The sequence below is a fragment of the Pongo abelii genome, chromosome 5 (assembly GCF_028885655.2).
Source record: "Pongo abelii isolate AG06213 chromosome 5, NHGRI_mPonAbe1-v2.0_pri, whole genome shotgun sequence".
NCBI classification, from domain to species: domain Eukaryota; kingdom Metazoa; phylum Chordata; class Mammalia; order Primates; family Hominidae; genus Pongo; species Pongo abelii.
Genome location: NC_071990.2, coordinates 71,842,364 through 71,914,452, shown reverse-complemented (window position 1 = coordinate 71,914,452; position 72,089 = coordinate 71,842,364). Strand labels below are relative to the sequence as shown.

At 38.0% G+C, this 72,089-nt stretch overlaps 1 protein-coding gene and 1 long non-coding RNA gene across 3 annotated transcripts; one reads left to right on the top strand and one right to left on the bottom strand.

Annotated features, from left to right (window-relative positions):
• Positions 1-26,492: 26,492 nt before the first annotated feature.
• Positions 26,493-36,125, top strand: LOC134761533 (uncharacterized). The gene is made up of 2 exons (XR_010140243.1): positions 26,493-30,537; positions 30,714-36,125. It is a non-coding gene; the product is annotated as an uncharacterized LOC134761533 (long non-coding RNA).
• A 2,691-nt stretch (positions 36,126-38,816) lies between these two features.
• OGFRL1 (opioid growth factor receptor like 1) lies at positions 38,817-52,864 on the bottom strand. 2 transcript variants are annotated; one of them, XM_002817054.5, is made up of 7 exons: positions 52,566-52,864; positions 48,347-48,433; positions 48,115-48,196; positions 45,333-45,411; positions 45,168-45,234; positions 44,912-45,057; positions 38,817-39,701 (listed from the first exon to the last, which is right to left on the bottom strand). In XM_002817054.5, exons 1-7 carry the CDS (start codon positions 52,797-52,799, stop codon positions 39,038-39,040), a joined length of 1,359 nt encoding a protein of 452 aa, XP_002817100.4. In that variant the 5' UTR covers positions 52,800-52,864; the 3' UTR covers positions 38,817-39,037. The 2 variants fall into 2 exon arrangements, with proteins under 2 accessions (XP_002817100.4, XP_009240276.3); XM_009242001.3 differs by having other exon boundaries at positions 48,115-48,193.
• Positions 52,865-72,089: the final 19,225 nt, after the last annotated feature.

Sequence of the window (72,089 nt, the reverse complement as noted above, 5' to 3'; positions counted from 1 at the left end):
GGGACCAATAATTTGTCTGGACACCCACAGACATCTGTGCTCTACTACTACCAACTTCAGCTAAGCACTCTGAATTCCTCCCTGTGCAGGTTTATCTTGTTCGATGCTCAATTTCAATGTGAAAAAGAAAGCTGCAGAGAGAACTAGCAGAATAACAGAACAGCCCTATAGTCCACTGTTAGGTTAAAATAAGTGAGGCCTTCAAAGGGACAGCAGATCCTTGGAAGGGAGAGTAGCTCCATGAGCAGAGAATGACTTAGGGACAAATAGAGAACTCACCTCCTTTCATCTTGGAATGTTTTTTGAGTTTGTTTGGTCCTTACCTTGGTAGAAAATTCTTACTCAGTGTTCTCAATGTCTCAGTTCCTAGTAGTGAGTGATAATTTTAGGAAGCAGCTCAAGTTCATTCTTCAAAAACTAAGGGAAGAGATTTTGTTGAGTGGGGGAAGGTTAACAGTTGCATAGTGCATAGGTTGCCATCTTTTCAGTCACCAAGGGGAGAATTAAATCCAGTTAAGGTTTAGAAAATATTGAATCATTTGAAACCCTTTCTATGGAGAACAAGGTGCTAGGAATAAATGTCAGAGGAGAGTTAAAATAAGACTGTGTTAAGACTTTTGAAGCAGAAACCAGAGATTTCTCAATGACAATGACAACCAGATATTAACTTCTGACGAAACAGTCGCCACCTCCAGCTAAGTTCCTTCCTGGCCACTAGCTGAGTTCCTTGTATTTCAGTTTCTACTGGCACCTTCTTTTTCTAAAAGGAGCAGTCACCTAAATCCTGAATTAAAACATTTGTTCTGAAACACACACACACACACACACACACACAGACACACACACACACAGCGATACTTGTAAAGCATTACTCTTCATTGCAGAGATATCATGGGGTAGTCAGCAAGTGTAATGTGGCCATCATAAATTCAGATCAAGTGAGGGCCCTTGTCTTGGGTTTTTGGCTGTTTACTAAAAAATCTTTTTACCAGGGCTCTGAAAGAGACCCAGAAAGAAAAATAGAAAGCTTAACTTGGGGCTGCAAATGTCCTCACACAGTAGCAGTTAATGCTTCTGCACGTGCCTATGACTATAACCCCACTGACTCTTAAAAAGAAAAAAAAAGTATACAAATCTTTTTTTCCAGTTTGACCAATGTCTGTTTCACATTTTAAAGATATACTTTCATAGTCATAATTCTGGAAAAGCCAGTTATGGACATGAGGATCAGAGTAAAATATATTAGGTGTCGTATGTTACTTTGTTAACACAGAGTAATAATTTTTACTTGCACTGCATCTTTTTGAAAGATCACAAATTGCTTCACTGCTGTCACTACAGAGCCACTATTCAATCATTTTGAGGAATTATAAAGGACATAAAAAAAACTTCTGAAGATGAAAGAAGGAAAATGCTTTTCCAATCTAATAGAAAAGGAAAAAGATGTGTCACAGGAAATTACAGACTGCTGGACCTTTATGAGTACCAGGGCAAATGATCAAACAAGCCCTTATAATACTACATAAGATATGTAGCAGTGACACAGCTTTCTGAAGAGCATCTTACTAACTAGGATTATGTGTGTGTGCTTTTTTTGAAGTAGTTTTAATGCCAGTAGATTTCTGAGTCCATTGCATTGAATAAGTAACAAGGTGTCATGGACTGGGAATAAGAGACATGGATCTAGCCTTGTCTCTTCCCCACATGACTCTGAGTAAATCACTCATCCTTTTATTTCTTGGACTCTCCTTCCATAAAATCATATAATATTTCTTACTTGTCAACATCCCTTGAACTGGAGCCCTTGAGAAGTTTAGGCCTGGGGCCCCAAATCCTCAGGCTATTTGTCTCTCTAGTAAATGCCATCTAGGGTGGCTGCTTGGCTTGCAGGATACCCACTGCTGAAATTCATCTCTTTCATGCAGGAGTTTTGGGATGGAAAATGGCCATATCTGGACCTCAGGATCCCACTCTCCTTTCCTCTTGTACACTGCTGATTAGTGCAGACATAGACACTTTATTCAAACTCGGTTGATCAAATTCTCTCTCCCAGGACGCTGAATGGAAAGACAGAAAGACATACAATGATAGGAAATTGTCAATCTAAAGGGTCACAAGACATTTTAAAATAGTGAAATATAATAGCATAGAGTAAAATAGATCAGAGGGCGGTACTCTCAGCATCTTTTCCCACCACTCATTGCAGTGGCTTCCTCACAGTGCGTAGGACTAGCTGGGGCCAGCAGTGCTAGTCAGAGACTCCCATAGGTCCCATTTCCTATTCCTCCTTTTTGGAATGCCCCACTCTACAACCATTCACCCTCATGTAGGGTCAACCAGATGCCCCCAAATAGTTGAAACTCTGGCCAGTGGGGTCATCCTGGGGCCCTGTGGCTGGACCCTGGTTCCAGGAGGTGGCCTGGTGAGGGAATTACTCTTGCCAGCTGGCACAGGATTTCTTTTGTGGAATTGTATGAGATTGGGATGCCAGAATAGTGTTGAGACACTGATTTGGGAGTGCTACACACCCTATGGGGTCCTGTCAGTGGGCATCACTAGTGGTAAAAATAAGGCTTTTGTGAGACTTTCATTCATATATATAATTATGTAATTTCTATGTAAATATTATATAGATGTTTAATAAATATTTTGTATATAAAATTCTTACATAATAGAGAATTTTTATTAATATGTGTTGATATTATAAATTTATATTTATATATATTAAGTTGACATACAATACATTTCTTATTGTGAGTCATAATAAAAAATGCTGCCCTTGGTGAACCACCACCTTCACCTAAAAATAGATTAATATATGTAAAACCAGTGTGGGTAAATGGCAGTAGCAACACATAATACAATTATAGTTTAATTATCTCAATCAAATCAATAACTTACGAAAGGCAGAAATGAAGAAGAAACTTTTTTTTTTTTTTGGTAGAGACAGTTTCACCGTGTTGCCTAGGCTGGTCTCAAACTCCTGGCCTCAAGTAATCCACCCTCCTCAGTCTCCCAAATTGCTGGGATTACAGGTGTGATCCACTGCTTCCAACCGAAGGAGAAATTTCTATACCACGATATACAATTGTCATTTATGCTGGTTTGGATTCATTCATGAGTCTAATAAACAGAATAGATGGATTCTTCCTTTGAGAACTGAGCAGAGCTAGAAACTCTAAGGTCAAAACAGGCAAGTCATAATGGTGACAGGTCACCTAAACTGCAGTTCACAACTGCATTTCTTAAACAAAGCCCAACAAATTACCATTTCAGGGCCCTTGCAGGTGTCTGAGTCTAATCATTATTGCAAAGACTTCAGAGTTTACCTTTCTCATTTCACTACCTCTACCCTATCTACTATTTCAAATTGGCTTTTTAAAATTCTGTTACATTATTGATCAACAATGGAATTGTAAATTTCCATCATTTTATCATTTAAATAAGATCTTTTAATTCCATGTGAAAAATAAAATTAGTCAAGATAAGTGAACATCAAAATTTTAAACAGCTTTATATTTGCATGACTTCTAGAAATGTCAGATATAGCTTAAAATCTTTCTTAATCTATTCAGTCAGTTGTGTTGAGAGTCAACATGTTAGCCCTGCCAGTGCCTGGTCAAGCCTGAAAGAATCAAACTCTATGACTCAAGGCTAAAAGGAAAGTTTTAATGCTTGAAAACCTGTCAACTACCTCATGATTTTTTCCAGTTTATGGAACTCATTATAGTAGTATTCTTCCTCTTAAAAATTCATCCATGACTTACTGTCAGATATACTTCCTTCAATTAAAGGTTATTCTTCCTCATAATGTTTCCAAATGCATACTCCTTTTTTCTTTAAAAAACCTCAAGTTATTAACAAGTATAAAAAAATAGGCTTTATCATCACATTCGTTGACAGCTAGCATCACTCTCCCTGCTATTTTTTTTCTTTGAGACACCACAGCCTTTTTATGTTCACGCTGTCTGTGCATGTTTATGACATCTATTACCAGGAGCCATACCTGCTAGGGTAAAGATATGGCACCAGAGGAGGAAGAGACATCACCAGCCAAATCCCTTGTAGATTATGTCAGAGTGAGTGATGATGGTGGAAGCCTGTAGAAGAACAGCAGAACCTGTGGGATCCTAAGATGCTTTATCTACATGAGAATTTGTGCAACCCTCCTGTGCTGAGCATTTTCTTGAACATTTTTCATATTCAACATAAGCCAGAATTCCATCTTTAAGCCAGATCATTCCACATCCCAAGTTACTCAACTAAGGCTATTTTTCAATGTTTTTGTCATCTTGTTCGATGGGTACACGATGATTTGGTATTTAATTCTGAGTCCACTCGATATTTTTAGCAGAAGATCACAGTCTTTTAAGAAAGTGACATAAAGAATGGGAAAATGCAAGTATTGGCTTGTCATTGTCACCATCTTTTTTTCAGAGAAGGGAACTCTTGAGATCTCTTTTGCCTTTATTCCAAATTTCTGAGCATAGCTGCAAGGTTCTTCATGATTTGTCTCACCTCCCATTATTGCTTAGTTCTGGTAGTTCTTTAAAATCTACCCTACATATTATCCATTGCCTACCACGTTCAGTTTGCAGTCACCTGCTCCAGGTGTACATGAGCAGGGAGGTGTGTGTGGCAAACAGCCATTTTGCTATGGTTTAGCATTTATTGCCATTTCAAAGTTATGCCTTTGGCATTATCTCCAAATGATATTATATGGAGAGTCACATAAATACACTGACAGTGTATGTCATCATTCAGCTATTCATCACACAGTCTTAAACATGCACTATTGGTGTCCCATACTGCCTGGATACCTTCTTTAGGCACAGCATTTTTATGTGTGTGTGCTAGTGGTTTATATTTGTTAAATATAGCAACTCAAAATATAACACAATTTTTATGAATTTGTTTTGACATTTCCTCAGTTTTTAATAATCTAGGACCCCCAACTGTAAGTCATCACAAGCTCTGTAATATTTGTTTTCTACAACTTTTAAGTTCCAGGGTACATGTGCAGGATGTGCAGGTTCATTACATAGGTAAATGTGTGCCACGGTGGTTTGCTGCACAGATCAGCCCATCACCTAGGTATTAAGCCCAGAATCCCTTAGCTATTCTTCTTGATGCTCTTCTGCCCCACATCCCACCACACAGGCACCAGTGTGTGTTGTTCCCCACCATGTGTCCATTGTTCTTATTGTTCAGCGCCTGTTTATAAGTAAGAACATGCAGTGTTTGGTTTTCTGTTCCTGTGTTAGTTTGCTAAGGATAACAGCTTCCAGCTCCATCCATGCCCCTGCAAAGGACATGACCTTGTTCCTTTTTATGGCTGCCTAGCAATCCATGGTGTATATGTACCACATTTTCTTTATCCAGTCTATCAGTGATGGACATTTGGATTAACTCCATGTCATTGGTATTGTGAATAGTGCTGCAGTGAACATACAAGTGCATGATTTATAGAATATAGAATGATTTATATTTCCTTGGGTATATACCCAGTAATGAGATTTCTGGGTCAAATGATATTTCTGCCTCTAGATCTTTGAGGAATCACCACACTATTTTCACAATGGTTGAACTAATTTACATTCCCACCAGCAGTGTCAAAGCATTCCTTTTTCTCTGCAACTTCACCAGCATCTGTTGTTTCTTGACATTTTAATAAGCACCATTCTGACTGGCACTAGATGATATCTCATTGTGGTTTTCATTTACATTTCTCTAATGACCAGTGATGTTGAGCTTTTTTTCATATGTTTTTTGGCCACATGAATGTTTTCTTTTGAGAAGTGTATGTTCATGTCCTTTGTTAACTTTTTAATGTTTTTTTCTTGTAAATTTGTTAAGTTCCTGTAGACTCTAGATAGTAGACCTTTTTCAGATGGATAGATAGCAAAAATTTTCTCTCATTCTGTAGGTTGTCTGTTCACTCTGATAGTTTCTTTTGCTGTGTGGAAGCGCTTTAGTTTAATTAGATCCCCTTTGTCAATTTTTGCTTTTGTTGCAATTGCTTTTGGCATTTTTGTCATGAAATCTTTGCCTGTGCCTACGTCCTGAATGGTATTGCCTAGATTTTCTTCTAGGTTTTTATAGTTTTGGGTTTTACATTTAGGTTTTTAATCCATCTTGAGTTAATTTTTGTCTAAAGTGTAAGGAAGGGGTCCAGTTTGAATTTTCTGCATATGGCTAGCCAGTTATCTATCCTGCACCATTTATTAAAAAGGGAATCATTTCCCCATTGCTTGTTTTTGTCAGCTTTGTCTAAGATCATATGGCTGTAGGCCTCTGGTCTCATTTCTGAGTTCTCTATTCTGTTCCATTGGTCTATATGTCAGTTTTTGTACCAGTACCATGCTGTTTTGGTTACTGTAGCCTGGTAGTATAGTTTGAAGTTGGGTGGCGTGATCCCTCCAGCTTTGTTCTTTTTGCTTAGGATTGTCCTGGATATTCGGGCTTTTTTATGGTTCCATGTGAATTTAAAAATAGTTTTTTCTAATTCTGTCAAGAATGTCAATGGTAGTTTAATGGGAATAGCATTGAATCTACACATTACTTTGGGCAGTATGGCCATTTTCACGATATTGATACTTCCTATTCATGAGCATGGAATGCTTTTCCATTTGTTTGTGTCATCTATTATTTCCTTGAGCAGTGGATTGTAGTCCTCCTTGAAGAGGTCCTTCACTTTCCTTCTTAGCTGTATTCCGAGGTATTTTATTCTTTTTGTAGCAATTGTGAATGAGAGTTCTTTCATGATCTGGCTCTCTGACAAGCTCTGTAATATTCTTTTATACATCCCTGCTTTGGTATTTGCTGTTTTCTTTCTTTTCTTTGCTGTTCTTAAAGAAGTAGCTCCAACTTACATCCTACCCTTGGGCAGAATTACTTTTCTTTCACAGTACATATCTTTATTGCAAACCACCCCATTATGCATTGTGTGTCTGTATGTGTGCCTGTCTGTCCCTCTCATACACTGTGAAGACTCAGTGTTACCTTTGTTAGATGTGAATCACCAGAACAACAGATGCTTTGCATTCAGCTGCTAAAAAGACCAGCAGGTATCCAGGACCCACTGAGCACTGTGGCTAGGCAGCATCTCTCAGAATGTCTGCGTACTTCAATTGCCCCTTTTGAGTTGCATAGTAATCAAAAGTCTATTGCATTTGTTCTCACATCTTTATAACAGTTTTACTAGTTATCATAAGCAAGTAATCTCATTAAATATTAAACAATCATAAAATGAGCACAGCAAAAATGAAAGTTTTATTTCTGTGAAATGTATTCTGAAAGCTTTGGAAAAACTTGATAAAGGAAATCACAAAACAAACAAAAATATCCTGACAAATTAATTATGGGAAATACCATTATACACAATTGAAGGGAAATTTTTAAATATCCAGATGTATTCTTCACTCAGATATATTGCAAGTATCATTAAATCTTTGCTCCATTTTAAAGAAGTCACAGTTGAAAATATGATGCATAGATGGGTCAGTTTTTATCAAGAAGAACAAGCTATAGCTCCAAACAACAGTGTCAGTTTAATAATTAAAAAAAAAATGTCCTGGCTTTATATCACAAGATTGGCAAATCAATTAAAGGTATAATAAAAATGTTTAAGAAATATCCCTTTTAACCTTCTTTCACCCATGTTTAAATATGAACTAGCAAGTCCTTGATAAAAGGCCTTCTACTGAACTTTGCCCTGACTCCTAACCTTTGCTGCTAACAGTAAGTAAAAATAACAGAGTCAAACTGAAACTAAGGAAAGGAGGAAACCCCTCTCTGATGGGGAAACTGAAATGTGACTGACATGCTACCCGTGGCTATGAGTCACCTTGTGGAAGACACTGGGGTAAATGAGATATGAGAGATGGAGACAGAAAGCCTGCTGATTTGGGCCCCTGAGAGTTGCTCCCAAGACCAGGCACACACCTTTTGTTCTAGAGTTGACCACACAAACAGCATCTTTTCCTTTTTATTTAAGTTCTTTAAAGCTGGGTTTGTTTCATGTGTAAACAAAAATGTCTGGGTAATAATAATTTTAACATCTCTACCTTATATATTAAGGAATTACTAAGGAATATTTTAATTGACCCCAAAATATTACTGGATGTAATATTACTGGACATCTCTTCTGTGCCAGGCTCTGAGGATGGAACAGTGAACAAATCAGACAGTCCGGGTTCTCCTGGAACTTACAGGCTAGTGCCCCAAGGGCTGGAATGGATTGCAAATATATATTTTGTATTTACATCACACTAATATTTATATCATAATATTATTGCATTCATTATATGTTAATAGTTGACAGATCCAACATGGACCTTGAAGAAAATGTGAATATTTTCAAGGGAGTAGCCATAAACCTTTAGTTGAATGCCAGTGAAAATAATTACATACTCCAAATCATATTCCTGTGCCATTGTCAAATTCAGAATTTGGTGTTAAAGGAACTGTAAGACTTAACAAGCAAGGCAATTTCTTATGTTCTCATGATACAAATATATAGAGAGTAGCCCCACGTGGGTTGGTTACTGCTGGGTGACAGCACTTGTAGAAATTCAGAACTGGAAGATGCCTACACGTAAGGAGTGTGAAGCACAGAGGAATTAACTGGTTCATTCATGGTCAGCCAGACTGCAAATGTGGCAGATCCCAGCCAGGTGTTCACGGTAGGTCACCATGGCTTGAAAATATGTCACAAGTAGTTTGTTAGTCATAATAAAAGAGTAACATTTGAAAATTATTACTTTTTTTCAGAAATTAGATCACATTTTGATTATTCCTGTAACATGCTCATTTGCATTCCAAGATTCATTCTTGAGCAGAAGAATGAATCAGCCTATTCCCTGCTTGTGAGCCAGAAATTGCACATTCCCTGGGAAGTTTCTGAGAGAAGATTGTGCAAACCGAGATTACGAGTCATGTTTCTTGTCACTGGACACATAAAGGCTAAGAATCTTGTGACCTGGTGGAAAATCCAGGACTAGAACCCAGTATTTTGAGTTTTTTAGAGAGTCTTGTTTTTTAATCAACTTATAATAAAGGGTAGGATGGACTCTCAATCTTTAAATATGGAGGAGAAAATTTAACATGTGATTATTAGTGGCCCACGAGAAATAAACCCACATCAAATGAAGCTCAGTTTGTGGTATCTCTAGAACACTTTCTTCCTCTGTTCCTCAAAGATCTGGTGGTAATTTTAAAACCTTGTGTAACTTCTGTTTGTTGTAGAGGAGGTTAATACTTTGCCCAAACTTGGGCTTCATCACATGGTATTAGAGCATTCCAACTAACGCCCTATTCAAATACCTCAAATAAAATAAAATATCATTGATTTGGGCCCAATGCTGTAAACTTCAGTTTCCAAAAGCTTTCAGTGTCAATTACGTCCCACAGCAAAGCAGTCCACAAACCTCTTGATGATGCTTAGAGTCTTATATCATTAATTGCAGGCCTGTTTATACTTCACAATAAAATCTAATTTCTTGTACTTACTGTCAGAGTTAGGCTGCCTTACTGAATTGAATTCCTAAAGAAAATGATGATCTCAGAAGTAAACCTGAACTTACTAAAACAAGTTTGCAGTCCAAATTTCCAGCAGCAATGGGGCTTCCTAATTCAGTTGATTCAATACATGCTACTCAGCAGTTTTAAGGATATACTTTCCAGAATATAGTGAGATCTCTCCCTATTAGAGGTAAAAAGTGAATTGAATGCAATTCATACAATATTAATAACTTGCTCTACTTTACAGCTTAGTAATAAAGTTATTTATGCTCCCAGAGGCATTTCATGACATTCGCAGTAGAAAGATGGCAGTAGACAGGTGGGCTGGGCCTGTGACATTTAGAAATAGCAGAACTGTAACACCTTCCTGTGAGGCTACATAGGACGATGGCCAAGGAGAATGACCCTGGTACAAAATCTTTATAAGCAGCACACTGAAGAAGAGACATAGACTCTAATAAACTTCTATTCTACCTTTTGGAACAAGTGAATAGCAAAAATTGTAATTTAGATGAACATAGTCTGGGCATAGATCAACTAGCTACCACACCACAAATTTATCTTTCCCAGATCAACTGTATCCTTTCAAGATTTAAATTAAATATTTCGCCTAGCTCCTCACACATTAACATAAGTTATACTCAACCTCCACTATACACATAGATGAAATTTTTGTCTTTAATTATGTACTGTTTTATATTCTTTTCTCCATACTATTTTCTATTGTTTCCTATATTCAGTTCCAAGCACCTAGAAAACAATAATCACATCTTATCCAGTGCTCTCCTGTCTCCCATAACACCTGCCACAGTAGTAAATAAAAGACCAATGCTGAAGAAGTATTTGTAAATAAAGAAATAAGATGCCAAAGTTTTGTCTGATAATCATTTTCCATGATGAGATGTAGGATGTGCAAACAGAAGGAAGTGGTGTCATAAATAATTCAAAGTAGCAAATAATTGGAAGGTCATTTCTATTTTACTTTGAGATGCATTAAGGCTGGCCACAACTTTAAAGAACAGCCCACTTATGGTCTCATCAGCAAATGATGAGTCATGTGCTGTGATAAGCTAAAAGATGAATAGGAATGGAACACAGTTTCCATATTTTGCCCACACAACATTTATCACCCACTTCCTTCTAGCATCCTATTAGCCTTCTAGGTAATTAGCTCCCCTATTATGTTCAATCTTGTTGGGAAAGTAAATCCAGGCATCACTGGATTCACTAATTTTAACTAATTTCTTCAACTAATTTCAACTAATTTCTCTGTTATTACCTGGCATAACTAAGGGCTGGTACATCACTTATACTTGGCCAATCAGACCCACTTTTCCAGGGCTTGAACTTTAGGCCATGTTATGCCAAGGCAGAAAGGAAAAAGGACATTCCAGGGCTCATAACATACATGGGCATCCATCAGGTCTTGCTCCTAAGACTTAGTGGAAATTCTTAGGTCCCATAAATTCCAAACAGGTTCTGGTAATCTGAGTTTTTAATGAATTCACTTGTAATAGAATATAATAGACTTATTTTCTATTGTTTGCAACCAAAACACCCTAACTGCCCTGTTGGGCCAATGCTTCCCTGAGAAATGTAGAAGTGGAAAAACAGGACACAGACACAGCGTAGCACAAGGGTAGAGTCTGAGAGGATATCATGAGTAGAATCAGGGTCAGAGAAGCCACAGAAAGTGTGGGAAACTTATCATTGTGCAGTAGTCAAAGGTAGGGGAGGTTCAGAGAAGGCTGATGCATAGGGTAAGGAAAAGCCCAAGAATCATACAAAGAAGCAGATATGCCTGAAGGATAAGACCCTGCGACCTCTAGGAGTTCTGGCTCCCAGTGGCAGTTCAGTTCCCAACCCTTTTTCTCAGAAGAGCCCACTGTGTATTTCCCTGGATTTTCATTCGTTTAATAATCTCCTTTGTTCTCTTCCATGGCTTTTTAAAATGAACATATAGTGATTAAGTTGTGAGCTCTAGGGTCCAACTGTCTATGTAAAAATCTCACTCTATCACTTATTTAAATTTTCCTATCTGTAAATTGAGGCTACTAATAGGTACCTCATACCTCATAGGGTTTTAATGAGGTTTCAATAAGATAATCCAAGCACACTGTTCAGCCCAACACCATTCCGATATATCAGAAACAAATCTCATGCATCTCTTCAAATTATCTCTACCTCTCACCTCCTAGACAGCCCACATTTCTGAAAATGCAGGATGCTCACCCTTGGCCAACCTAGGTAGCTGGGCAAAACACCCTGAGCAGCCACTGAAGCTGCCTTGTGATGCAAGCTAGAAGTGACAGGGAGTTGAATCCCCCATGGAGCAAACTCTGATCAATGGGAAAGGGATAAGAGGGTATCAGGCAGATATAGTCCCCTCCTTCCTGCATCCCTGGACTGCTGCAAAGTACAGTTTCTCCCTATGACCTGTCTAGAGAAGTTCCTGGTAGACCAGCTGAATGACTGGCCATTCTGGACACAGCTCCCAGGAAGCAGGAGCCAAGATGGTAATGTTTCCCATCCCACTGATTTCCCATCCGTCTTTGGGTAGTTTCCCTTCTTACTCATTCTGGCTCCCCTAGGTTTGCACCTGTCATATACAACTCAGATTTTAAAATCCCTGTTCACTTCAATCTCTACTTTCCAGGTAACCCAGTCCAAGATAATATTAATAGTGTTATTATCATCACTTGAACTAGCCAAATTGGGCATCCGTTACTTGAAACCAAGGGAGTCCGGATAAAGCAATGAGGCAGAGTGCGCACTGTCACGCCGAGCTCCATACTGATAAACAGGTGAACTACTCACCGACTCAGCACTATGACCAGAAAATATTTTTTAGAAGGTATTGAAGGCCTGAAGATAACTTTAAAGAATAAAACTAGTCACTTTTAAAAATAGTTACTAATAAATATAATAATATGCAACAAGATGCTTTATGTTAAAAGCATAGATATTTCATATATAAATTCTCAAATGAAAACTTTAGAGAAATACTGAATCAGATAAACAATTTTTTTATTTTTCTCTCTTATGTAAATATTATTAGGCCATTTACCAGTTTCTTCCCCATACATTGATGCTTATAGTTTTATTCTCTTGTAAAGAAACATTTGCAGGATGATAATTTGCATAGAAGATAATATTATGAAGTGTTGAACAATACCCTTATATTATAATAGCTGATGAGAAAGCCAGTGCGGTTATAAGTTGTATGTCACAGATGTTTTAAAATATAATATATATCTTATGGCTGAAAGGAAATAAAAAGGTTCACAATGGTATTTGTTGGCTGGTAAGCAAAAGATAATCTCAAAGTGGTGATTATGACACAGACCCTGGACTCAGGCAGAACAGGCTCAAATCGCTGCTCACTGCATTCTAATTTTGTGTCCTTGGCCAAGTTACGTAAGTTCTAAGGTTTGGTTTTCCTTTCTGCATTATAGTATATATAGGAACAATATAGATATAGGTTAGATATATAGATATAGAATAAAATAGATACAGGAATAGGATGGGATAGGTGAACCCAACTTAAAGGGCTGCTGGGAGAAATGGAGTCTTCCTCATCTCAATAAATATTACCGTTACTCACCTACTTGCTCATCCTTGATTTCATTCTTTCCATAGCTTTCTCTTATCACCCACATCTAATCCATCACAAATTTCTATCAGCTCTCCCTCCAAAATTCATCCTGCATCCATTCTCCTCTCTTCTGCCTCCAATGCTCACATCAAAGCTACCATCATCTCCTGCCTGAGGTACAGAAATAACTTCTAATTGTTCCACTCTTCTCCTTATATAATCTGTTTTCCACACCGCAACCAAGTGATCTTTTATAGCATGAATTGCATCATGTTACTCCCTGCTTAAAGCCTCCAAAGGCTCTCCACTGCACTGAGACTGAGTGGAGAGAATTACCATTGCCCACAAGCTCTCGTGACCTTGCTCTTGCCTGCCTCTCCTCTCTCCTCCACTAGTCCTCATCCCCAACTCATGGCACTGCCCTCTAGCACATATGCTGGCCTTCCTTCTATTCTTCAAACAGATGCAGTCCATTCCTCCTTCAGGATCTTCATGTCTCCCCTTCCTCCTGCTTAGAATGCTCTTCTTTCAGGTCTTTGCATGACTTTCTGCTTCTCAGCATTCAGGTTTGTTTTTAAATCCTGCCTTCACAGGCAGACCTAGCCACCTGCCCCTTAGCAGACCCTGCCCCATCACTCTATTCCTTAATGTTGTAATATTTCTTCAAATGACTTCTTGCTATCTATAATTATCTTATTGATTTAGTTATTTAATGCCTATTTACCTAATTTGAATTAAGATCCACTAGAGCAGAGACATTTTCTATCCTGTTTACCACACTACTCTCAAGGCTGAATAGGTGAATGTATGCAGTGCTTAATATATAGTCTCATTTCCCTGGCATTTCCCAAGGCTGGGATCATGAGTTGCTTTCATGATGGAAGAAAATATAAGCTACTTTTTCTTTGACCAGGAAATGCTGGTTTTTTGTTTTTATCTGGAGTCTCACTCTGTTGCCCAAGCTGGAGTGCAGTGGCACGATCTTGGCTCACTGCAACCTCTGCCTCCCGGGTTCAAGTGATTCTCCTGCCTCAGCCTCCTGAGTAGCTGGGATTACAGGCACACGCTGCCACACCAAGCTAATTTTGTTTTGTATTTTTAATAGAGACAGGTTTCACCATGTTGGCCAGACTGGTCTCGAACTCCTGACCTCAGGCAATCTGCCTGCCTTAGCCTCCCAAAATGCTGGGATTACAGGCGTGAGCCACTGCACCTGGCCAAAATGTTGTTTTTTTAAAGTCATCTGTCCTAATTCCAAGTACTAGGAATATTTCTTTCTCTATTGTCCTTTAGTAGCATCTTTGAATTTCACAATAAAACCTAGTTTCCAAAATACCAGGACAATGTGAGGTGTTCCTGGAGTGGAGGCGGAATATGTACAGATAACATGGAGGGACAGCTGGCTGGAATAGACAGTCCTTAGGGTGGGTGTCCAGAGGTGTGAGGTCACAGAGAACATTGTCAGGACCTGCTGTCAAGCTGGCTCACGAGCTGGTGACTATGGAAAATGAAAGCAAGTTCACGCTGACAATGCCCGTAAAGAGCTTTGTGAAGCCATGACAGTGCTCTTCAATTTTAACATGAAGAAGAGGGCATGTGAGTTAGCAAGACTGGCCAGAGGCCAGAGCCCGGGGCCAGCAAACCTTTCCCTGCTGTGAGGTGGGCAAGTTCGTTGCTCCAAATACAAGATAAAGTGATTGAGTTCTTTTCTCAAGCGGGAGTCGGAGTTTATCCACTCTTAGGTACCCTGCATTTAAATCCTTACTGTCTGTTCTTTGAGAAATACCCAACTTCTCAGGTGATTGTAGACCTTTTCAGAGTCATCACTCAGGCCCTCAATGCCTTAGAGGGGGTTTCTGATTTGCCTCCATCGGTGTCTCCTTTGCCAGGGATCTGCATTCCCTTGACCTGATCTCAGGGTCAGGAACTGGGGAAGAAAATGAGTTGGAGGTGGCCATAAGGCCCAATCTCAACAAACATGGCCAAGGAACCAGATACTCCTGGCCAAGGCCCTGGAAGAGAAAAAGGCTAGTGGAGAACCTGCGTTCATTCTCCAACTAACTGAAATAATGCCCGAACCCAAGCCTGTGTGATCTGAAAAAGTCCGTGAAAGTCCTAGAAGCAAAGAAAGCAAACTAGTTAACTTTCAGGAGATGCTCAGTCTTCCTCCCAGACATCTTCTGATGTCATACACATCTGGCCACCTGGTACAGTGAGCAGTGAGTCCCTATGATATAAACCCCAGGATGGTCTAGATCCTGCCAAAGTAATTAGCTTATATCAAAGAAGTAGATTCAAAATTAAAACAAAGGGATTTTAAATGTTAAACTGTAAATGTAAAAGTGCACAGCTGCTTATCCTAAGTGGGTAAACTGCTTTGAAATTGGTTCTGAATTGGCTTTGGGTTCATAATGGGACTTGATTATTTCCACATGGTACTTAGCAGGCACATAAAATTCCACTAATATGAAAGAAATGTATTTTAAATGTTGGTTGATGGAGGAAAGAATACTTTTATATTACAAAAAAAAAGACAAAAGGGAATTCTCTGGCAACTGAAGTATTATCTCAGAATACTGATTTAAAATTCTTCCAGTAAGATAGAATAACTTAAAATGATCATTTAATATTAGTAAGTATCAAGTTGATTAGGATGGAACCCTTTTTGGTTTGTAAGAAACTGATTTAGACTTTTAAATATACTTTAATTATGTTTGAAACCTTCTGGGAAAAATATTTACCAGAGATTGCCAAGACTCTTTGACCTAGGCGTCATTTGCTGTCTGGATTAATTTCCAACATTTACGTCCTTCTGCATTTGCACTGTGGCTTGTCCATCCTCATCTTACTCTGTCCTGTTTGGACTTTGGTGACATAAAAATAAACAACCATTACTCAGCATAGTTTAGTTGCTAATGTCTTAGCCTCTGGAGTCAGTCTAGCTGGGTTCACATCCTGTCTAGGTCTCTTATTAGCTGTGTGACATTGAGCAAATCACTTAACCTTTTGTGAATTTGTTTTATCCTCTTTAAAATACAACACTTCCTGCTTCAAAGATTGGAAACCAAAGAAAAGTAATTCAAAATCCCTGTCAACAGGGTCATCCAACTAAAAAAAATATATATCTTGAGGATTTGCATTGATATGCAATATCGGCATGTCCAAGGCCTCCTTCCAGACCACTAGATTCTAGTAATTTGAAGCGGCTTCTCCTCTCCCTCAAAGCAGCTCTGCTTAGTACAGTGCTTGGCACAAAGCAAACATTCAATAGATGTTAGCCAACATTAGCTGCTCATCTGCTTTCCTTAAAAGCCAAGTCATTTCAACAAACCACCCCTGAGGCCCCAAGACACAGAAGAACAGCATCCAGTCCAAGCCCTCTGGTACAGGTGGGAAACAGCAATCAGACTCTTCCAGACATATTGCCTTGATAAATGTGTGCCTCCCTCCTTGAACCACATAGTTATAGCTTTTAGAATTAAAGATAGCTCCACTTATGTGCCACTGTATGCCAGGATATACTTGTCATTTATAACACGATCTCATTGAAACATTGCTTTTAATATTTGCACTGCTATGGGAGAACACAAATGTTAATCTCTGATGTTAATACCTTTAAGGAAAACTAATTTCATTTCCCAGGTTCCTCAACTAATGATATTTTTTGTTCATTTGTTTGTTTTGTATCAGGATTTGATGAGTATACAATGATTCAGTTTTCAATTATAGTCTTGCTCAGTATTTTTGTGAGAGAATTATGACCGTCTGAAAAAAAAAGCTAATATGTAAAGTGTGACAAAAATTTTAACTCATTTTTTAGGTTTTACTTTTTATTGAAATGTGATATACATACCAAGAAGTGCACACATAATAACTAAACAATTTGCCATATTTTCGCAAGCTGAACACAACCATGTAACCATTATCCAGATAAGAAAACAAAACATTATCAACATTGCAGAAATCCCCTTTGTACTCCCTTCCTGTCACTAACCCCTCCCCAAGAGTAACCATCATCCCAACCTCTAACCTCACTGATATGTGTTCTGTGTATTTGTACTCCATATGTATATAGAATCGTAGAGCAGAAACTCTTTTGCATTTGACTTCTTTCACTCAACATTTTGTTTGTAAGAATTGGCCTCATTGCCATGTATAGTTGTAGATGGCTCATGATCATCACTATATAGAATTCCATCCTTGAATACACGATATTTATAACTTCTGCTATTGATGGGCAGTTTGAAGATATTATGAATAGTTTGTCTTTTGGTGCACATATGTACACACTCCAGTTGAGCATCCACCCAGAAGCTAATTGCCAGGCCACAGGGTATATGTATGTTCTGCTTTAGTAGGTACTAACAAATCGTTTTCTAAAGTTGTTATGCCTGTAACAATTTACAGCCCACTATCAGTGAATGAGCATTCCAGTTCTTCCACATTCTAAACAAAATTTGGCATTTTTCATTATTAAAAAATTGTTTGCCATTCTAACTAGTATGTATCAGGGCATCTTTGACTTACTCCTAAGTCAAAGTTCTTAAACCTATTTTTTCTCTGTGGCACAAAGTCTGCAAATTCTGTCACACTCCCTGGTGGTGATGCAGAAGGACGATGCACTCGGACTACGCTGGGCCACCTGGAGCACAATCTCAGCACAGTTTCACAACCTAAAATACACCCTTACCCATGCAAAAGAAAAAAGAAAAAAGAAAGAAAGAAAAAAGCCTGGAGAAGCCACAGAGGGCTTCACTCAAAGACTCTTGAGGAAGAGGTGATGGGAGAGCTATAGGACACAATACACAGCAGGGTTTCCTAAGGATGCTTTTACCACTGTTGTGTCAGGTGCCTCCTTCCTCCTCAGGACTCCCTTCTCTGTTCTCCTCTTTTCCATGCTTAGGCTCCTCTCCTTTTATGCCCATTCCTTTCTTTGATCCTTTATGTCCAATGGTTGATTCCCAGGCTCTCTCCCCATCATTCCTCATCCTGGACAGCATTCCTCAAGTCTAAGAGGATGGTCTGGCCAAAAAATAGCCCTTTCTCCCTAGAGAGAGAAGGAAAGGCAGATCGTAAGCATTATAACTGAATTCTTCCTCCCGTTAGTACTTGTGCAGCAGGGGTTTTTGAAATAACCAGTGTATGCTGCACTTTTAGCTTCCCCTATCTCCCTTGGTAATTTCTTTCCATGAGTATCTTGGCCAGGCAGAGAACAAAACAGCCTGAACCTGAAGGACTTTTTCACTCTTTTGTGAGATACTAAATCCTCAAATGGGATTTTGCTGGGAGTCCTGGAAGAGGACTGGAGAGCAGTGTCTTTGAGAAGCAGAAATGCTGAGAGAAGGGATTTCTTTCTCATGCTGTGGGAGGAAACACGAGATCTGAGGACTCTGAAAGTTGCAGGAACTTGGGCTGTGCTCTGTGGCAGTGCTGGAAGGCGGTGCTGGCCACATCTAGTCTACATTAGTCTACATGGGAAGACTCTGCGCCAACTGAAAAGGTGCCCCCTCTAGGCAGATGCAGCCCAACAGGCATACAGCTTGATGAGCAGCAGATGGTACCTTTGTCCAGAGGAAAATGAATCAGCCCATGCCAAGGCACAGGGCCTGGCTGCCTCTAGGCCCCCTCATCCCCTCAATCTAGCCCTGTGGGCAGGGCACAAAATGCACCACTGTGTCTCTACAGAAATATAGCCAGACATCAGAGGGAAGCCTCTGTAGTGCACCTAGGGAGGAGAGACCCCAAGTGTTGGCAACCTCAGCCTTAGCATAAGTCCAACACCCCCTTACTATGACGCAGAGAGCCACGACACTGTAAGGACCCACGGATGTTGAAGTTTGACTGTGATATGTCAGCTGGGGCCACAGTGATCTAGCAACTAGAGACCTTGGTCTTGATCCCATACCATTCGACTTCTTGAATATTGATACTATTCTGGAGAATAACGGATCCTGAAAGTAATTGAAATTTGGTTTCCTGGCAGCCTGGTGACGGGGAGTAAGGGTCTGTTTAATTTGATTTAAAGGCAATAAGAACTGGGATGTTTCTTGTACACTTGAGTTGATTTGCTACACCTATCATACCTGAATGACAGTTCCTTTTAAAAAATAAACCATTTTTGGTTTAATAAAACTATAAAATTTAACATGCAAATGACAACAAAATTACTTCTGTTTAGGTCTACATACATAGTTTTTTATTTAGTCCATGTAAACATTATAATACAATCTTAACTTTGAATGTAATCCTGTACAATTTTATTGACATGGTTCCTAACAAGAGGTTATAGTGCTCATCATATAAAACATGAGGAATTCAAGATTATAATGGGCAAGGGTCTGACATTTCCAAGTATTCACTTTGGTACTAAAACAGGTTACTTTTCAATATTTTCTCCTTGTAGCACTGCTTTTTAGATTGTTTTATTTTTTTTAACCTGAAAAGCAGAAATATCTGAAATGTTACTGCTCTCATATTTACAGTTACTCCGAACTATTTGCAAGTGCCTACAACTGAAATGTTTATTTTTTGAATATTGAATACACTGTAGTGATTAGTTTTAATGACATGTATAAGACTAGTACTTGAACATTATATAGCTTACATTTGTGACAGCCAAATTAATGATTGGAATTGAAAATTAATTTTATAAGTCATTGAGAGGAACAAATATCACAGTCAGAAACATCCAAAAATACTTAATAAAAATTAAATGAATATCATTCTCATTTAACCTAAAATAAGGATGATTTTTGAATAGCTTTTCCTTGTGAATAAAAGTCCAGATAATAAAACAAATATTTACTTAAAACATGTGATACCTTTTTTTCTTGTAAACTTTTCACAAAAAGGACTGGAAGAAGAATTATTTTATCTTATTATAGTGAATAAAATTATAATAGTAAGAATGAAAAAAATCTGATATTCAATTATGCCAGAGATATTTAGGTTCCCTTTCTCTCAAGAGTTCATATTTGAACAGGCTTATCTTCACACAGTCTATTTTCTAGAATGGTAAAAGACAAATATGACCATTCCCAATGCTTACACAAGAAAACTGGAGCACCAAGTTTTAATAAATCCCTCAAGACCATTGTCAAGTATTAAATTCTCCATATAAAGTACACTTTAATGCCTCCATGTTTTTCTTTTACCATGGGATGATTTTTCTTTATTCTCTCTGCTTCAAAGTGCTTCTTATACTCTAAGATCAAACTGGAATATTACCTCTTACATCAAACCTTCTCTAACCTTCAGGCAGAAATAACTGAATAATCATTCACCAATTTCATTAGCTTTAATTATGGAATCTTATCCCTTTGAATTTTGAAGAGTTTTTTTAAACTATGTCCCAGTACACGCCAAAACTGTATAGAAAATACACCAAAATTGTTACCTATGATTGTGGTTGTGAGTTGTACCATGTGTAACTTTTCAGTTTTTCTGTATTTTCTAAATTTTCTGTAAAGGTCATATAATTTATGATTAGAAAAAAACACAACAAAACAAAAATGACATATTAAGTTTTATGAGCTATAATTTATATCTCAGAAAAACCAATACTCTAAGACTAAGCCATAGTAGAGATACCTGAGGAGGGATAAAAGGACTTTGGATGAAGGAGGAACAAAAAAATCCCCAAAGAAAAATTTTACCTCCTTCATATATTATATCTGCATACTATGCTCCTCAGGCAGCTCAGGGGTCGTCAAATAGACCCTGGGAGTACCTCCATCAGTTTCAAGAAAGGGTAAGACGATAATCCAAATAGACAGATGACTACTGACAAAACTAATCTACCTTCCTTAAATAAAATGGATGGAATAACTTAAAGCCTTCTGGGGAAACATAAGACTCAGTGAAGAGTCAATCTCAAATGGCTGGAGCTCCGGACTAAAGCTTCCTGTTCTCAAATGTGAAGCTGAATCTAAAAAAGGCCAACAGTGTCTGCTCATGTGTGCTGAGTAGGGGAAAAGCCCAACTGCAGCACGAAGAGGCCCCCAAATGCTGTGGCTTAAAGAAAAGAAAGCTCCCCTCTCTCTCATAAACTATCTGCAGGAGAGTGGTCTGGTCTGTGGCAGCTCTGTTGCTTGCAGCCATGTAGGCACCCAGTTTCTTTCCACAGTTTATTCACCACAAGGCAGGGATTAGAACACTACAGGCCATGGACCAAATCCAGCCTGCCACTTGGGTTTGCACATAACATTTTATTAGAATACAGCCATTCCCATTTGTTTACATATCATCTTTGGCTGCTTACACACCACAGGGTAGAGACTGAATGGTTACAAACCTGAAAATATTTACTATTTGGCCCTTTACATGAAGAAAAAGTTTGCCCACCCATGCTCTAAAATATGACCATGCTGAGCAGGGTTGGAGGCAGATTTAAGTTCCAGCTTGTGAAAAGAGCACCCAGCCAGCATTGCAAGGCCCAAGCTCAGAAGCAGCACATATCACATCCCTCACACTCTACCACAACGGTATAGTCACAAGTCTTCATGTAGTTGTAAGAAGGCTGGGAAATGAGTCTCTGGCTGAACAACCATGGTCCAGCTACATCTTTACAATGAAACAAAAAGAGGGCAGTCAGTAGCCTCCACCACGTGGTGTGCTTTGTCCATCTGCTTCAACTGACATCATTAAAAGTAGCATATATCCACCTGAGTGTCATGTCATAGGCAAGTGGCCATATTTTTGTCCACACCAGAAATGTACTTTTGCTGCAACCAAGACAATATGCTTTCTAGTATTGTCTATCAGAGAGAACACTGAAGTATGATTTGGCACAAGAAGGAGGCAAGTGTAAGAGCTATAGAAAGTGCCAAGCCAACCCAAAGACAGATTGTGTTTTATTGGAACATGCAGTGTCATAAGCAAGCTGGTTTAAAATGGTATCCGCTCTTCTCAAACAACATCATGGTGTCAAAGGGTGGCCTGGTGAGTGTGCCATGCTAAATGTATTTGGAAACTAATGCCTTCAAAAAAGTGCTGTCCAAAATTCTATTTTGTAAAAATATTCTTCACACACACACAAAAAGTTTGAACCTGTTTAGAAATAATTGACCACACACAAAATAAACTGTAAGTCTCCAATCAGGCTCCATTTAAAAAGAAAAAAAAAAGTGTACATAAAAAGAGCCAATGAATAGTATCAATTTCCATAGGAGACTTTATAGTCCATTTGCTCTACTACCGTTAGAGATTAGAAGTAAAAAGGCATCTAAGCTGATCTTTCTGCTAGGACGATTCCCTGCAGCAAGTTTTACTGCCTTCTTTGATTCAGTTTTAAATGTCTGGAGCAACGTGTTCTCCCCATCCTTCTCCAAAGGCAATTCAAAGTCCTATGGGAGATTTTTGCAACCGCCGTGGTGTAAAAAGTAATAGAATGAGGAATGAAGAGTTAGAGATTCTGGTCCTCACTCTTCTGCTTCTCAACCACATGGACTTGCATGATTCATTCCATGAATTCACTCAAATTGTGTTGAGGCCTCTCTGTGGGAGAAACAAAGATGACAGAAACTAAGCCCAGCCCTTTAAGAGTTTATAATCTAATGCAGGAGTAACTGCAAGAGAAAGAGAAAATGCTTTGGTGGGTGGCTGGTATCACACCTGTTTTGAGTGATGGTTGAAGAGAGTCATGCAAACTGTTATGGAAGGTGGTGAGACCTGGAATGCAAAGAGGAAGGAAAAGGTGGAGGTAGGAGAGGAATGGCTGGTGGCCAATTTCAGCTAGAACTTGTATCATTCACAGGGGAACAATGGGAAATCAGGAAAGATAGAATGGAACCAGTCCTGGAAAACTAATGAATTTTGTTTTTTAGTCAGCCAAGTGACTGAAGGTTTCTGAGAAGGGGGATGATTTGATTAAGGAATAGCTTTAGTAGGATTATTTACATGGTGATATTCACATGGTAAATGAATTGGGGGTAGGGAAACTAGTTAAAATCTCATTAGAAAGCTATGATAACAAGACAGATGTGGAAGAGATTATCAGTAAGGAAGAAATTCAAGGAACTATTTTCCCTGTGTTGAACATGATCCAACTGCTTATTTTAGAGATGCTACAATCAAAAAAATGATGAAGCAGAAAATACAACACTTAAGATGACAGATAAAATACTTGCAATTGATATGACAGAAAAATAACAGACTAGAAAGGCATTTCATTCTTAATTTAATGTTTATGAGGATTTTTAACTATTTTGTAAGCTATGAAATGCTGTAAAAATGAAACTCTGGGAAGGATGTAGGAGCAGGTTCCTCTTACTAAGAAGATAGAGTCATAGGGAAGAAATTACTATCCTCTCTAGGCTTTTCACACTTATGCCAAGTTAGATGGACCTTCTAGGTGCTACTTTGAAAAATTTTAACTAGGAAGACAGTCTGTTTTTTTTCTTTTTTTTAATTTCATAGAACTATATTTTGCATACAATAAAATGTACCTATTTTAAGTGTATAGTTCAATGAGCTTTGATGACATATACACCCATGTAATCATCCCCATACACCCATATAATCATCCCCATAATTAAGCTATAGAATGCTTCTGTCGGCCTTCCCCCTCCTTTCCCCGGGCCCCACCACATTCTCTCATAACTCTGCAATCAAACTCCAGCCCCTTCTCAGGCAACTGCTGACCTGACATCTGTCACTACAGATTAATTTTGTTTGTTCTATAAACTTCATGTAAATGCAGTCATAAAATAGGTATTCTTTTGTGTCTGGTTCTTTTTGCTTAGAAGGTTTTGAGCTTCACCAATGCTATTATATGTAAAAGTAGTTTATTCTTTTTTACTGGTAAGTTGCATGAATATTCCACAATTTGTTTATCCATTCATCTGTAAACATATATTAGGGGTGTTTTCAGTTGGGAGCTACTATGAATAAAGCTGCTGTGAACATTAGTGTACCTGTCTTGTTTTGGACATAGGGTTCATTCCTCTTGGACATAGGTTTTCATATACTTCCATATCATCTAAATCTGAGTCATATGGAAGTATATGTTTTCTTTTATAAGAAACTGACAAACTGTTTTCCAAAGTATTTATAGTATTTTACATTCCCAGGAGCAGTATATGAGAGTTCCAGTTGCTCCGCATCCTTTCCAACACTTGTTTTTGTTAGTTTTTTAAATTTTAGCCATTCTAGCAGGTTTGTAGTAGTATCAGGGAAATTTGCACTTCCCTGATGATTAATGATATGTTCATGTCCTTCTTGGCCACTGCATATGTATTTTTGTGAAGGGTATGTTCCAATCCTTCACTCCCTTTTTATATTTGTCATTTGTCTTATTTTTGAGTTGTGAGAGTTCTTTACATATGTTAGTATGTTGGATGTAAGTCTATACACACATCTATATATATGTATATGTATATATACATATATGTGTGTATATATGTATATATACATATATGTGTGTATATATGTATATATACATATATGTGTGTGTATATGTATATATACATATATGTGTGTATGTGTATATATACATATGTGTGTATGTGTATATATACATATATGTGTGTATATGTATATATACATATATGTGTGCGTATATGTATATATACATATATGTGTGTGTATATGTATATGTGTGTGTGTATATATGTATATATGTATATATGTGTATATATGTATATATGTATATATGTGTATATATGTATATATACGTGTATATATGTATATATATGTGTGTGTATATATATATATGGCAAATACTTTATTTCCAGTCTCTTGCTTTTCATTTTCTTAGTGATGTGTCTGGAAGAGCAGTAGTTGTAATGAGTGGGGTTGTAACTTAATTAAAAATTAAGTTTTTAATTTTAATAAAGTCTAATTCATCAATTTTTATGGTTATTGTTCTGTTCTATTTACAAAATCTTGAAAAAAATATGTTTTCTCCTGGAAGCTTTATATGTTCTGCTTTTACTTTAGGTCTATTATCTACTTTAAGTTTACTTTTGTGTACAGTGTGAGTAGGATTGACGCTCATTTCTTTCCCTTTTGAATATCCAGGTATTCCAACACTATCTGTTGAAAATACTATCCTTTCCTTATTGAATTACCACAGCACCTTTGTCAAATGTTGGTCTATTTCTGAACTCTTTATTTACTCTATTCCACTGATCTATCTTTATACCAAGACCACACTGTCTTGATTATGTAGCTTTGAAGTAAAGCTTGAAATCAGAAAATGGAAATCCTCCAAATTTATTTTTCTTTTAAAGGACTATTTTGACAATTGTAGGTCCTTTTTATTTCCACATATCTATTAGAATCAGCTTGTGTGTTTCTACAAAGAAGTCCTCTGGGAAGACTTGCATTGAATCTAAAGATCAATTTGGGGAAAATTGATTTCTTAACAATATGAGTTTCCTAGTTCAATAATATGATATTTTTCCTTTTTATTTGACTTTTAAATTTTCTCTTAACAATCTTTTGTAGTTTTTAATGTATGGATCTTGTATGTATTTTGTTAAATTCATCCCGAAGTATTTCAGACAGCCTGTCTTAGGAGTTAACTATTGAAGAAAGTAATCTCTCTCATTATTTGTCAGTTTTATTAGTTTAATTACCAGAATAACAATTTCTTCAAATTGGTGGTAGTGGAGGAAGGGTTGTAATGGAGGAGGGGTACTTCTCAATTGGAATGATATATATCTAATTGGATATATATATATATATATATATATATATCCAATTAGAAGATAATTTCCTGACATACTGGAAAATAGTCTCTGTAGATGAGGCCTCACTGAACCCCAGCTTGCAAGCATGTCAATACATACACATACTAAGAAGACTATAAATGAATAAGTCTCCCTGGTGTCAACTATGAAGCTACTTACCGAGATAATTAGGTCTTTAAAGTTGAAAGCAGCTCTTTTATGGATTACCCAGTCTACAAGTCTACGTATGGTTACCATTTTAGAATTATCAGATTTATCACATTAGTGGGCACTATGAAAATGTTTTTCTAGGGCTGGATTTTTTTATAGCATAATTCTCATGCTTTAGTTTGAATCAGCAATTGCATTTGTGCAATTACAGAGTGCTTGTAGGAGGCCTAAAAACTAAGAGTAGAGAAAAATGTTTTATCAGTAAAGTTTTTCCTAGATGTACAAAATTCTCTTGAAAACACTTTTGGGAAATCTAACTACCTAACTGATGTTTTTCTTTCCACACAGAAATATTGATGATAAAGAGGAAACTAACTTTCTGAACCATTAAATGTGATATCATTTATCTCACCAAATCCCAAGATAGGTATTTTATAGATTGTTCTTCATTTTAAAAGTAGATTACCCAAGATTCCTAGAATAATTATATTGTAAATATAATAATAACATTACTTATACAATGTTTCTTCTATATTTGTGGTCTCAGTCTTTTCTCATATGAATCAAATTAGATAAAGAAGGATTCAGTGTTATTTAATCAGGAAAAAACTCTAAACAAAAGTCAAAGAGCAATCTAAAATATTAAATAGAGATCTGGCTCTGTGTCTTTTCTTTCTTTCCTTTCTTTTTTTCCCTCCTTACTCTTCTCGTTTTGATTTTGGGCTTTAAAAGAACACTCAGAAACCACAAATGTTCAAGAAATATTAACAACAATAACAGTCATATATTATCCAGTCTGTGTCAGGAATAAACATTCCGATTTTATAACCTTCAGGCCTCTTCCAGGTATTATTATTTCCACTTTACAAAGAAACTGAAGTTCATAGAGTGTCACTTTCCTTTCCCAAAGTCACATGGCCAAATCTCAAAGATAAAATTCAAATTACAGGGCCAAATCTCTCTCCATCATGCAGATGCCTCCCACATTGCCTGTGACTTTACAGAAGCTTGGAGTCTAAATTATGTGGCTGCTATTAGTAACAACTTCAAGACCGAAGACTGTTGGGCTATTGGCTCCACCGTGGGCACCACTAGGTTTAAACTCAAACAGCCAGATGAGACCACTCGAACCTTGGCAGTTACCAGTTCAGAGGAGCAGCCTAACCCAGCCACTCCACAGTTGCAATTTGAGAGCATCTAGAGGACACCACATACATCTTTTCACCCGGTCTCTGCTGCCACAGATGAAACCTCCTCAATGCCCCCAAGAAGCCATCTTGGGCAGGAAAAAGAGGCAGGTGTAAAATTTGGATGACTATTAATTTACCAAAAGAAATAGTGATTCCAAAGAGGCTGTTATACTGGCCCTGATTTGAATTTTGAATAGTCTGAATGTTTAAACTAAAAGGAGAAATACAAACATGAAGTGATAGCAGTTCCCACTGTCAAATGGAAGATGTCCCTAACCATCAGCAGGGCGGGGCTCATGAAGATCAGATAAGCTATTAAGAACAGGTGCTACATTTCTTGACCTATCTGAGTTTGGTGTGAATAATCTTGTGACCTCATTACAGTTTTTATAATTTGAATTCATCACCATAAGCTAAAAGAGGATAAACAAAATGAGGAACCACCCGTTTCACAAAGTCTTTTAGGTGCAAGTGTTTTCCAGCCTACAAAACACTCAAGCTCAGGAAGGTTAAAGGAATTTGAGTGATCATTTACTTCCATCGACTAGAACATCCTTAGGGTTTCTATTTAAGAAAACCTTAAAAAAAGGGAGCTTTTAGTTTCAATTTGGTTGTCAACATGCAGAAAAAAGGAAAGCTGAAATCAAAGTTATAATACAGTCTGAAAATTAAACATTAAGGGGAAAAGCCATACCTTGAAGAGTAGCCTTTGCTGTCAATCAGTATTTCTGTCTAAATTGTAAAAACAGAGAGGGGGAAATCAGCTTTGCTGTGAACTGCCAAGGGAATTGTCTTTATTCTGCCAGATGCTCCAGATGGTTTTCTTACAGAGAAACTTCATTTCATGCTCGCAGTTGTTTATTTCCATGCATCTAACTCTCAGCCAGGCACTGAAACAGGTACTTCATTGATCTACTAAATATGATTGTAAAATTACTTTATCTTATTTAAAATTGCAAGCCAAGCAGGAAAAGTGAGACCATGTACTTCCCTTCCTTTCTTTTAACCTCAAATTTGAACCTGCTTTTAAATCAGTTTAAAACTAATGAATGACCCTTGTTGCTAAGTGACTCGAGAAACCAGGAAGGAACTATGATCTGGCTTTGTAAAACAAAACATTAAATACTTATGAAAACTTTCCATATAAATCTTTGTACTATCATACAAATAATTCACTTTGGAGGCTATTTGTCTTGAAGAAATCTTATCTTAAAAAGGGGTCATAAGTAGCTGCCTGTAGACTTATACATCTGCTTGTATATTTATAAGCAGCTGTATATTTGTTTCAAGATATTACTTGTTTTAAGATATTACTGCTGAACATTTTTTTTAATTCAATGACAGTTTATTGAGTGTTTATTATGGACCCTGTTAGGCACCTAAGATACAAAGAAACACCATGGCATTTTGTGAAGGTTGCATGCTTTCTGGTGGCAGAGGGAAGAATTAGGAGTTTCTTGCAATAGATAAAGATCTGTGAAGGCACTGGAGGTGATGATGAAGTGAGGATTGGAGACAAATTCAAGGAATAGCATCGACAGAATTTGTTATCAAATTACATGTGTTGATGAATGAAAAGCCAGGAATAGCTCCCTGGTTTCCAGTTTGGGGATCAGGCTATGTCATTCAATGAGATTAGAAATGTCAGGGTTACAGCAGTACAGCAGGCTCCACATTATCCCAGAGATGAGATCTGGAAGAGCTACTATGTACAGTAAGGCATGCTGTCAGAGATGATTATATCCAAAGACCATTTTTCAGAGACCCAGTGGTTTGTTTCCTAAATGGAAGTATTTGGACCTACTTCAGAACTTACCAAACATAAGCACTGGCCAGGTAGCAAACACATTAAGTGGTGAGAAAGCCTCTTTCAGGAAGAGGACTCTGGTCTTAGGTTAGTACCGCAGCACAGGTCAGCCCACTGTCTGGGCTGATGCTCTTGAATGCATTCTATTAAGAAGTGTTCACTGAGTTAAAAAGAACCACACATAGCAAACCCACTGTAAAGAACCACATAGCTTGGGTTCCTCAAACTCTTCTATCTGCAGCTTTTAGAGGAGCAGAATTATGACACCTATCCATCCCTCACCTTCATTATCTGCAAAATTAGGTTCCACACTCACTGCCAATTATACAAGTCTATAATTTCCCTTCTCATTTCTGGACATTGAAACAGATAAAATGAGAAATTAGTTGAATGCTAGATTTTTTTTTTTTTTGTAGATGGAGTCTTGCCCTTGTCACCCAGGCTGGAGTACAATGGCATGATCTCGGCTCACTGCAACCTCTGCCTCCCAGGCTCAAGCGATTTTCCTGCCTCAGCCTCCCGAGTGGCTGGGATTACAGGCGCACAGCACCATGCCCAGCTAACTTTCGTATTTTTAGTAGAGACGGGGTTTCCCCATGTTGACTAGGCTGGTCTCGAACTCCTGATCTCAGGTGATCCACCTGCCTCAGCCTACCAAAGTGCTGGGATTACAGGCGTGAGCCACCGCGCCTGGCCTAGATTTTTTTTTCAAAGAAAATAAAAATGTTCAATTTCTATGGAAAACAATGAGAATTTATTTCATTTCTTCTGTATAGTACAGGGGTGGCGCTTTGAGGGGATAAACAGCTGAACAAGACAATGACCCAAGACTTCCAGTAGGCCCCATTTTAATGTCACAGTATGAAAATATCTATAATTTTGAATTTTGAAAGATGAATGTTTCTTTAGCACAAAATTCTTCATTCTTCTAACTCCAGTTGTAAGAAAATAATGGCAATTAGGCCACCATTTTCCTAGAATTAATTACATACACATTTTTAAATAGCGTTAACTTTAAGTGGCCTCCCACTAAGATATGAAGTACATATCTATTTGGAGGATTAGAAATTAAAATTTCCAGCTTTCAATAAGAATCAAACTGATAGTGTACTAAAAATAAACTAAGGTCATCTGATTGAAAGGCTTCACCTCTGTCTCACACTCCAGCTCTTTTCTTGGAAGAGAAGAAACCATTTCTATTAAGGGAGCAACAAAGGGCTGTTTTGTACATTCATTACATTCACAGTGAGGGAAATGTTCTGTCCTGTCAATATCAGTGTATCTAATATAAAATCATTAATTCCATACCTGCTAGCTTTTTTAGTAAAACTGTATTAAAATTAAAAGTAAAACTTACAGTATTTGTTTCGACCTATAAACCTGGTTAACATCCATTAGATTAGATTGATTTTCATTAAAATAAGTGCTACACAAGACGTGTCATAACTAAGCATCTTCTTGTTTTTTGTTTTGTTTTGTTTTTTCTAGAGCCCCAGCAGCTACTATTAATGAGTGTCTGGAATACGTTCCTGGCATTTCACCTACACTCTCTCCAATCCTTCCCAGAAACTCACAAAGCAGGTATTATTACCAACAAGAGACCAGACACCCTGAGAATTTACACTCCTTCCCCAAGACCACACAGTCAATGATAATTGATGATGTTGCCACTTGTACCAAAGTCCATCTGGCTTCAAAGCCTGCTCTCTCCCCATTCAACAAAATGTCTCTCTGCCCTTACTTTTTTTCCCCTTCAGGGCTTTTTCTTGAACTTCTCTTCCTCACAACAGTTAAATCATCCATTTAAAGATGTCAGACAAGCTCTGTGTTCTAAGGTGAGTAATCAGATCTCATTTGGTTCACCTTGTCTACCACTTATCCTTTGTTTATTCATTCTTCTTGTAACCTCTTTCTTTTCCAAAGCTGAAAGTAGATAAAACTAGCTATTTCAATAATAACAAAAATATGTACCATTTGAGGAGAAAATATTTGTATATTCTTTAGTAGTGTTGAATATTCAATAAAGTTGTAAAAATAGAAGAATGTTAACTACTGTAGCAAAATTAATAAACCCAGTTTTCCTGAATAGTTAAGTTGAATCCATGCTGACTCTCAAATCTTTCTCTTTAGTATCCTATTTTAAAATGCTCTTCCAATTAATCCTACATATTCATGGGGATAATCCCAAGAGCAGGGTAATCTTTACTTGTTCCCCATATTAGTCTGACAACTCATTCAGTCACCGTTGCCAAAGCCTAAAATCGCCCACAAGAAGCCAAACTGCCTGTCATCATTTTTATCCAGGCTGGGATTTCCCTCCATGTTTGAAATACCAGCTTGTCTGTTTTGCATCCACTTTAGAATTAAAATAAGGAAAATGTTATGAATCTTTTCCCAAAATCTCTCCCATATTAAAATTTACATTCTTGCAGAAGTGCAGACTCAGTCCTGCATTTATTACTTTCCTAAGAATCTTTGTTTTCTTCGGATTTTACAGTACCTTCAGACATTCAATCTGTGGGGAAAAGAAAATCGTATTTTCTGTTACCAGAATGTATTCATTCTTCCCTTATGAAAATGACTGCATGTGTGCCCTTCTCTCTCTACTAAACCATTCATACAAAAGACTGAAGTTAAATCCTGCTCATTCACCACTGAGGCTGTTATTTGCTATCATTTTCTCAGTTATGCACAATCTAACTTCACTCTCTTACTACAACTTATTCTTAGTTCTTTCATCCTCTCTTTCCCTGCTTATACAGAATGCAGCCAAGCTCAAATGTTAAGCTTTTCCTCATTTTTGTCTACATTGTCCTGTGATTCTTAGAGCAACCTCCTCACTTTCATCTTGCAATTTCAATTTTTCTTAATCAAAAACTTGACTACTTAAATATTAGCCCGCCTAAGTGAAAAACATCTTTCACCTTCATTAGCTATTCATATTCATTCATCTGTAAGAAAAATACTTTTAAAACTCTGCATTACACAAAGAGATAACAATAAACATCCAAGTATTTACATATGTGATCTGTTCTGTAGAATCTCACAATAAAAATAACTTCATATATACATATGATTCACCCTTCACAATATTTATTTTTGAGGATAAAAGAAAATAATGTTAGTCTTACATGTTAATCATAAAAAATACATGTTTAATGACAGGAAAACAGCAAGTCATTTTTTCTAGTTCTTTAAAAATATTTTAATCGTGCAAAATCACCATAATGTACTCTAGCACAATGCTAAAATGTTACCTAAGATGAAGTGGCTTTTATTAGTTTTACAGGATGTATATTTGGCAATAGTTATTAAAAATAATTACTCAAAAGGAACTCTAACTCTATTATTTTAGAAACAATATTTTAAAATACAGCAGTAAGCAACAGAAACTATTGCTCTTTATACATTTTTGGCATAACACTGCCATACAGTTACAGAATTATAAAATAAGTATTTTATAGTACCATACAGATCCAGAAACTGGTTACAACTTCTACCACATACACATGGTATTGGTACTAACGAACATGCACAGCATTCTGTAATTCATACTGCAGTTGAATACAGAGCACAGAGAAGGCCCGGTGGCCACTGGAGAATCAGAGCTTATGTTATAAGTAAAACACACATCTTTGTAACAATCGTAGGCATTTTCCTGAAATATTTAAAATACAAGGGACACAATAGTTTCCAAAATGGCATAATCTGCCGTCCTTCTTCTTAGATAATACTAAAAAAGAAAGATCACCTTACATAGGAAACAACTTAAAGCCCTTTTTAAAAACAGGAGGAAAATGCTTGTCAAAGGACCTAACATTTTGCTCTCATTTGTTTCTCACAATTATAATGCCACACAATTAATACGCTGTCAACTCTTGACAGTGTGGAAGTTACTTCACTCACAAACCACCTATCACTGAGTCTTTCTCTTATCTGCAGCCAGACCATCAATTTAACTTGTAAAACTACCAACTGTTGCTACACACAGGCAAAGGAATTAAACTTGGTAGCTGATCATTTGATTACATCTATCAGTCTACTGGAGGGCTTCAACGCAGAGTAGGTGGAATTCATGGTTCAAATCAGAGTATTAATGGGATCTGTTTGCACACCAATACCTGATCTCCTTGGCACAAATACAGAGCTGATTCTTAAAGCATGTCCCCACAATAAAGCTTTTCTTAATCATTCGTCACCTGCTTCCAATAATTCTGGCACTTACACAAACTTATCAAGGGTTATATGTCTTTATTTCTGTGGTGAGTTTCCTGTTGCTGTTTCTAGACTTTTATTTCATTTGTATTTTATTTTTCTTCACATGAAACAAAATCTGTTAGCACTGGGGAAAAAAAGTTCATTTGACTAATGAGTGCAGAACGTAAATGTTTCTTAGTACCAAAACTTAGTACCAAAATATATCTAATTTTTCTAGTTAATGTAAATTGTTACACAAACTATAATTTAAAAAGTAAAACTATGACAAACCCTAAAGCTTAAATATTTTTAGAAAAAAAGGTATTTTAGCACAGTAAGTGACCATTACTGCCTTTTCTCTGAATCATTTTAGAAAGAGATTTTATATTAATATACAGCTATGAATGAACAACTTCCCTAATTTTTTTAATTAAATAAATAGGGGCGAGGGAAAAAACTCATATTTCAATGTTTCCCAAGATCGTTAAGATATAACTACAATTTACTAATGCCCAACTGCTCACAGTTTTCTAAATAACTACAACATAAATAAATTATAGCAGGTATTTTATGAGAACTGATACCCATCAAAATTGTGTATGGAGTCCATGATGGCCCATCCTCCCCAGAAGTCAGAGCTCACAGTGCCAAACACCCTCAATATCCAGAGGAGAATCTGAGGACCCATCATGCCAGTGGAGAAGGGTGGAGCCCAGCACTGGCGCCACTTTCCTGAGATGCCCACACTGATTCTTGTCCCTTCTCCCTCTCTGAACTCTACTTCCAGCCAGTTTGGGCCATAACACAAAACATTTAATTGTATTCTCTACATGAAAACTTTAATTCAGGAAAATAAACATATTAAGAGGTTATTTCCTTCAAATAAGTGAAACAATAAACTTTACAACAGAATAGGAAAAAAAAATGACAAAGAACACTCTCTGTAATCTAGGAAAAATGCAAGAACAATGCTTTTAAAATGATTCTAATGAGACTACAGCATAAAAGTTTTTCAAATTAGTTTCAGATTTCTCCAACTGCCTACTGGAATTAAACTTTTAATAATTTCTCTAATACAATTCTATTTCTGCATCCGCCTACATCTAAGAAGAAGCAAAACATAAATATTATTTGTAGTAACTAAGGAATGTTTAAAATGAAAATTATAGTATGTAGCTAAACTACAAAAAGCATAAATAAATATAACAGTATAGTTAGTCTTTCTTATTACTCTAAACACTTTTTGTCAAATGTAACACATTGTTGAATATCATGGTGAGTACACTTCTTGATAAACTGATGCTATTATCCCAAACAGCAGCTTCTCCAAAATGAAAAAACACCAACTAAATTTCATTACAAGAACTGATATTCATGGTTTAGAAGTTCCCAATGATGAGATTTTATAATGGAGTAAAAATGTAAACTTCTGAATGAAAACCATTTACATTTGTTAAGGCACATCTGGATACCTCCAGACATTCATATTTATAGCTATATTATTATTCATTTCAATAATAAGGGATTTCTAAAAACACATTCTGTCCCTGAACACAATCTGCTGGGTGTGTTGGATAACTAGAATGCAGAAGGAGCAGGGTAGTACTCACTGTCACCCTGGAGATTAGCCACACAAATATGTTCCTGAAATAAACAGTACAAAACTCAAAAAGAGGCCAGCAAATGTACACTCCTAATTTTCTAGATCCTACATTGACCCAGGCCATTTTTCTCTACAACTTCACCTACACTTAATGATTCTAGTGTGTCTAAATACAGCCTACCTTATACTCAACGCATATACCCCAAATGAGAGAGGGGAATTTCCTAAGTGGAAAACAAAATAGAAATCTTCAAAAACATTCCTACAACAGAGGATCACCACTCACCCCAAACAGACATTAAAGACCTGTAGATGTAGTTACAATCAAGCAAGATCAAGAATATCCTTTGTATCTTAGATTAGAAAACAAAGCTTTAGAAGAGCCTCAATTAGAGCTTAAAAAATGCTTTATTACTCAGTATGGATGAATACTCAACCATAACTCTATTATGAACTTGAAAATTTAATATTAAAACAATTAACCAAATATTCTCCCCCCATTTGTTAAACCAATTTTTGACCACTCAATGTTGAGGTTCATTTACTACTCTGATTTTTCAAAGACTAACTCAGATATAATACTGTACTGTTTTTCCTTTCCACCACATCATACTTTCACTCAGATTAAAGTATAAAACTAGAAGCAGGGTAGGTAATTTTATATGACAAAATATGGAACAATGACTATAACAGGCATTATGGCATTTTCATATGTTTATATTTTTAATACTTAGCAAAAAAATACTTAGAACTTCTCTAGTAACTCCTGAGTTGTAGATTTTATTTTCTCATTGAAGCTGGAAAAAAGTAGTCCCAAAACCTAAATTCAAAATAAAACTATACAACATAATTTTTGAGTTGACAACTAGACTTGATTTAGAGAAAGTAAACATATTTTCACCTCTATCATTATTCTTTTGAATTTCTTATGAGATCGAGAATGAAAATGTGTAATGGTATAATATTCTTCATGTTATAAACTCTACTGTACAGAAATATAACTATATGTCACTTTACAGTATTTCAAAATAGTTTCACATAATCTCCTTTGATATATGAAAGCACAAAATATTAGAAATGTTCTAGACTAATCAAGCGATATAACATCTATCTGCCATGAAATGCAAGTTAATATTTTATCAATAGCCAATATTTAGTATCCTTGCACTCCACAGTACAACAATAAAGATTATACCTTTGTAAAGATTCAGTAATATTTTTAGCTATTTGGTCATGCTTCACTGCATTTTTTGTAACAGCTTCTCAATGAATTTCTGCAAGCATAACGTAGTTTTTAAAAATACAAAACATAGGAGTCAAACCCAGAGCACTGTTTCATATATAAGACACACATAAATAGATATCTATAGATCTTATTTAAAAAACTAATATACAAAGCATTAATAAAAAAAATTTCTAGACACTCAATGTTTATCTCCAAAAGGAATGATATCCTTTTACTTGTTCTCCACTGAATGATTATCTAAGTTATTTAGAGACTAATTGTAAGAAACATACTATTATATGTGAATATGCGTTTAAAAACACCATAGTGGGAAAAGACCATTATTTAAGATGGATGCCAGGAAGTTTTCCCCTTGAGACTAAATATTCTCAAATCTAATCAAAATCTCTAAGTAGGAAGAATATTCTAAAAGTTAAATTGCTAAATGAAATGTTTTTACTCATAAGGGCTCTAATATACTACAATTTCTAAGTAATTCAAATTACATTCATTGATTTTAGTATCTGGTAACTTTATTAATATCATAATATCTGGTCACAATCTTTTACTATTATGCATTTAGAAAGTTGTCTGAATGCTTTATCATGTATACAAAATTGGTAAGTTATTTTGAATTAAATTATTTGTGTTTCTACAATTCAGCCTAATTTGACAATCGCTTCTCATCCTCTAAACCCTGTAGAACTATTTACTGAGCTCTATGGAGACATAGCTACAAGCACCACATAAGAGTGTCCATGTTTTTCTTGCGTGTAAAACAGAAATTGAAATGCAAAAGCAGATTGCCAAATCCTAATACTCACTCACAGAACACTAGGAAAGCAAAAACTGGCATATTATGGGCACTAAAAATGAGAAAGTGTTCCATACATACTTAGTGGAACACAATGTACAACAAAAGTGCTACTGAGATTAATATAAAAAATTAGAGTTAAGCAACTGGCATGTTTCATGTAAACTTCAAAGCAGTAAAATCATATTTCTAGAGGCATACTATAAGTGTGATTATTTTCAAGAAATCCACTGCAGAAAATGTGGATCAATAGAGGCAACAGAAGATCACATGTGATATGAAGTAGGACATATTACAAATTCCCTAGGCGATTAAAATGAATAGAACTTTTCTTAAAAGCGTAACAAAAAAGTTAATTCCTTTCTAAATGAAATAAAGTAGAAATGTTTCATCTATTCATTGCTTTAACTATATTTGCATGTATGCTTTGAAGTTCTTATCACAGTGTTTTTTGATTTGTAATAATTAGTAATAATATAGAAACAAAATTAATTGTTCTTAACCAGCGCTATGTAACATATTAAGTGCTTACTAGAGTTGCATATATGGACTTTTAAATTTGTTCTCAATTTTGAAGTTTGATAACTTAGAGATGCACAAAACTATACTTTTTAAAAAACACATTTGGACTAAGCAACATTACTAATTTCATAATCCATAGAACACTGACATATTCACGGTTTAAGGGACTACTGTCTTGTTCACAATGCAAGAGGCATGCCTTTTAAAAAGGAATTTCTTATTTTTTAATTCTTCCATCATTTGCATTCAGAATCAACCATCAAATTTATATGGAACAGCCATGGAGAGCAAAGTTCTTGTCTTAAACTTTTCAATCAAATTTGTTTTTAAGCACTTAATTCTGAAAACAGTTATTAATTTAAACAAAGCAAAATCTTGAAGTCATACAATTAGAAGTCCCACTCTGTTCCATGTAGATTTCAATATAGATCATCCTAATGTGTACAGTGGTCCCTTGATATCTGTAGGGGGTTGGTTCCAGGACCCTCTGCAGTTACCAAAATCTAGGAATGCTCGAGTCCCTTATGTAAAATACTTTAAATCATCTCTAAATTACTTACAATACCTAATACATACAATATAAATGCTATGTCAATAGTTGTTATACTGTATTGTTTAGGGAATAATGACAAATAAAAGGACTGCACATATTTAGTAGAGATGTAACCATCCATTTTTTCCAAAAAATATTTTCAATCTGCGGTTGGTTGAATCCACAGATGCTGGACCCCTGAATATGGAGGGCCAACTACACTAGAAACACACATGCTAGCTGGGAAAGATGATGGCTTAAGGGTAAGCATGGAAAGAGGCAAGGAGGTGAGGACAGCAGGATTGATAGATAAGCTGGGGAGGTCAGAGCTCCACAAGGACATCCATTTCACTTATCAGAATCTAAAAATAAACACGTTGAGGTACTAGAATCAAAGAATCCAAATTAGTTTCTGAACACATTTGAAAAGATCAAACTCTTACAGTTAAAAAAAAAAATTAATCAGCCAGGCATGGTGGCTCATGCCTATAATCCCAGCACTTTGGGAGGCCGAGGCAGGCGGATCATGAGGTCAGGAGTTCGAGACCAGCCTGACCAACATGGTGAAACCCTATCTCTACTAAAAATACAAAAATTAGCCGGGCATGGTGGCACGCGCCTGTAATCCCAGCTACTCAGGAGGCTGAAGCAGGAGAATCGTTTGAGCCTGGGAGGCAGAGGTTGCAGTGAGCCGAGATCATGCCACTGTACTCCAGCCTGGGCAACAGAGCGAGACTCCGTCTCAAAAAATAATAATAAAATAAAATAAAGTAAAATAAATCCATAAATCAGGTAAAGGTGTAGCAATCCAATGAAATTATCCTCTTGATTTCCTTCATGTAGACTATAATGTCTCAAAAGAATGTATTTTGTATACCAAATACTACATGGTAATTTCTAGATACTCTGAAAATATTCTCAAAGTAATTATTATACACAAAATTTGAAAATTCACATCCTAAAAGCATTACAGAATACATTCATTTATTGGGTCTCATCTTAAATCTCCTTATTAGATATTCAATTCATTGTCATCCAAAATAAAAAAACAAACAACAGAATGCTCATGACAGAAATCACAAACAGATGGCTAAAATTTGAAATTGACCTCGTCTCTGTTCTTTAGGATAAATGATACAGTAGTTTTTTCCTCTCTAACCTAAACTGGCTTATGAGTTTTCTGATAATTCACTGTACTAGTACAACATCATGGCAATTTGTATTTCCAGGATTTTCACTGTCTTGATTATGATTTCCACCTTCTTCATTATTCTCAGGAGATACACTCTCCTTTTTTTCTGTGGGAGTAGTAACTGTTTTCTCAGGTTGAGAATTCACGTTCTCAGCATTACTGTCCTTCTCTGTATTTCTTGGCTTGGCAGCTTCATTGCTGGGCTCTGGGCTGGGCCTGTCTGTCTCTTCCACAGGCTCTTTTGGTGCCACTTTTTTTTCTTCAGCTGTTTTGCTATTTAAATGAACAGCTGAGGAGGAATTTTTGGAGTCCTTGGCTTTTTTGTGCATAGAAGTTTGACTGTTATGACTGGAGGCGAGAGGGGAAGACATTTTCTGGGCTTTGCTTCCCTCCGACTGTTCTTTTAGAGGCGGTCCCCAGATAAAGTTCTCTGAAGGCGTGTAGTGTTTCTGGGCGAACCGCAGGAGCTTTCTCCTTTCTCTTCTGTCTCTAATTGTATAAACAAAATACTCTAGAGCACTCTGCTTAATATTGGGAATAGTATTCTCCACAAGAGCTTCATGAAGAATAAATTTTACAAGAGGAGATTTAAAACTTTCATATCCAAGCTCACCAAGGCTTTTAAGAATACGAGTGATTCTTAAATAGTTGTGCTGGGACCTGGAAGAGAGGATTGAATAAAATGAGTGGGGGAAATCAGGTGTAGGAAGGCAGGAGAATGAAAACTATTGGGAAAATATTTTTTATGGAAATGTAAGCCATGGAAATATGTCGTGTGATGACTTTTTAATGCCATATTTGATACCATTAAGAATAAACCAGAGGGTATTAAATCCTTAGGCCACAATGTAATGTCAATCTATGTGAAAGTCAAATGTATAAAATAAACTTCCCTTGTCTGTTGAGTTCTTCATATTAGAAAAATATTTAGGTTTAAATTTATTACCACTGTTAAATTGTTGTTTATTACTGAAAATACACTGAAGATGAATGATCTAACAGAGCATTTATTTGCACCAACATCAATGTACTGTACTCATCACAGGTAACCATTGCTAAACATAAACACATTAGCTAACAGCTGACTGCAATTTATAGTGCCAGCTGATCAGCAAAATCCACCACGTAAGCCAACTCATAAGGATGGCGGCAAAAACTACTCTACTTTGCTAAAACAGTTCTGACAAAGGATACAAAACTGACTTCTTTAGCAGAGCATAGTTTAACAGTTAATAGCATGGGCTTTGGAGTCAGACCTGAGTTCACACCCTGGCTCTGTAACTTAGCAGCTAAGTGAAACTATGTTTCTCTGTGTCTCAATATCCTCATCTGTAAAATGGGGAAAAGTGCCCACAACTTACTGGACTGTTGTAAGAATCAAATGAGATGATACACATGCTGGGTATATAGAACTCAATAAGTACTAGATACTGTTTAAAACTATTAGTATTATCATTTAAAGATATGAGATTAGGGACCACCATATTTGTACCTAACCCAACTTAACCTAATTTTCTTCAATCTCTGGTCATTCTCTCCTCCTCTTTCCCTATCTGATAATTTTAAATCTTATTTCTAATGGCCTTGATTCCAAGGGTACATTTTCCCCCAGATTAAATGAACATCTTTCCTCTCTATCACAAAACTGATGCCATTACTGGATGAATGTTTTCCAAATCTATTTTGTCACAATTCATAATGTGACTCCCCAAACTCACTCAGCTCAATCTTTGCTTTATTACACATGCCTGGTCAAATTCTAAAAGAATCATCAGCCACATGTATTAATCATAGGTGTTGTCGACAGCCCAGGTACTTATTTACCCAATATTGCCACATAACCATAACCATCACTTATTTCTAACTTCCTAAAGCCTGTTTTATATCTCAGACACGGAACTTTCTGCAAACATTATATATATATACCTGTCCTAGCTTCCAAAAATGCTTAAAGATTTTACTTTGAAATAATTAGCAAATTACTTGGGAAGCAGGGAGAAAGATGTTGATGAATTAAGGGATGGCAGGGTATGGTTCCATGGTCTTATGTTTCAATGAGAAAGTTTCTTTGGACAAAACAAAAACCTTAATGATTCAGACTAACCAAACACTGGAAAAGCTAAGCCCAACAGTTCATCATCTTCATCTTTCTGGATGTTTACTAAAAAATTATTGTCTTAACATTCAACTCTGAAGCCCAGAGGGTAAAATGCAGCACAGGTGTCTCAGTTTTATACATCTGTATTTTTAAATAGGAAGTAACACTCTTTTTTTTTTTAATTATACTTTAAGTTTTAGGGTACATGTGCACAATGTGCAGGTTAGTTACATATGTATACATGTGCCATGCTGGTGTGCTGCACCCATTAACTCGCCATTTAGCATTAGGTATATCTCCTAATGCTATCCCTCCCCCCTCCCCCAACCCCACAACAGTCCCCAGAGTGTGATGTTCCCCTTCCTGTGTCCATGTGTTCTCATTGTTCAATTCCCACCTATGAGTGAGAACATGCGGTGTTTGGTTTTTCTTCCTTGCGATAGTTTACTGCGAATGATGATTTCCAATTTCATCCATGTCCCTACAAAGGACATGAACTCATCATTTCTTATGGCTGCATAGTATTCCGTGGTGTATATGTGCCACATTTTCTTAATCCAGTCTATCATTGTTGGACATTTGGGTTGGTTCCAAGTCTTTGCTATTGTGAATAGTGCCTCAATAAACATATGTGTGCATGTGTCTTTATAGCAGCATGATTTATAGTCCTTTGGGTATATACCCAGTAATGGGATGGCTGGGTCAAATGGTATTTCTAGTTCTAGATCCCTGAGGAATCGCCACACTGACTTCCACAGTGGTTGAACTAGTTTACAGTCCCACCAACAGTGTAAAAGTGTTCAATAGGAAGTAACACTCTTGAGACAATACAAATTTGGGTACAGTTAAGACAATGTGTCACTAACAGCAGGAGCAACTTAGTTGTTACATTCCTATGGAGTTTGCATACTCTAAATACTTAGTGACAAAACCCTTGGGCAATTCTGCTCCATATGTCTATGAGAAAAAGATGTATAAAAAGGTGGAAGAATTCTTTTTTAAAAAAAGAGGAGCTCTATGACTAAACAAAATTTACTATATTTGCAACCAGCTCAATTTTATATAGCCAATCTTAGATGAATGCTGAAGTTAAAATTTCTGTACACATTTACTATATCTATATATTCTCCAATTAAAAATACTTACACAACAGTATAAAAGGAAAAAAACTTGGGTTAAAAAATGATGATGAGGATCCTAGAACAAAACCACAAAATAAAGCAATTGGGTGTTTCAGTATGATTTGTAATAAATGTCATAGTGAAAGACTAAATGGTATAGAATAGAGTGGCTAAAATCCTTATAGTGTATAAACCATCTTAGGGTTACACCATAGGCAAAAGAAAGAAGCTGAGGTTCCAGACAGAGGTTAAGGGTAGCAAATAGTGTTGAAATTGCAGGAAGTCTAGGTAGGTAAAGAGAGAAGACATACAAGGTGAGAACCAGGAAACAAAAAATAAAAGTTAAAAGGCACCCCAGAGTCTAAATATGGCTCAGTAATCCAAGTTGATTAAAAACAAAATTGAAAACACCTCTTAGTGGTTGGTCCATATATTTGTACTCTCATGTCTGAAAATATTTTGCCTCTTTTAGTCAAGGTCACTTGTTCACTCAATGTTATTTTATTTTACTTTGATTCAATATTTTTCCTCTGCTTAGCTACTATAAATACATTGAGTTCCCTGCCTACTCTAAACTACTCAAGATGCTATATATATTAAAATACAAATAAGTTATGACATTTAAGAATAAGTCAGAAAAGGACCCAATTGAAGAAGAAAATAGAATAGACGTTTTCATAGAATCCTCTATCATTTGTTCAAATCTAGTCAGTAAAGATTTTTTGCAACTAAACTAGAGAAGAAACAGCATGTTTTCTGGCAGATTCTAAGGCAGTTAATTCACAGCTGGAAAAGCTCTATGCTGACAATAGGTGGCAGAAAGGAAGGATGGGGCAGAGGAGTGAGAAGTGACTTAGTTCAGGCTCCCTTCCCCTGCCTCAACCCTGGAAATCGTTTAATTAAAGCCTTAAAAAGAGACTCTGTTTCCACCTATAAATCAGAGGATATGATAACAAAACTCCAAGGAGGATTTAAGCTGAAGACCATATTTTGTTCATCATTTATTCATTCAATAAAAATTTACTAAGCAAGATTGCTATTCCAACCAAAAATAACAAGTTTGAGGTATCTAAAATGATAGTCGTTAAGTACATGAAAGATGAGGTACTATCAAATCCTTTCAAAAGATTTACTGTTACTTTTGCTGTCTTTCCTGTCAATAGGCTGCTTGCATGTAGCTCTTTCACAGTGTAATATAAGTGTTTAGAAACTCTGTCCAGAGCTAGCTACCTGTATTGCTTAGGTAGAGGTATATATACCTATGCTTTAAGTGCCCTATATAAGTCAAATTTAACTTGAGTTATGAGTTAATGGGTCTTCTAGTCAGGAATATAAAGCTTTATGCCCATATCTTTAGTGTTTTAGTACAAACTACCATTTTAATATCATTGATTATAAGTAATAAAGTAAAAAGAAGGCTTAACATTAATATTTATACCCATCTGAATTGAACAATGAGAACACATGGACACAGGAAGGGGAACATCACACACCGGGGCCTGTTGTGGGGTGGGGGGAGGGGGGAGGGATAGCATTAGGGGATATACCTAATGCTAAATGACGAGTTAATGGGTGCAGCACACCAACATGGCACATGTATACATATGTAACAAACCTGCACGTTGTGCACATGTACCCTAAAACTTAAAGTATAATAATAATAAAATTTTAAAAATATATTTATACCCATCTTACCAAAGCAAGGTGAAAGTTCTATAAAAACACACAAAAAAATAGTTAACTGATGCACAAAATGTAGACTGCTGTGGCCAAAGGAAAATTGCTTAGGTTAGTTTTAATTTTTTTGCTCTTAGTACTTGCTCAATTTAGCTAATTATAATATGCTTAAAAGTACTTTAAAGCTGGTGGCTGTATAGGCCAGCATTCATAAATAATTCAACTATGATTAGTTTAAATGTAACTATAATTAGTTAAAATTTAACTATAATTTAAAAGAAAATAGACAGTGAATACGAAGAAAATATCAAGAAAAATAAACTTTGGTTATGAGTATTACAAAAGTTATACACATCCAACCAAATGAATACAGCAAAACAATTCCAAATAAACTATGTTAAAATGTTCTTCATAAGTTTTGGGACTTATTACCCAAAAATGAGTTTTTGTTTTTTACCTTAATAGTGGAGACAAGTGTAATTTTCTCTCTCTTTTAGTAAAAAGTATGGGCCCATCTCATTCTTATAAAATGATTTTTATACATCATAGGCTTAATTCATGAATTTAATCTTAAGAAGGCATCATGCTTAGAAACAGATTGTGCCCCAAGAAGCTTACAGCCTACAAGAAGGAATACACAGAATTGTACACAAGCAATAACAATAAACTCAAAGAAATGTGGCATAAGGAAGAGGGAGAGAGGCAACATTTGGCTGTGGGCAATAGGAAGGTTTCAGGGAGAAACAGGTCTGAAGCTGAATAGCTGTGTTTCTACCTAGAATTTTGTTCCTTTTTGTTGTTGTTTTGCTTTGTTTTAGAATGTGGTACAGGAATGTAATGCATTTCAGACTAGCTTTTTAATCCAAATTCCTGGGCCCATCTCATCTGCTAGTTGTTCCTGCGTTTCACAGAGAACTCTGACCAAGGGAAAATAACTGTGCTGGCCCCTGATTTATCACAGGGGCTTTACTTACTCATTCAGGTGCTGAAATCTTTCCTGCCAGTTAACAGCCCGAGCAACATTTCCAGTTTTATCAGTCAGTTTTATTCCAAAAAATTCTAGCATCATTTTATAAGCCAGGAGGAATCTTCTAATTGCTTCTTTTGTTTTTTTGAATTCCTAATATAAAAAATGAAAAAAGTCAGCTGAAATGATTCAGTAGCTACAAGGACAGTGAAATAGCAATATTATTTGGCCACCCTGTATAAAATGAAATGAGCTTGCATTACCTCAATTTCATATGTAGTTAGTTCTTTAGCATAGAAGTTCAAGCCTTGTTCTCTCAGGGGGAAAAGCCTATTTATTTAAAAAAATAAAATTTTTCTATTAACGTTGTCTGGAAAACATACATGATTAAATAGGACATGGTTCAAGATAGATAATATGTAACTGACCATTGAATGTAAGTGTGGTTGTGCTCCAGTTTTTCATAATCTCCTTTCCATTTACTTAGAACTTCTTCAATGTAAACACCTAAATAGTAAATATTTAAAAATGAACCAGACATTTCAAACATTGTGAAGGCATTTTAAGATTCTAATCACTTGAGTTTTATACGAAAACTCGTTTAAATTTAATAATAGCACACAAGAATAATGCTTTTAAAAAGATGAATACCCTATGCCCATATATTCGGTTATGTGATAAATCTAATTAAAAAAAATTAATAGCACCTCAAATTGCAGAAGGCTTTGTTGGGCAATGTACTCTAAAGCAGAGCTTGGCAAACTGTGGCCTGCCAGCTGTTTTTTAAATAAAGTTTTATTGGAATATAGCCATGCACATTCATTTATGTACTGTCTATGGCAGTTTTTGTACTACAGTAGCAGAGCTGTGTAGTTGCAATACAGACCCACTGTCCCCCAAAGCCTAAAATATTTACTATTTGCCCCTGTACAGAAAAAGTTTGCCAATCCCACTCCTAGGAGTTATATAGTTCTTTAAATGCTAGATTGGATCAAAATAAAATGCATCCTAGGGAAAAAGAAAGAAAGGGGAGTAGAAATAGAAGAAAAGAAATGAGAAGGAGAAAACAAAGGAGCAGGAAAATGAGAAAAGAAAAATGTAGGAAAAAGTTGTAAGTGCTTACCACATGCTGTGCCCATATTACACAGAGTGCACATTATCCAGCTTAGTCGCCACAGAATGCTCCCAGTGTTATGATCCTCATTTTATCAATGAAGAGACTGGGAGATTTGTTCAAAGTTACACACTAGTAAAAAAGTAAATCTTGGAGTGCAACATAGGTCTTTCTAGTTCCAAGAAGTAAGCCCTTTTCACCCCCTCCACTTTTCCCCTACAAGAACTTACAAAAACAAAATCCTCCTGTTTCTAACTCTGTCAAGGTCCTTACAATTAACTAGTCATTTAGTCAATCTTGTAGAAAAAAAACATAGCAATATAACATTTCTCCGAACATAACTCATCTCATTCTTGTTTCCTCCAGAGATCACCAGTTTGTAGTAGAGGCCCACTCTAGGAAGGTTTGGTAAAAAGCTGTTTTGAATCATAATGTTGGCTTTATTGGCATGTTGAAACCATTTACCTCTGTAATTTTCCATTTGTTTTCCTTTCCAACTACCACTCCTCCTGCCTGATAAATAAATACCATTGCAAGATTATGCTTACTGGCAAGTAGTGTGTGTGTGCATGTGTGCGTGTGTGTGTATAATAGGGAGGAAAGTGAGTTGATATAATTTATATAATAAACTAGGATAAACATTTTATCTGACCTTAGCTAAAACTTCTGACCCCCACCAATAATATTTCAAAATAAACTTTGTAATAAAGATTACCAAAAATTCAATATATTGCTTGAAATTACTTTTTAAATTAATATTTACAAAATAAATTCCCTAGTAGAAAAAAGAGTTAAATACTATCATAGCTTTATGTTCAATATTTTTAATATGTGAAGGCATTCCTTTAGGAAAATTGTATGAAATTCAAATCAGACTCAAATTAACAATCTATCATTGCATTTCTTCAAAATATTTTTCTACCCCAAATCCTAACAAAATGAATAATTTAGCCAATATTTTTCCATTAGTAAATAAAGCAGCACATTTCTATCATTAGTAAATATAACTGTGCAATTTTATCCAAAGGTTTCACTCCACATCACAGCAGACTTTCGGGACACCAGAAAGTTAAAGACAAGTAGATCCGGCCATGTCAACAATGTTCTCAAATATTAACTCCCAACTGGTAGGTCTGTTGGTACACAGTACTGGGACTCCCTCCTCCCAAACTCCATCCAGGCTTTAGACCTCTTGCCTCGAGTTAGTTCACCAAAGAATGCAAGGTCCTGCCACTTGAAAGCCTTGCAGTCTATCTCCTTCATTCCGTGACTCACACTGCTGTGGAACTGGCTCAGTTTCCACTGAGAGCAAACAGCAGAAGCCAGGGCAGTCTGACCACCTCACACAGAAAAGGGATCTTGGGAGAGAAGCCAGCTTTGCTAGGGTGACCTGGATAAAATTAGGATGACCACCATGAACCACAGCATGATGCCTCAGTGAAATATGCAATGTTGTGGTCATATTACCATAGCAGCTGCATCTTCTCACTATGGGTTTGGAAATTATCCTAGGAGGGCAATTGCAGAGTTGGGAAGGAGACAAGTGTATTTGGCAGAGCTGGATGGAGATCTACTGTATCTGCAGTTCCCTTCCCAGAATATTGGAACTCCAAACAGGGATTGCTGTAGATTCGTGATACTGAATCTCAAAACTGACAGGAAAGATAATTCTAAATACAAACAGCACTTTTCAATTACATGCTAAATAGTTTTCAGCTATGGTACAATGGAAAGAACAGTGGACTCTAGAACCTGCAATCGAGTGACCTAAGCTTTAAGTCCTAGTGACCTAATCTTTGAGATGAGAAAGCTGAATTTGATCTTCTCTACTGTTCCTTAATAACCTAAAATTCTATGGTTCTATACATCTCCTCTCTCTTCCTGTCACAAAAATTGTCCCTACTATCTTTCAGATAATAACAATGTAAATAAGGAAGATACCATTAATCCATAGCTCTTCCTCCAGAATTTACCAAGGGGACACATTAGACTGCATAGTAAAGTAAATCCAATCAATGAAACAAACCACAAAATAAATAATAACCAAGTGTATGTGATTATTTAAAGTACAATTTATCAAGTAGTACATTACTCACCATCTGGCTTGAATGGAATTTTATTCTTATAAAAACGAAGATTGCTCAAGTCATTTTGATATCGGATATCTTTGAAGTTCTGCTAAAGGAAAAAATAAATCAATCTCAAGCACATAGAAATACAGTAAAGGTACAAGGACCCTTAATGCATGTTTTCTCAGTGGCACCATAAAAATTTAAAAACAGAAGGAAAATAGTTTACATTTTAAAACATAGCATTCTATACTCTTACTGGGTACTGGTGTCGGTACTTGTACAAATCCCTCGCAGCATAAAAACTTCTCTTTGGTTTGGCAGTTGCTTCAGTGGAATCACCACCCTGAAATAAAAGGTGAAACTCCGTTTACATGTTGATGCAAGATAATTTCACAAAGAAATTTTCAGAACAAACTTAAAATAAGGAAGATCCATAAAGAAAGCCTGAAAAATGTCAATCTGTCCAGATTAATGAAAATATTACAAATGTTCTTTTAATAACGCTTACTAGCAATATTTCTTAGCATCCTATTTTTCTTATTTGAACCAATAACATTTGTCCTAAGATATATTACTGAATAAAACACTTTATTATTAACCAAAAACCTAAGAGGCCAATATTATGGATCAATATCCATCAAAAATAGAACTCAAAAAGGAATTCAAGACATTTATTTACCAGACGATTATGCAAGTGATTCTATGATAAAACTTATTTTAGAATGTTTTACATAATACTAAGAATGTGTTAAGATACTAAATCAATTCTACAAAGAAAACTGTCATTAAATTTGCAACATTTAGTTGTACTTGGAAGTCAAGTAATATTTATGAAAAGAAAGGATTTTAAAACAAACTAGCTTTCTAAACTCCATCCTTTATAACACCATGACAAGTACACAAAGGTATGAATAATCATCTGTTCACTGAATGATAATACAATGTGATATAAACATTTAAAATATATACACACAAAGCAATAAAATGCTCTTAAATGGAATGATGTCCGATTGAAACAACTTATATGTGGTAGTTTACTCATACTATTCAAACTCTTAAGGAAAATTCCTATCACCATGAACTGATTTTTAAAGTATAAGATGTGGGTTAAAATAATTGATTTGCATTCCCTATATGTACTATTATAATGTATGAGAAAGTGCTGATGACAATCATGACAAAGAAGAACTTTAGACCTTTAAGAGTCATTAAAAGCTTTGCCCCAAATTCTTTTCTCCTCAACCCCTGTCCTCCATCTGTGTTGACAGATTGGCATCCTCTAAGTAATTTTCACACATTTTTGAAGTGGTGTGATTCTCACTATTACTACAAGTACCGAGTTACTTCAACATCAAATCTTCTGATGCTTAACATTAGTTACGCTGTCATGTTACATAAGCAAGGAAAAGCTTGAATTCTGGTCCTTGCCACACGTTTCAAAATAGCTCTGCCTAGCAAGTTTCTGAATCTATTTAGCCTGAGATACAACCATATGAATCATCATCCTACATTTGTATAGAAGGCACTCTCCATTTACAAAGCACTTACATATATAGTGAATAGACAACAAACAGGGTTGACAGTCAAAAGGCATTATTTCATTTGATTCTTAAAACACACCTGACTGACAGTTAATTAGTGTTTCCATCTTAGAAACAAGATATCAGGGGCTTAGAGAAGTTGCGCACCACCCAGAGTCCAGTTACTAACGTGCGAGAACAAGAATCCCAGGCTCTGGGTTCCAAGTCCAGGTCTGAATCAATCTCAGTCACACTAAAAAATGAAGGATATATGGAAACCTTGGTGTAGTATCAGTAGTCCAAGACTTGGAGTCAGAAGACTAGGAATCTTAACACTGCTTACTTGGTATTTGTGAGGCCTTAAGCAAATCATTTAGCTGAATCTCAGTTTTATCATCTCTGAAATAAAGATAATGACTCAAGCCCTACCTATTTCTCAGGATTATCATAAGAATGTCTGTGTCCTGCCAGCATCTGCTCCTGCTCTTCCAACCCCTATTCCCTTTGGACTCTCTACCCAGACCCCTTTCACCTGCTCAGACAAGCATTCTGTTGTTCAATATTGTTCCTCTTTCCTGGATCATCAAAATTTCCCTCTCTTCTGGATCTCAAACAAACATGCTGTTGTATATTTAATCTTAAAATAAACATACAAAACATTCCTTGACCCAAGCCTATCATCAATTACAGATCCATATATCTACTCCTTTTTTATAGCAGATCACCACCAAAGAATTGCCCATACTTTGTCTCCTTCTCTTCTTTCCCCATTTTCCCCTGACCCACCTCAATCAGGCTTTTGTCCTCAGCACTCCAACAAAATAATTCTTGTGAACTTCACCAATAAATCTCCATCTTGCCAAACCATTTCTTAATGTTCACCTCAGATGACTTCCCAACAGAACTGGGCCAATTAAAGCATCCCTCCTTCCTGAAACACTGTCAGTATTTGGCTTACAGGATACTATAATTTTCTTAGTTTACTTTCTGTCTCATTGGGCCTCCCTTGTCAGCCTCCTTTTTTGGCTCCTCCTTCTCTTCACACCCTCTAAATGGAGGAGTGCCTAAGGTCCTCATTTGTCATCACTCCTTGATAACCCCTTATCTTCCCATGCCTTTAAATACTACTGATCTCAGATACTGAGGACTCTAGTCCTGGACTGTCTCCATTCATAGATGTAATTTAACTACCCAACAAATGATTAACTACCCAACAACTCTACTTGGATGTGTAACAGGATATCAAACTCAAGAGAATCTTTGATTTAACCTCCATAGCTGCATTCTCCCTAGACTTCCCTGTCTTGGTTAATGTCACCATCATTTGTTCAATATTCAGAGGGACTAGGATGATGCAATGGAAGTGGTGTGAAGGAGTCAGTCTGGGATACACTTTAAAAGTAGCTCCAGTATTACGTGCAAGTGGATTGACTCTGAGGAATAGACAACAAACAGGGTTGACAGTCAAAAGGCAAAATTGAAAAGCAGATTTTTTGGGGAAGTCAGATGGTGATACTAACAAGAAAAATTAATCATTAAAAGGGAATAGGGAGGGCTGGTGTAGTCTACTAGTTACTGGGGTTGCAATTAACTGACTGAACATTATTAAAATGTTTTATATAGATGGACCTGGTTAGTTGGATTGAATCTTAGCTGGTGTTTTTTGATATTCCAAATTTCTGTAGGAGATTACTTAATTGGGAGACAAACGGAAGGGAAAAACATGAGAATGCAGCATCTAATAATTTAATAAGATTGAATTAGCAATGCAAAACAACAGCGGCAAACCAGACACAGGGGCAGATGGAAATTCAGAATTCCACAGGTCCAAGGCGCTGATATCAGTGATAGACAGACTTGGGTTTGCATCATCCTCTCCCTCAATGATCTTGGGCAAGTTTTCCTTTCTCTCCAAGCCTCAGTTTTCTCTAAAATGGAGACCACACAGCAAACACCCACCCCAAAATTGTAGTTCATTTAAATAACACGTTTAGCACAGAGCCTGCACTAAGACTTTATGATTTCCTCCTTACCTAAATAGAACTGATCATCAAGATGGCTGAGGCAGCGTTAGCTGTAATATTTAGGTTATGATTCCCCCAAAACCCTGTGGTCACATTGGACTTTGGGCTCCATTTTTCCAATCTCCATTGCCCCTAGCTCATAAAGAGAAGGGCCTAATGCGGAGCGGCTAACCTGAACCACCTCCAGGATGCACACTTCTTCAGGGGGTCGGCTACATATTTCCTCCTTTTTAAAGTTCCTGATTATTTTCAGTCCATCAGAGGTTAAGGGGCTTACTCATCTCTTGACTAACCTCTCCTCCAAGCTGTATTAGTCAAACGGTTCAAACACAGTTGGATCAACAAGTCTTCTGGTGAAATAAGATTCGTGAAGAATGCTCTGAATCCTAGGTTGAAAGGCCTGAGTTGGGCAGAACAGTGACGTATGAACTTCAGATGGGGGCCTACACTTCTGACGGCTTAGACCCCACTGTAGGGGAGAGCGCTGGCTGCCTGCACTTGTAGCCCCACCTTATTCTGAGTAATTTTTTTTTTTTTTTTTTTTTTTTTTTTTACCAATAACACACACTAGAGGGGTTGTCACAATCCTCTATTTTTAGACAGGTTCCTCCCACCACACCTTCGCAAAATCCAGCTGCGCTGCAGAGGCAAAGAAAACACCCATTCAAGTTAGGTTCTGCCTTGAGGGACTTCGCCGCCGTGCCCTCGGCCAGGCCCCAGGCCGGCAGTGGGAGGGTCCGGCGCTTTGGGCTCCTGCAGGCCCCCGGGCTCCACCGGGAGACAGGTCAGCCGCGGCGCGGAGGGGTCGGGTCGCAGTGGCGAGCAGCCACCTGGCGCCCCTGCCCTCCGAGCGCGAGGGCGGCTTGGCACTTGCCCCTCTGGGGTGCCGGGGCGCCCCAGCCCGACCCGAGGCCACCGCTGGGCCGCGTACCTGCTCGGCGCCCGCCGCCTCGGCGTCCTCGTCCGGCGCGGGGCTGGCGCCGGGCCGCCCGCCGGCTTGCTCCGGGGGCTGCGCGGGCTGCTCAGGCTCCTGCCCCGGGCCCTCGCTGCCGCCGCCCGGCCCTGGTTCTTCGGGCTCGGGCTCCGAGTCGGTCTGCCAGGTGGAGTCGCAGTCTTCCACGGTGGTGGGCTCGCGGAAGCTGACCCCGCCGAGCAGGTTGCCCATTGAAGAGGCGGCGGCGGGCGCGGGGCTGCGGGGCTGCGGGACGCGGGCTGCGGCAGGCGCTCTAGGGCCCGGGCATGGCCGCGGTGAGGGCGCTGGGCGGCAGCCTAGGCGCGCCCGCCCCGCACTGCCTCAGCGCGGCGAGCGGCGGACAGGCACCCTCGCGGGGAGGAGCCGGCGGCCCCGGGACCGCCGCCGCGCGCGCCTGAACCCGCCCATCCGGCTCCTTCTCCTCCCCACAGGCGGGAGCTGCCGTCGCCCAGAGTCCCCAGGGGAGCCAACTGCGGCCCCCAGCCGAGCGCTGCCGGGCCCAGGCCGCGCCTCCCTTCCACGTTTCTTCCCGGAACACCTGCCTTCACGGGGCCCCCGGCAGCCCCCGGAGTGGATCGGGGTCGGCTGCTACCCTTGCCGCCCGGAGCCGGGGGACGCCCTCCCAGGGCATCTCCCAGCTGAGCGGGATGAGGGATCCCGCCTAGCTCTGGGGGTTGAGGACTGGCGTGGACGTGGTATGGAAGAGGTGTCACCGTCAGCAGGCAGGTCCTGTCCGCACCCCCTCCCCCTCTCCCTGGTCCAGGAGGAAGACACTTAAGCTGCAGCAGAGGACAAAAGCTGATGGTGCCGGGCACCATATAAACAGGAAATCCCAGCTGCCACAACTGTACTTAGGGCAGCCACCTAGAGTCCTTGTGGTCTAGAAAAAGAGCTATCAGTCACCTCATCTAATGAGCAATCGTCTCGTGAAACAAAAGGAACAGTAACAACTGGACCATCACATTGATTTGTAGGTAACCTTACACCCACTCCAAACTGGTGCTCTGGGTAGGCAAAAATCTCAGAATCAGTAGAACAGATGGGCTGTTTCTAAGGGAAGAAGTCTTGGCCCTGTGGTCTGTTCTGTAAATGAAAGGAGGAGGGAGAACTGTGTTAGGGAAGTTCTTTCTTTTTTCTTTTCTGTTCTTTTTTTTCTTTCTTTTTGAGACGGAGTCTCGCTCTGTTGCCCAGGCTGCAGTGCAGAGGCGCGATCTCGGCTCACTGCAACCTCCGCCTCCTGGTTTCAAGCGATTCTCCTGCCTCAGCCTCCCGAGTAGCTGGGATTACAGGCATAAGCCTATAGAAGTACTTAAAGATAAGGTACCATTTATCAAATATGTGACCCAGAGAAAAGTGACTGTTGTAAAATGTGTCTTCTGACTTTCTAACTAGAAGGGAAGCCTCTTTGCAGGCAGCCCCCGTCTGAAAGTGTGTATTTACAGTGCTGTCAACTTGGTGGGTGCTCAGTAAACATTTGTTAAATATGGACTGAGAAAGATGAGCTAGATATTTGAAGACTAAACTGTTGAACTTGGAATGAATAGTTTCTTTTTAAATGTTTCATGATGAAGTAGGAAGCCAAATCATGTTAGATGGACTGTTTCTAAGGGAAGAATCAGGTAAACCGGCTGCCTATCCCATGGATAAATCAGGATTACCTAAGCTCTTCGTGCACTGCAACAAGACATCTACGCTGTGGCTTTGTCACTAATCAGTTTCTGACTTTAAGTAGGTCACATGAACCTAAACTTCTTCATCTGTAAATTGAGACCAGATCTCTGGGATCCCTTCCAGCTCTGACCTTCTGTGATTCTATGACTGGGAAAAGCTCTGAAACTAATAAGAAATAGACACGGGATGCACAAAAAGACTTTTGAGGCCGGGTGCGGTGGCTCATGCCTGTAATCCCAGCACTTTGGGAGGCCGAGGCGGGCAGATCACCTGAGGTCAGATGTTCAAGACCAGCCTGGTCAACATGACGAAACCTCATCACCACAAAAAAAAATATAAAAATTAGCCTGGCTTGGTGGTGGGCGCCTGTAATCCCAGCTACTTGGGAGGCTGAGGCACGAGAATCGCTTGAACGCGGGAGGTGGAGGTTGCAGTGAGCTGAGATCAGGCCACTGCACTCCAGCCTGGGCGATAGATTGAGACTCCATCCCCCCCCACCCCCCGCCAAAAAAATACTTTTTGATTATAATGGCTTAGCAAAAGAAGATGTGGGGCAGACACATACCACAGGAATCCAACTGCTTAAAGCTGGGAATTCGATTTTCCATTGGTAGAAGACCAGAACACATTGCAGAAGTAGATATTGTCCATCCAGCCTTAAGTGTGCCAAGATTGTTGATGTGGAAAGTCTAAGGATAGTTGTTGTGTCCCAGGTGCTCCATCAGTTGGTCTAGGTGTATGTAGATTAAAGTTGGTCACATGTTCTTTGCTCTCTTCCCATTGAGAAGTAGTCTTATTCCTTACTCTTGAAGGAGCTGGCCTCAGTGACTTGCTTAACTATAGAATATGGAAGAAGTGATAGTCTAGGATTTTCTAAGTTAAGCCATAAGGAACCTTGCATTTTCCACTGGGGTCTCTTGGAATATTCTCTCTGTTAGCCCCATGCTGCGATGTAAAAAGTTCAGCTAGCTTGAGACTGCCATACTCCTAGAAAGGCCACTTGTGTGTGGCCTCTGGTCATCCTCTGGTCATGGTAACAGCTGAGGCCTACCTTCCAGTATCCCCTGCTGGATTCCACTGTTTTGTTTTTATTGACTCCTCCAGACCAACCCATCCACCATCTGAATACCTTTCAGTGACCTCCATCAACCCTACTTGGAATAAAGGGACTACCCAGCAAAGCCCTGCTCAGATTTCTGACCCACAGAAGAGTGAAATGCAATAAAATGGCTGTTGCTTTAGGTCACTAAATTTTGTAGTAGTTTGTTATACATCAGTAGTTGATGGAATGGTGAGAAGTATCTGTGTTTGTGCATATAAACATTTAAGTAACTACTGCAATTAAATGCTTCCCTTTTACACCACCTTTTGAAAAATGTGTCAATTTTTATAGGACCGTAGATGATATGCCAGATTGTGCAATATATTTTCTAAAGAACATAATTTTACATGAAGCGTAACACCAACCTTATATAATATTTAATCAATTTTAAGTTTAGAGCTATAAGCACGACCACATTGTGCCCAATCTATGTATTATTTTAAAAAGTTAATGCTGAAGGTCTGTCATCCCAAGCTTCTGTACACAGGAATTATCCTTCTCAAATACCTAAACTTTTTTTTATTATCCCTGCCTTTCAGAGTATTTACCTTCCTGCATCAACAGTAAAGAAGGGTACCTTTGCTTCATATAAAAATCATCACTTAGCTCAGTGCCAGGCATCTATTAATTTATCAATATATGTTAGCTGTAATGATGATTCATCCAATATGTCTTTAAAGAACATATAATTCAACAGTAATATACGCATGCATGGAACAAGGAGAAACTATTATCACAATGGACTATAATATAGTTTCTGACTCCCTGTAAATAGAATCTGCTCTAAATTAAGCAGATACTATAGCCATGCTTCAGTATAACTCTGTTTTCAACTTTGTTATGAAATCCTTTAAGGGTGAGGCCATTTTACAAAGGACAAACTGGTGCTTCAGGAACTAAACTTTTTTGGATGAAACCCAAATGTATCTGGCATATCTTGAATTGTCTTTTATAGTCAATCCTGTTTTAGGGACATTAACAAAGGTTTATTATTACATAATTTGAGAGTCTTTCAAATAAAAGGAAAGGGCAGATCAAGGGCCATTTTCTCCAACCTCAGGAGTTAACTCCTCAGTACCTCATAGGAACCTGAAATCTTTGGAGGAAAAAAAAATAGTATTATTTTAAAAATTAAAAATAATAAAGATGGCTCTATAAAGAAACATCTGAAATTAGTAATAACATGCTGTAATATTATTTTCCATTGACAGTAGCCAAGGGCCTTTGCTAGCACCCATGGGTGTTCTTGAGAATAAGACACCCTTCCTCCAGGGCTTAGTGAGCAGGGCCTGAACTGGAGTTCCCTCCCACCACCTTAACTGAACATCTTCATGCAGGACACAGCATGTACAACCTCACATAGAGTTCCTGACCAGACAAGACTTGCTGGAAATTTCCCAGGATCTTCCTTCCTTAAGGTAGGAGTTTATAATAGGTTATAATTTACGAAAACAAAATATTTTTTCCTCCTTCCTCCCTGCAAATGTTCTATGCATTTTGTATGATTCTGGGATATCTTCTCCTGTATCCTTGCCAACCACTAACATCGCCATAGCCCCTCTTACAAAAATCTTTCTTTCTTTTTGGACAATGCAATTGTGCAATTCCATGTTTTTCTGCATGTTCCTTTATCTTTATAAGGCTTGTTGCAAAAATATTTCTGCTGTCCATTACCTCTTCCTTAAAATTCTTTCTTCTTATTCTTCTCAAAGAAATGACCAGCAATTAAAGCAATTCCTGTATACCAAAACCAAAGCTTTCAAGGTTGTTTTAAATGGGATACAGAAATAAACACACATACGTCTAATTTCAACTAAACTGAACTTATAGTAGCAAAGAGACATTTTTTTTTCTTTTGAGACAGAGTCTCGCTCTGTCACCCAGGCTGGAGTGCAATGGCTCAATCTCAGCTCACTGCAACCTCCGCCTCCTGGGTTCAAGTGATTCTCCTGCCTCAGCCTCCCAGGTATTTGAGACTACAGGCATGCACCACCATGCCTGGCTAATTTTTGTATTTTTAGCAGAGACGGGGTTTCGCCATGTTGGCCAGGCTGGTCTTGAAACCCTGACCTCAAGTGATCCACACAGTTCGGCCTCCCAAAGTCCTGGGATTACAGGTGTGAGCCGCCGCGCCCAGCCTGCATTTTTTATTATGGATATAAAGGGTCAAATATTTTACTATCAAGTATTGGTAACAAATGAATTGAATTCCCTCACTGTCACCTAAACTGCTGCCAAGACTCTTCTGAACCCGTGTGGCCTTCCAAATCTTATAGATCGAATGTATCAAAAAGTAGCAGGATATGTTGTGTGTGTACTGCTGGGGTTGTTTATTTGTTTGTTCATTCATTCATTTTTGTTATTCTCACTTAATTTCTTTCATCAGCATCCATCATGGGAAGCCACCTTGCCCTAGGGAGAGCTCCTGACCTAGGGTGGTTAGAAAATATTAAGGAAGACAGCAATTAATAAATTCAAAAATAATAATAATTACAAATTGTAAGTACAATGCAGGCAAAGTGAGATCATGGGGTTTTGGCTTTACTCTGGGAGTCAGAGAATTTCTCTGGGAAGGTGACATATAAGGGAAGAAATGAAGGACAGGAGAGAAATTAGCCTGACAAAGAGCAGAGAGAAGAGCATTCCTGGCAAAGATATTGGCATAGACAAAGGCCCCAGGCAACAAAAAGATTAGCCCCTACGACCAGAGTGGCCAGAGAACAGGTGTGCAAGGTGTGTAAGGGACAAAGCAGGCCAGGGCGTTTGATTTAAGGTTTTTGGATATTGGTTCATTTTTCAAAAACCAATCTTTAGCCTCTTTCATCAAAAGCAACCCTGTTTCCATTTTTTCTGGTAGTTCTTTTTGTTGGTTTGATTATTTCTTGGTAAAGTAACAGATAGGAAGTAGATGACTGACCTGGCTGCATATGTCAGGTGCCTTCGCAGCCTTTTCCAGGCCTCTGGAACATTGGCTAATACACCAAAGCAATAACGTACTGCATTTCATGGAACCTAAGAATCATTTATTCTCAGATGCATCTTATTTCAGAGATATTTAAATGTAAAAAATTGTACATTCTAGAATTCATGCATTATGGTTTGCTAAAAGAGAATGTTTAACATTTTTACAGAACTAATTTATTCCTAAGAAATAGTTTACAATTCAAAGGCCAACTCGAAACTCATAAATGAGTATTTTCACGGCTTAAAGACTTTTTTTTACCAATCGCACTAAAGTTGTTAATAAAGCAAAGGTAAGAGGTCCATAGAATGTATGAGTGTTGAATTAGTGCATAATATCATATCAGTGGAGCTAAGTTGAAATTAATATAAGAATTCAGTAAATCATCATTTGCATAAATTCAGCCTGTAGACTAAAAATAGGGCCATTTTTAAATTTTAAAAATAATGACACGTTCAAATATAATGTTTAGAGTTCTTATTTGGATAATTCAGCAGCATTTAGACCATATTTTGATTTAAAAATAGTATAAATACTATGAGATATAGACACAATTGACTTCAAAAAAGAAAAGAAAGAAGAAATTTTGCCCCTACCCTCCAAAATTATTGCTTATTTTCCCTGAATAAAAATAGATATGTATTCCACAATCTTTTTTCCCAATTATTATATTGAGTATGTATTCCTATTTTATTTAATTTTTATTCTTGATCCTTGAAATTTATCTGTTCTGAAGCATTACAAGTAATGGAATAAAAACTGCATGAGTAAACACACTGGACTCTCCCCTGGCTCAGAAGGGCACTTGTCATTAAATCTGTATCCAAGGAATATGTGATTCTTAATGGGTTTCCTCCAGCCTTCCTTGGAGTTTCTGCCTTCTCCTTATCTTATAAAATGACCCCAAGGGCAGTTGGCAGGGATGGGTTTCCTCCAGGCTCCTCTGAGTGCAGATGATTCTGAGGATACATCAGAACCAGAAGTCCTGCTGTCACTGGGCCTTGGGACATGCCACAGGGGATACCAGTAGATGCATTTGGCACTTTATCCTAAAACCTAATTGCAGTCTCAGTGCACCAGAGGAACCAAATCATGTTCCTGCCCAAAGAAAAGTCCAGGCTGCTTAAGCCTAAACCAACCCCAGACTCTGGTCTGGCCTTCTATGAGATGGGTGTGCTGTTTTGGGAATGGGTAAAGACTAATTCCTTATAGACAGTCAGCAACTTCATCAGGAGAGAACTGAGGTATGGCTATAGGTGTCAGGGAGAAATACAATTAATCCAGATGCCCATCTCTTCAAAGATAGGGGACATCCTATTAAGCAACAATTGTTTCTTCCAGGCTTCATAGCTTACAATTACTTTTAGAAGTGTTCCTGGAGAATAGATTTGCCTTAATTCAAAACTTTTCTTTCATGGCCAATCATCTGTTGTACCCAGTTTCCAAGTCAGCCCTAATGATCTTCACTTCCTGATATTCAATCCCCTCCCATATTGAATGCGGGTCCTATGTGACCAGTAAAATGTGGCGGATGTAACGGCATGTAACTTCTAAGGCTAGGTCATAAAAGGCATCACAGCTTCCACCTTGGGATTGCTTACTCTAGGGGAAGCCAGTTGCCATGTCATGAGGACACTCAAGCAGGCCTATGGAGAGGCTCACAAGGAGAGGGACAGAGCTCCCCTGCCAACAGACAGCACTAACTTGCTGACAGTGAGAGTAAGCCACTTTGGAAGAGGATCCTCCCTCCAGCCCCAGTCAAGCCTTCAGATTCCTGCAGTTCTAACTGACATCTGACTGCAACCACATCAATGGCCCCTCCCTTCCATCACTTAAGCAGTGTGAGCTATCCAGCCTAGCTCTTCCTAGACTCCTGACCAACAGAAAAAGTGAGAGAAAATAAATGATTATTGTTTTAACCCACTGTATTAGTCCATTTTCATGCTGCTGATAAAGACATGCCCGAGACTGGGTAATTTATAAAGAAAAAGAGGTTTAGTGGACTCACAGTTCCACGTGGCTGGTGAGGCTTCACAATCATGGTGGAAGGCAAAAGGCACATCTTACATGGCAGCAGACAAGAGAGAATGAGAGCTAAGTGAAAGGGCAAACCCCTTATAAAACCATCAGATCTTGTGAGACTTATTCACTACCATGAGAACAGTATGGGGAAACCACTCCCTGATTCAATTATCTCCCACCAGATCCTTCACACAACACGTGGGAATTGTGGGAGCTACAATTCAAGATGAGATTTGGGTGGAGACACAGCCCAAGCATATCAGCCACTATATTTTGAAATGATTTATCACAAATCATTGGAGTAACTAGAACGTCATAATTGTGTCATTAGTCACCAATTTTATTTATTCCACAAACTTTTATCGAACACCTGTTATAAGTCAGGCCCTTTGTTAGGCTGGGATACAAAGAACTACAACACACAGTTGTTGCTGTCAATCCTTGGGAACACAGATGAGTAAATATGAATGACAGTACAAGATCCCATGAACAAAGTGCTGTAAGAACACAACAAAAGGGGAATGATTTTCTTTCCTTTGTCAATAAAATAAGTTATTTATTTTTTCAATAAAAATGTACTTAGTGCTTTCTAGGAGCCAATCGCTGTGATCTGTGATAGATGCTGATACAAATATGGTGAACGAGGCACAAACCTGTTCCCAAGGTCAATGTCAAAAGCTGAGGAGATACCATTTAGAAAAAAGCTAAAATGAGGTCATTAAATTTTGCATATGGTGACCTTAGTGAGAGAAATTTCTGTAAAATGGTGAAAATAGATAAAAAATTTGAACAGGAAGAGGAGGAAGAGGCTGCTGGTATAGAACATATTATTTTTTCAAGAATGTTAGTGACAAAAAGGAGAAAAGAGAAAGGTCAATAACTTGGTTCTCCTGCTCACCTTCCATAAGCTCAGCTGATTTCATCACCAATGACTTACTTCCCTTCTTCACTGGAGCTGGAGATACACGTTACACAACAACACTGACCTAAAATAGGCTCAGGGCACTGGCAGGACCCTGAGAGTGAATGCCTCCTTAAATTTTGCACCCTAACCATCTTACTCACTTCATTCTAGTCCCAGCCCTGCAGGTAAGGGATTGCTTCTTGATGTTAAAATGAGCCTTAGAGAAGATAGAAACAACTGTTACAAGCTTCATCGCTGCTTAAAGACAATGACATGATGTATTAATGTAGAAAACTAACGTTCAATAACTACTGATGATAGTAGACGTTCCCAAGGATAAGCTTGTATAAGCAGAGTGGGTTAATTGGAGAGACTGGCTGGCTCCTCCCACCTCTAACTGGGTGGCATTCCCCACGGGGAATTGAGCAGGGTAGAGAGGCTGCCTTCAGACTTGAGGATGCTCACTCACACTAACCTGCTCTGGGGCTGAGCTCTCAAGAGACTAGCCTGTAAAACCAGAATGCCAATCTTAATTCACAATGGCAACTGTAACTGGTAAGCCTAGTGCATACCAGTGTATGCCCACCCAGCTTCGTGAGGCTGAAATCAGAACAGGGGATGCTATGGGATTTAACTGTTAAAAGATCTTAAGGTCCCAAAGTCTGCAGCGTCCTTTTGTATATGATGGGGGGCATAGCAGTGTACCCTCTACCCCAGAAAACGTTCTATTGGGCACTCTGTTTCTCTTAGATGCTGCCTTTTCTGAGGATACATAAATGATTAAACTACTTGAGTGGATGATTCAGGGAGGATATTCTAAATGTATAACAACCCATATGTCATGGGCTCCAGTCAAGCAGATTGCCAGCAGGAGGGGGCACTGCTGGAGGCTCCCTGTTCTGCCAACTGCTGGATTGTGGGGAGTTCCAGAGTGTCTGGGAGAGGGAAGCAGTGCTGGGGGTTTGGGTATCATGACTACTTATCAACCACCTCGAAGTATTTTGATTTTTGATGATTGGCAGTCTGATTTTCAGTCTTCTTGTATGTGAATATTGTGATCAGGGCACAGGCTGCCTTGGAAGCCTTGCAGCCATTAACTTCTCTTTTTAACCTGAATCCACTTAATGCTGAATCAAAATTTAGTTCTCAGAGGAAAACCATATTTCCCAGTTCTTAAAGACACCCCATTGTTACCTCAACTATTACCTCTAATAAAAATTATCAAATTGCAATGGCATTGATATTTTTCTTTCTCAGAACCTTTTTTAAGAAGTGATATATATTAGGTTCTTCTTAAATTCTTTCTAATAAATTAGATGAATGAACAAACAATAAGAGTATTCTAATTACAATTTGCACTTCCATAAATGGCTAATAATAGTGGAATATCTTTTCATATCGTTATCTATTTGTCCATCTGTATATTTCCCTTGGTAAAAATGTTGCTTCAGATCTTTTGATCATTTTGAAAATTGCATTGTTTCCTTATTGTTCGATGTTGAGAGTTCTTTATGTATTCTATATACAAGTCTTTTTTTGGAGGGACACATGATTTGCTAATATTTTCTCCCAACCTGTAGCATGTCTTTTCATTCTCTCAATAGTATCATTTTGCAGAGCAAAAGTTTTAAATTTTGATAAAAAATAAATTTATGACTTTTCAAAAATTGTATGGATGATGTGTTGTTTTCACATCTAAGAACTCTTTGCCTAACACAAGATGTCCGTGAGAAGATCAGCCTACTGAGAATAGGCCTTCATAAACTTGAATGAGAGATAAAGACAGACCAGCAAAGACAAGCTCCCATCTTAACAAGGGATGTGGTCTTCCCAGTACTCCTCTCTCTCCCTCAGCTGTAGTTTAGGGCCCTGTAGATATTCTAGTGCCTCACCCAGGGTGGAGTGAACAACTCCTCCCAGCTTCTCAGGGACTTTTCCAGTTTTAGCTCTGAAAGTCCTATGTCAGTCCTGGACAAACTGAAACTAGGAGTAGAGAGTGTTTTCTGTTCCTCAGCTGCAATGTTTCCCCAGAGTCCTAAGGGTAGCAGTGCTGACTGCTCTCCTCTTAGGTGAAAGCTTTTGTTTCACGGAAGAGATAAAGGAGAAGGTCCTGGTGGGGGTTCTTGCTCCTTTCAGCAGAGGCCTTAGGTGAAAGCTTTTGTTCCACGGAAGAGATAAAGGAGAAGGTCCTGGTGGGGGGTTCTTGCTCCTTTCAGCAGAGGCTGCTATTCTGCTTTCTCAGTGTATTCCTGGTGGGGCTCCTGGAGAAGAGCTTGCAAGAGGGTGCAAACTCTCCTGTACCTGAAACTCCCAGGGGCTCTACATTCTCCTACCAGCCCACATGCAGCCTCTACCAATGTGTTAACTATTCTGGCTAGGTTCTTTCTACCAGTGTCTGACTGTGTCTGCCCCAGGTCAGCAAGATGTCTTTTCTCTCCCTGCAGACACGTATTCCTTAGATTTTGGGCTAGTGGGTTGTCCCGCAACCTCAGTTTTCTGATGGGTTTAAGGAAAGTGATAAACTTGCAGTCTGTCTGGCAGTGGATTATCACACACAATAATGAAGTGAGGTTCTTTCAAGCTCTGTACATCTCTGAGTCAAACATTTGATTTTTAACATGTGTAACTAATAAAAAATTCAACTGCACACACACAATACACACACATGCACATAAACACACACACCCTACTATATATTCAACTCATAGCTGCCATAGGTTGATGAGTATACTTATTATTGGCTTGTATTCGTCAGAAGTTCAGATAAGAGCAGGCAGGTTTGGTTGTAGTTTCAGTGAACTATCCTGAAGAAGTATCATTTCTGTTTCTCTTTTACGTGCAATCTAGGAATGTTGTGGAGGTTTCTTTTGCATTTAGAATGTCAGCCACCATATTGACATTCTGTCTCTCTGCACATTTGGCCCTCGCTTTCCTTTACGAATTGGATTTGTATTGTTTCCTTAGATTTATTCTTGTTGCAGTCTATTAATTTAATAAATATATATTGGGTGTTTACAGAGAGTAAGGTATATTAGAGATACAAAGTACATGTTGAATTCTTATGGAAAGTCCCAATAGTTTAACAGTTTGGGGCTCAAACGTGTCTTGTAAGTTGATGTCTTTCCAACTCTGTGGATGTCTGTGTGTTAGGAAAACTTGGATAAGCAGGTCCATAGAAATTCCTCTGCTAGCCCTGTCTCCTGGCATTTCTACATAATAGCATATCCTCAGGTAGGTACAGATTCTCTTTACAATCTATGTCTTCATTGAATGATTAATAGAAAATTTTAAACTATTTGATGGACTTTATACTTATACTTGCTCTATTAATTAATAGCTATTATAACCACTATGGTAATTAGTTTCTCTTTTATTACCTAGTACTATCTAGTGGTTACTTCTGTCTCATAATTATCTTTAACTCATAAATATTACAAATGTCATTTGTTACCTTTCTGTAGATACTCAAAAAATGTTTATTGAATTATATTGAGCTTTGCATCCCTTATCTTAATATCAATATATTTTCAATGAAAACCTCTGTTAAAAAGGGAACTATAACACTTTTAACTGCTGTAATTTTTATTAAATACATTCATTAATATTAGTTTAATGGTTGTTTTTAATAGCAAAACATTCTAAATAAACTAAATAATAATAGGAATGTTTTTTGCCACTCAAGTTTTTGTCATTTCAAACCCTGTTCAAAAAATTTTTAATTAAAATACCATAAAAATAATGTATTGGTATACAATTCTATGTGTTTTAACACATGTATAGATTCATGGAACCACTGATACAATCAGGATACAGAACAGTTCCAGCATCACCAAAATTACCCTAATACTATTTCTTTTTAGTCATCACTTCTCACACTCCTAACCCCTGTAAGCCACTGATCTGTTCCCCCCATAGCTTTACCTTTTCCAAAGTGTCATTTACACGGAGTCTTCCAGTATGTAACATTTTATGACTTTCTTCTTTCAGTCAGTATACTGCCTTCGAGATCCATTCATGTTATTTATATATCAATAATTAGTTTCTTTTTATTCCTGAGCAGTATTCTCCTGTATGGACTACATCTTGCTTATTTATTCACCTATTGACATTGGGAGAGTTTCCAAATTTTGGCGACTGTGGGTGAAGATGCTGTAATCATTTGTATCTAGGTTTTCATCTGTGAACATATATTTTTATTTCTCTAGGCTAAATGGGATTGCTGGGTAATATGGCAAGTGTATGTTTAACTTTGTAAAAATCTGCCAGGCACAGCAGCTCACTCCTGTAATCCCAGCTACTCAGGAGGCTGAGGCAGGAGGATCTCAGGATTTGAGGCTGCAGTGAGCTATGATTGCATCACTGCACTCCAGCCTGGGCACTACAGTGAGACCCTGTCTTTGAACTAAATAAATAAATAAATATCAAAAATAAAATAAAAAACCTGCCAAACTGCTCCAGAATGTCTGTACCATTTTGGATTTCCACTAGCAATATATGACAGTTGCACTTGCTCTTCATCATTGTTAGCACTTGATATTGTCAGTTGGTTTTGTTGCTGTTGTTTCAGGTTTTTTTTTGCCATTTTCCTAGTATGAAATGGTATGTAGTGGTATCTGGGGCAGACACAGTAAGATATTGGTAGAAGAACCCAGCCAGAATAGTTAATGAATTGGTAGAGGCTGCATGTGGGCTGGTAGGAGAATGTAGAGCCCCTGGGGGCTTCGGGTGCAGGCGAGTTTGCACCCTCTTGCAAGCTCTTCTCCAGAAGCCCCACCAGGAGCACACTGAGAAAGCAGAATAGCAGCCTCTGCTGAAAGGAGCAAGAACCCCCCACCGGGACCTTCTCCTTCATCTCTCCTGTGGAACAAAAGCCTTCACCTAAGAGGATGAGGCTAGCCAGCGCTGCCACCCTCAGGACGCTGGGGAAAACCCATTGCAGTTGAGGAACAGAAAGCACTCTCTACTCCTAGCTTCAGTTTGTCCAGGACTGACATAGGACTTTCAGAGCTAAAACTGGAAAAGTTCCTGACAAGCTAGGAGGAGTTGGTCACCCCACCTTGGGTGCCGCACTAGAATATCTACAGGGCCCTAAACTACAGCTGAGGGAGACAGAGGAGTACTGAGAAGACCACACCCCCATACATAGTGCTGCCTAAGACAGGGCTTGATAGGACAGAGAGCTCCTCCTCCCCATCACCAGGCTTACAAGTGGAGTAGCAAGTCACAGTGGGATGTTGCTGGAAGAGGCCCAGGAGTGTGGGCACAGACAATTTCTGAGGTACAGTGCAAAGGGAAGATCTAAAGCTGAAGGTGGAGCGGAATTGAAAAAAACTACAGGCAAACCAGCCCCCAACTGAACCACAAAGTGTCACTAAAGGAATTTGATGCTTGTGGTACCCTAAGGGTAACCACTGCAGTGGAGAAAGAGAATTAAACTCAGCCCAACTCCTAACTCAGACTCACACTCTAGAATCCTAGCAGAAGGACAGACAGGTGTATGCATTTTCAGGCATAAAATCTATTTTCCTCATCTCTGCTGTCCTTAACAAGATGTCTGGCTTTCAACAAAAAATTACAAGTCATACAAAAAGGTGATAAAGAAAACAACAGCACACTGTCAAAAATAAAGCAGTCAACAGAACCAGACCCCAGATATGACAGAGATGTTGGAACTATCTGACAGGAAATTGAAAATAACTATGAGTAATATGATATAGCTCTAGTGGAAAAGGAGAACAACATGCCAGATCAGATGGGTGATTTCAGGAGAAATGGAAACTATAAGGATCAATCAAACTGAAATGCAAAAAGTGAAAATCACAGCAACAGAAGTGAAGAATGCCTTCAATGGGCACATCAGAAGATGTAACAAAGAATCAGTGAACTTGAGCATCAGTTTATAGCACTCACCCAAACTGAAACACAAAGAAGGAAAAAAATTCAAAGGCTCCTACATATTCACCCAAGAGAATTGAAAACTTATGTTCACACAAAAACCTGTACATGAGTGTTTATCATACCTTATTCATAATCACCCCAAACTGTGTGGCCCAGATGTATTTCAACCAGTGAACAGATAAACAAACCATGATACAGCCACACAATGGAATGCTACTCTGCAGTAAAAAGGAATGAACTATTGATGCTTGCAACCATATCGATTAATCTCAAATATATTTTGCCAAGTGAAAGTAGACAGACCCATATTATTCCACGTATGTACCTTCCTGGAAAAGACCAAAATTGAGACAGAATACGGATGAGTGGTTGCCAAAGACTGCAGGTGCGGGTAGTGGTTGTCTACAAAGGAGCAGCACTGCGGTACTTTTGGGGTGAGAGAATTGATTCGTGTCATGACTGTGGAAGTGGATACATGGCCTTAAGCATTTGTCAAAATATGAGGAATTATACAACTCAATGAGTGGATTTTACTCTATGTAAACTAAATCAAAATATACTAAGATGTGGAGGTATCCCAAAATGGAATACAAACTATCAAATGTTACTAGTCTAACCTATGAGTGACATTACCACACTGACACAGGTGGAGAACAGAACTAACGTAAGTAACTTTTAGAAGTCAGTATTTTGATTGGATTCTACTAAAACTAAAGAAAAAACTATTGTACCTAGTTGCTATATGCTATTTAATAAATGTGTTTCTAACAGGGGTATGAGTTAGCAATTCTGAAACTACTTGTGTATACTAACATTGAATAAAAAAGCAATTTTATTTTAAACTGTGAGAGCCAGTTGTACCTTAGGGAAAGAATAACACTGTGTTGCTGAACTAGAATTGGATTGGAACTCTGAATTCATAAATATATATACACAGACTAATGTAGATATAGACATAAATGTACATATGTGCTGCATGGGGCAAATATATATATTTATTTATACACACACACATATGTATATATGCATGTGATCTCTTTTTTATTAAAATTCATGCACCTCTTTCAAGACCAGCTCAATGCTAACCTTATCCATGAAATCTTCCATTTTGACTTCTGTAGATTCCCATTTTGCTTTATAATTCTCTTATAGCATCTGTCAGATTTGACTTGCACTTTTGTACATATCTTAGATTTTTGTACATATCTTAGATTTTTGTACATATTTCTAGATATCAAACTCTTAAAGTTTGCTTGTTTGGATTTTATCTTTTTTTTTTTTTTTGAGACAGAGTTTCGCTCTGTCGCCCAGGCAGACAGAGTGCAGTGGCACGATCTCGGCTCACTGCAAGCTCCGCTTCCTGGGTTCACACCATTCTCCTGCCTCAGCCTCCTGAGTAGCTGGGACTACAGGTGCCTGCCACGGCGCCCAGCAAATTTTTTGTATTTTTAGTAGAGGCAGGGTTTCACCATGTTAGCCAGGATAGTCTTGATCTCCTGACCTCTTGATCCACCCGCCTCGGCCTCCCAAAGTGCTGGGATTACAGGCGTGAGCCACCGCGCGATTTTATCTTTTACAACACCTTCCATGGTCTCTTAAATTGTATAGACACTCAGTAAATGTACTGAATGGGATTTAATATTACAGATATCTAGACACAAATCTGAACATGTAGGAATTATTACACGTCCTTGAGGTAATCGGTTATCTTCAAGCTAGACTCCTCCTTAGGGCCGTAGAAGGCCCAAAGATACTCTTCAGGGTTCAGTCCTGGGCTCTCAACATTTTCCCTTTTACTGTATCTTCAATATTATCTAGTCCCCATGGCTATGAAAACTAAATGCTGATCATCCTTGAAGGTATATATTCAGTCTTAACTTCTCCTCTGGGAAACTTGGGCATCTTCCTGATCCCCTTGCCATTTCCCTCTCCTCATTTGCCCCCAACCCACAAGGGAGGTATGTGACAGCTCTCTTCCAATTCTCCTCCAGTTAACCCATCACTGTCATAGTCTAAGCCAGCGTCATCTCCCACCAAACTTCTGAAGGCTTCTGAACTGATCAATTGTCTTACACACTTTATTTCAACTCATTCTTCATAAGGCAGTTAGAATGACTGTTTTTAACATCTATATCACGTGCCAGTTTAAATTTTTGAAAATTCTTTAGTGACTCTCCATTGTACAGAATAAAATCCAGTCCCTTTATGTTTTTGTCCTCAAAACTCTGCACACAACTGTGCCCCGAGTCATGAGCCTACAGTCAGTTCCTAAACTCAGCAGTCTCTTTCCTTCTTTAGGGCTTTTGCAAACACATTTTACTTCTATTAGAACAGAGTTTCTCAAACTCTCTGTGGGGAAGAATCAAATCTTTTTCCCCCAATCTATCAGAGAATTATACGTAAAAAAATCAACTATTAGAAAAAAATTTTAAAGAATGTTTTATTTTTAGATTTAATGGACATAAAGTTAGTCTTATCAAATTGCTATAAATGTTACAAATGCTTCTTCTCAGTTTCTGTACAGATTTCATTAGGGTCCAGGAACAGTTTTCTACTGAGTAACAATGTTAGAATACTCTGTGTGACTGATTCCATCTGATTCTGAAGATCTCAGCCTGTCACTTTCTCCAAGAGTCTGTCCTCACCATGCTGTCTGATGAGTTCATTCCCCTTTATGATACTGTATTTTCCATCACTGTTACCTATTTGTTTCATCCATAACACATATGTAAATTATACACATAACACACATACACACATTTCTCTGCTTACTTTATTCTCTGCCTCTCCCTCAGAAATTCCAGGTATCAGGGACTATGACCGTTTTGTTCACTAAGGTATATAGATTACAAAGTCAAACAATGTCAAACATGATTTGAGACTAATGGATTTCTCAGAGCCTTTACTGTGCTAATATGAAGTGTGAAATTCCAAGACAGAGGTATACAGTACAGAGTTTCCCGAACTCATTTGGCCTTGAACCATTTCGTTAGGATATATTCTATAGAATGCATTGTAGGTAGTGCTTATCTAAAGAAACACCTGGAAACTTTGAATATGTTAAAACTATTTTTACCAAGTTATGAATGTTAAGGTATACTGATATGAAAACTTAACCTGCTATGATTATTTTGTTATTGGAGAAGAAAATAGGGACTGGAATTATGCCAAACATTTTGTGGGATAAGTGTGTGTGATGCTTATTTGCCAAGTTTTCTTTCAGTTTCCTTTCTTCCCTTTCATTTCAGAAAATTAAATTTCCCAAATTTCTCAGCCAAATGATTTTTGGATAGGTTATTCTAAAAAGAAGCACTGGCAGGAGATTGGAAAGATGAAGGAAAAGAAAATATTTATTTTGTTTATTTATTTGTAATTCTAACTGTTTCTGACAGCAATAGTACCCTTCTGTGGTTCCAGGACTGTCCACAGTTCCAGCAGCAGAAAAGCAGCAGTAAAGCCGGCAAGCTGCGCCCTCTGTGGCTTTTGGCAGCTGCAGCACAGTGACAATCAGATTGGTAGCAACCTGGTTTCAGGCCTCCAGCCATGTCTGCTGGGAGCTGCCCCCAACCCCCACCCCCGCTGCTGGGTCTTCCTTGCCCCTGGGTTCCTCCAGCCAAGCCAGGGCTGGTAGCGACTTTCTGTAGTCACTGGCTCTGTGTTGCACACCTTTGGCCTTTTGCTCCTTCAGGCCTTCCAACACTTTTGAAACCAGTTCCTTGTATGAAATCCCTTCTGTTCGAAATACCTGGGGTGGCTTCTGTTTTTTTCTGACTGGACATTGATTGATTATGGGGCCAAGATAGGAAAAGGTGACACTGTCTCTCAGATTGCATGAGAATAGAAAAATGTCCTCTCCTCTGTCTGATGTCAACAGGAGTCAAGAGCAAGAGAAAGACCTAGAGCAAAATGAAATGAAAAATAATGGGAACAATACCATGAAGAAAATAAGAGCCCGAAATTCTAATTTCCGTCTTTCATGGGGTGACTTTTGCACATCATTTCACTATTTTAAACCTGACTGTCTTCCACTTCTTTCCTCACTTGATTGTTTCCAACATCAAAGCGCGGTTCCACTGATGACCTCTCTCAGTCCACCCAAAACTACCCTCAAATAAGCACCCTGAGTAAAGGCAGTGTGTTTGCTCTGTCCATGAAGTTGGAGCTTCAGGACAAGTCTCCCAGTTTCCAGCTGGACTGTCACCCCAAATTCTAAGTAAAATCTGGAGTTGCCACTATTCAACAGTTATTTATTAAATATTACTCTTGGGAGGCACTGGGCAGAGGAAAAATAAGCTCACATAATGATGTGTGTGAGACAAGCAATATGTACAAAGAGCAGTAAATCTTTCAGGGAAACAAGAGCTATCATAGAGGTGCAAATTAAGGCAACAAGAACTGGGAGGAGGGAACAATTAATTCTGTGGGATTCTTCAAAAGGCTTCCCAGTTGGTGCATGTAGTTGGGTAGAGAGCTCATGGGGCGGAGTGAAAGTAGTAGAGAACAGAAAGATATAGTGGAATCAGATTCAGTGGGACCATCAGAGCTCAGACCTGTTACTATTCTTGAGGGCATTAGGGACCCCTAGTCGACTTTTAAATTAAGAAGAGATGTGAAGATATTTTAAAACTTGCAATATATAAATACAGGATACAGTTGTTGAGGAATAAGGTTGAAGAAGAAAACATTGAGCATTTTATATTATTTTTATACAATATCTGTTATACTTATGGTATTTATACATATATGAATATATATATGAATGATATCAGTGGGATGCTCAAGACATAATAAGCAAAAGGAATTGCCCTAAAAAATTGTCATAATAATAACATAGTCTAGTCAACTGAAAAGTTGTGGGAAAAAAATAATTATGTTGAAACACTAAAAATGAAGTTGCAAGAATTTAATATCTCTTTGAGCAAT

Bases quoted from the DNA above. Each gene is read 5' to 3' on its own strand.
- OGFRL1 (XM_002817054.5), bottom strand. From the start codon at position 52,799: ATGGGCAACCTGCTCGGCGGGGTCAGCTTCCGCGAGCCCACCACCGTG. The intron at 48,197-48,346 runs GTAAGAGTATAG...TTTTTCCTTTAG, and splicing joins AGTACCGACACCAGTACCCA to CAGAACTTCAAAGATATCCG. The intron at 39,702-44,911 runs GTAAGTAAAGCC...CCTCTCTTCCAG, and splicing joins AGATTTCAGCACCTGAATGA to GTCCCAGCACAACTATTTAA.